The sequence below is a fragment of the Gorilla gorilla genome, chromosome 17 (genome assembly GCF_029281585.2).
Source record: "Gorilla gorilla gorilla isolate KB3781 chromosome 17, NHGRI_mGorGor1-v2.1_pri, whole genome shotgun sequence".
Lineage (NCBI taxonomy): Eukaryota > Metazoa > Chordata > Mammalia > Primates > Hominidae > Gorilla > Gorilla gorilla.
The window spans coordinates 51,345,256-51,407,669 of NC_073241.2; the positions used below are offsets into that span (position 1 = coordinate 51,345,256).

The 62,414-nt window shown below is 43.2% G+C and overlaps 1 non-coding gene across 1 annotated transcript; it reads right to left on the bottom strand.

Annotated features, from left to right (window-relative positions):
• Positions 1-39,141: 39,141 nt before the first annotated feature.
• LOC115931487 (U6atac minor spliceosomal RNA) lies at positions 39,142-39,268 on the bottom strand. The gene has a single exon (XR_004067970.1). It is a non-coding gene; the product is annotated as a U6atac minor spliceosomal RNA (small nuclear RNA).
• Between the last annotated feature and the right edge of the window lie 23,146 nt (positions 39,269-62,414).

A 62,414-nucleotide genomic window follows, 5' to 3' on the forward strand; every position in this document is an offset into this window, starting at 1 on the left:
AGGTTTCAAGGGATGAGGCTTCCTTTTCAATTAGGAGTATGACAGCTTTGATGGGCACGACTCTATACAACCATATTATTATATGTTATATTTTAATATTATTTAAGATATATATTATGCTATATTATATGTCTTATAATATATAAAACATATTATGTTAAATTGTATATTATTATATTATATATGGAAATTTTTTTGTTTGTTTCGTAGTAGAAAAGTAAGTGGCAATAGGAAGACCCATACATATGAATGACTCAGAATTTTGGACAATAATCAAGAAGCATCCCCATGTCTGGTAGACAATGGATAACCAGTTGCCTAGAACAGCTGAGTTGTTCATTTGCTCACCAGCAGTAGCAGGCTGTTCTACCTCGTCCTGGAAATGATTCCAAGGGGAGTCAGCAGCCTTGTGGCCATGGGGACCTCATCACTGTTTGCCTTTTCATTATCAGGTAACATTAAGGCCCCCATTTTACAATTGGTTCTGGTTCTCAGATCTAATAGCTGTGCTTTTTGTGGAAAAAAATTTTTTTTAACATCTTTTTTCGTGGGAGGGGCTGCGAAATGAACTTCCAAAATGGGGATTGTAATACAGAAAGGCCGAGAAGCTTTGCTCTGTGGTTTTGAAGGTAAACCTTTCACTTCTGCCCTTAAGTCTGCTCTTTTTCTTTTCTCTCAGAAGTTCTGCTGCCTGAGAACTACTCAGATGGGTCAATACCCAACACTCGAGCATAAGAGACACAGGTTTGCAAAGAGGATTTTTCATGGTGGTCAAAGGAGAGGAGGCTTGATATTTTCTCTGCTTTATCAACTTGAGCTGTGTCTGGAATGGATGTGAACAGTTTTCTCAGTGGGGTTGGGCTCGGGGAAAACTAACTCTTCCCCATGCTCCGGGCCCAGGAATGCTAGCAGGGAAAGACTAAGGACAACATGGTTCCCATGAAATGAAGCTCAGCTCTAAGCTGGTATTTTACAACTAAAACCTATTTCCATTCTAACTTTGTATCGCTTCTCAAAAGTCCTAAGGGCTGTTGATGCCTCTTTGTGTGTTTGTGCGTTGAAACGTGGATGGGGGGCTAGCTGGTGCTGGGGTGGGGAACAGGAAGCCTCTTTAGGCTGGTCATTCTTGGTTCAGGGGACTTCGTATTAATGAGGTCACCATCACTCTACTTTCTGAGATTCTCATACAGGCTGGAGAAGGCTTCAAGGGATGAGGCTTCCTTTTCAATCAAGAGTATGACAGCTGTGATGGGCATGACTCTATACAAGCTTTCTTTGACACACTTGAGCTTTTGTAATAATCCCTTTAGATCAAACTGACTCTATACAAGCTTTCTTTGACGCACTTGAGCTTTTGTAATAATCCCTTGAGACCAAACCACCAGCAATGTGGTAGACTGACTTATACGCAGGTCGACACCACTGATTTTTATCCTGGACAGCTTATGATGGAATCTTATGTTCCAGAATTAAAACTTAAAAATGAAAGTTCATCACATTCTTCCAACCTACTGAGGAAAACTGGCTTCTTTTCTGGAGTTATTTAAAAATTTTCTTTGATCTTATTTTGTGTCTGGAGATATGAAGTATTGTGTGTGAAATTCAGTTCTTCACCTCTTCGCACCCCCCCACCACCCACAAGACGGAGTCTTGCTCTATCACCCAGGCTGGAGTGCAGTGGCATGATCTTGGCTCACTGCAACCTCCGCCTCCCGGATTCAAGCAATTCTCCTGTCTCAGCCTCCCAACTAGCTGGGATTACAGGCGTGCATCACCATGTCTGGCTAATTTTTGTATTTTTAGTAGAGATGAGGTTTCACCATGTTGGCCAGGCTGGTCTTGAACTCCTGGACTCAAGTGATCCACCCACCTTGGCCTCCCAAAGTGCTGGGATTACAGGCGTGAGCCACCAGACTCGGTCTGAAATTCAGTTCCAATGAAAGATGCTCTCCAGTTAAAAAAGGGGAAGATAATGTTAGAAATCCTCTCACTTGTATAGTTATTTTTGGCGAAGTCCTTTTGAACTTTCTAGCCTTCCAAAAAACCAACACCACAAGAAGAAAACAGCCAGGAACCTCTTGTTTCTTGACATTTAAGCCCGTTGTCTCTTTGGTGGTAATTCGTGTTGAAATTTAATAGTGTGATTTGGACCCCTGGCTTTTCTGTGAGTTTCATGCATACCAGGAATGGGGCTATGGAAACCCATGTGCTGAAACACAATTGTAGACAAGTTGGGTTGGATAAGCTTTGGTGCAGAAAGTCCTGGTTAAAAAAAGCAAACAACAAAAAATCCTAGAGATTTAAATTCTCTTTTTTTCATGGAATGGTGTGGGTGTATGGGTGGGAAAAAGGTATAATAGTGGGGAATGGGTGGGTATCTAATGAGTAAGTTTAATTGGACCTTTGGTAATTTATTAACTTGTTATTGGGTTGAAGTTCTAAGCTGAGATCTAAGAGTCTTCTTCAATCATATGCATGATTTGGGGGCGGGTGAGGTGGGAGCTCCATTAGTCATCCGATTCAGTTATCAAGAAAGCTCAGAATTGGGCAGGGAACAGCATGGGGCTCTGTATGTAAGTGTCTTCTGCTATCTGTCCGCCTGACATTTGGACTTTCTATTGTTCTCCTTGTGAGATTACACCTTCTCGCCCACCCCAGATCACTTTTAAGTTTCTCTGTTCTCAAATTCCTCTGGAAATGAGGTTCCCGGAGGGACAGGCAGGCAGCTACGATGTCTGGATAGCTTGCCTCCACGTTCTCCACACCAGAAGGTGGTGGAGATAAGAGCAGTGGCCACCCACCCAGCCCTGCCTTGTGGAGCCGGCCAGACTTTGTTGGCTGAGGGGACAGCTGGCCGGTGTCTGAAAAGAACAATAAGGAAGAGGTAGATCAATCGGGTCGTGCAAGCTCTGACCTGCAGAACTCTTTACCGATTGCTCAATTCTTCCCTTTCTTCCACTCCAAGGGACAAAAAGTTTAGGCTTTTCCTCACAATATTCCCCTCCAGTGGGTCTCTACCCCCAGGTCCCCTTTATACAGCTGTGGAGTCTCCATGAAGACCCAGAGAGATGTTCCCTCCGGTTTCCAAGTTTATGACTTTTCTAGGGACTGCCTCTCTTGTAGGGACTGCCTCCCTTGTTGACAAGTCTAATACCCATGCTGGGTGGAGGCGAGGGGCAAAGATAACAGGGCCAGAGAGAATCCCCCAGAGCCCTTGGAAACAGCAGCTCGCAGCTCAGTGAAGGAGGGAGTTGTTAGCAAAAGCAAGGCCTTGTGAAGGCTCTGGGGGTAGTTGCCAGATGAAAGGTGCAACGTTCAAAAGGGATTTCATCCTTAAGCAAAAAGCATTTAGCAGCCGTCTGACTGATCATTTGGAGGAGGGGGAGATATTATGCCAATTAAGTCAAGACAATAGCATCTTGTTCCCCTTGCAGTGAGCCCTGATAAAATTGCCTGTCCAGGGGAAGGAAAGTATTTCATTATTTCACCTTTGAAAAAGGATAATCCTTTCTGTATTTCCTCTCTGGGGAGAGCGTCCTTTGTTCTTTTGCCTCTGACCCATAGCTACTTCTCACATTCAGTTTTGGGGGAAAGAACTTGGAATTTTTTTCAAGTGCGTGATTAAATGACTGAGCTATTAGACAAGGGAGGACCAATCTCAGGGATTCTGTAATTAATAAAACCAGGAGTGATACCATGGGGACCTCACAGGATCCTCATTCCAGGCTGGGGTTGTGAATACACTGGAAGTTCCCTCCTGTCCCTGAGGGATTCCTGGGTGGTCCCCTCAGCAGTGACTTTTTTTTTTTTTTTTGTTTGAGACAGAACCTTGTTCTCTCACCCAGGCTGGAGTGCAATGGCACAATCCTGGCTCACTGCAACTTCTGCCCCCACCCCAGGTTCAAGCGATTCTCCTGCCTCAGCCTCCCAGTTAGGTGGGATTACAAGTGTGCACCACCACCACGCCCGGCTTATTTTTGTGTTTTTAGTAAAGATGGGGTTTCACCATGTTGGCCAGGCTGGTCTCGAACTCCTGACCTCAGGTGATCTGCCTGCCTCAGCCTCCCAAAGTGCTGGAATTACAGGTGTGAAACACTGCGCCTGGCCTCAGCACTGACTCTTGCTCAGCATTGACTCATGGGCAGATGTGAAACTCTGGAGAAGACCTTTTAGATTCAGAAGGCCACCAGCTACCACTCCAATGCTCTTACTGCAGGATAGAAAGTAGTCAGGGAAGTCATTGCTTTCCAGAATCACTAAACTTGGAAACTGGGAAGGATCTCAAAGCTCATCAAGCCCAGTGTCTCCGTTTTACAGCTGAGGAAGCTGAGGCTGGAGCCGCCTGAGTGACTTTCCCAAGGTGGAACCACGAATCAGCTGAATGAGTCTAATACGCCCCGCAGCACACCAGGGTACATTCCCCATATGTGGCAGGCTCCACTGGCCAGGCACAGTGGCTCACGCCTGTAATCCCAATACTTTGGGAGGCTGAGGTGGGAAGATCTCTTGAGCCCAGGAGTTTGATACCCACTTGGACAACATAGTGAGACCCCTTCTCAGAAGAAACAAAAGTGTTATAGGGCCCAGGAATGTTAGAAAACAAAAGGGAAAGAGGCCGGGCGCAATGGCTCATGCCTGTAATCCCAGCACTTTGGGAGGCCAAGGTGGGTGGGTCGCTTGAGATCAGGAGTTCGAGACCAGCTGGGCAACATGGTGAAACCCTGTCTCTACTAAAAATCCTAAAATTAGCTGGGTGTGGTGGTGCATGCCTGTAATCCCAGCTACTTGGGAGGCTGAGGCAGGAGAATTGCTTGAACCTGGGAGGTGGAGGTTGCAGTGAGCAAAGATTGTGCCACTGCACTCCAGCCTGGGTGACAGAGAGAGATTCTGTCTCAAAAAAGTAAATCAATAAAAGGGAGAGTTAGAAACCCTGCCTCACATAGTTCCTCAAGTCATTGTGTTCTCAGCCTGGTCAGGAAGTACCAAGCATCCTTTTACCAGTCTTCAAAGTTGTTTTAATCATGAAACATCTTTCACTGAGGAATGAAAGCCTTTCTTGTACTAGTGAAGAATGCTATTTTACTATCCTCCTCCTCTGGGGTGATCTTTTCTTTCAGGTAAAATTCAAGGACCTCACCTTTTCTTAGAAGGGTCAATGATGAAGAGTGTCTTTTCCCAACTTTGGTTATCACCTTGCTATGGTCTCACTTCCGAAGGAGTGGTAGAATCAGGCTTCAGGATTCTCTGCTGGCCACCGGTTCTCCTCTCATCATTCTGGGCACTGGGGGGCAGGTGACCCAAAAGGAAAAATGGAAGCTGGTTCTCATCACACTGTAGAGGGAAAATTTTCTGGGAACAGACTGGGTGTATTTTGCCTACTATTGATATTTTAATGGGAGCAACAGCTTTCCTGAGGACCTGACCATAGGCATCAGTGTCAACTAACACTGTGGTGTGAGTGTCCAGAAAGGTTAGTTTTTGTTTGTTTGTTTGTTTTGAGATGGAGTCTCACTCTGTTGCCCAGGCTGGAGTACAGTGGTGCAATCGTAGCTCACTGTAGCTTTGAACTCCCGGACTCGAGTGATCCTCCCACCTCAACTTCCCAAGTAGCTGGGACTACAGGCATGTGCCACCATACTCGGCTAATTTTTGTATTTTTTGCAGAGACAAGGTCACTCAACATAGCCCAGGCTGGTCTCAAGCTCCTGGGCTCAAGTGATCCTCCTACTTCAGACTCCTAAAGTGCTAGAACTATAGATGTGAGTCACCGTGCCCAGCCAAGGTTGATTTTTGAATATGCAATTGATTGGGAGGCTTAATAATACTAGTGAGGGTGCAGTGTGTGCATGTGTGTGTGTGTGTGTGTGTGTGTGTGTGTTTAGTGCAGAGTAGGGAGGAGGATACTGGCCTGGCCCTCGACTAAATCTTTTGGGCAGGACATTTATTGGAAATGTTATGGAATGCGTGTGGAGCTTATAGAATTACCTGTCCAATAGCGGAAGTTCTTTGAGCTGGCAAGCCTCAGAAATCAAGTCCCTAGGGCTGCCCCACTCAGCCCTCAGTACTTTAGTCACAGCATGCTTGCTGCCCACGATTTGGAGAATATTTTGAGCCCTCCTAGAGTATTGATCTACTTCTCATGATTCTGTCTGGCAGTGCACACTTATGCATTTCCTTGTCCCGGGGTCCTTCTCCTCTGTTTCTGAAATGAAAGGGGGACAGGGCTTGTTAGGCCATGAAGACTTCCCCATCTTTTATTCTTTACAGTTCTCTCTCATCCAAAAATGATAAAATATCAGAGATCCAAATTTTACTTTTATTTGGAGTTAAAATAATTTTGATACTTTTGATATTAAGAGGATAGTAAAGAATAAAAGATGGAGAAGGCTTCTTCCTCCAAATTCCCAGATCCCCTTTTACCTCAGAAGCAGAGCAGAGGGACCCCAAGACAGGGAAATGGGTGAGTACACACTGGCACTGCCAGGCAGAATCACAGAGCTGGAGGGAACGCGTGCGTGACTGTCCATTCATCATCCTAGCCTTGACCTCTTCATTCCTCAGACTTCTCCAGAAAGGAAAACAGCAGTGGTGGGAAGGGCTGAGGGGAGGTCAGGGGGCAGTTACGGAAGGGGTGATGAGGGCTATTTCTTGGACAGTCCTAGCACAGGCAGTGGCAAGAGCACCAAATCGCTCTGAAGTATGGATTGAGCTGTTACCATTCATTAGAGGCCTGTGTGAGGATCCAAATAGCCTAACTGGAGTTGACTGACTCTCCTGACAGATATAACCACTCCAATTTTCTTTCTTTTCATTCTTTCTTGAGAGTCGGGGTCTCATTCTGTCACCCAGGCTAGAATGCAGTGGTGTGATCATAGCTCACTGCAGCCTCAAATTCCTGGGCTCAAGCAATCCTCCCACCTCAGCCTCCTGAGTAGCTGGGACTACAGGCACATGCCACCATGCTTGGCTAATTTATTTTGTTTTATTTTTTACAGAGATGAGAATCTGTCTATGTTGCCCAGGCTGGTCTCCAACTCCTGACTTCAAGCAATCCTCCTGCCTCAGCCTCCCAAAGTGCTGGGATTACAGGCATGAGCCACAGTGCCCAGCCCCACTCCCATTTTCTGAATCTTTCAGAATTTCAGATTGCCTTAAACTGCCCAAAAAAGCTGCTGTAAAACCTCGACATATCACTGCTGCGCAAAACCACCCAAATCATCTTCAGCCTCTGCCGTCTGGCATGTGACTGGCCTGCATTTCAGGAGATGAAAGATCAGACCTTTGTTATTTGTTAAAGCACTCAGCAACCCAGAACTAAACATGCACGCCGATGTTGATTTGAGAACTAAAGGATATCTTTCAAGTCCAATAAATGTGATAAAAATAAACAACATCCTTTCATAAATTTCATGGAGCATGGCTCTGTGTTTATCTTGTGTCATGTACTTGAGATTACCCCATTGGGGGAAGAAAACACTTGATGAATGCAGGGAGTCTATTTTGTAATCTGCAGTAGTTGGAAAATATTTTCCTACTTCCTACCATGCCCTTTTTTGGCTTCTCTAAGGAAGTTATTAATGGTGCACTTTACAGTATTAGAATGCAGCAGCTTCTAATGAGAAATCCAAAAGATTCCTAGGTTGCAGCCACCCTCCTATGTGGTAGCTGCTTATAAAAGGATTCCATGTTCTTTTTTCTTCTACCCAGTGGCTGAAGAGTTTTACTTGGGGTATTACGACATCTGAGAATAACAACAACAGTAGTAATAACAAAAACAATAATACTAATAATACTAACCAATGCGTCTAACACATATCGAAGTGCTAGACAAAGCACTTTTTAAAACTTTATTTTTTTAAGACAGAGTCTCACTGTGGAGTGCAGTGGCATCATCTCGGCTCACTGCAACCTCTGCCTCCTGGATTCAAGCAATTCTCCTGCCTCAGCCTCCTGAGTAGCTGGTATTACAGGCGTGTGCCACCACGCCTGGCTAATTTTTGCATTTTTAGTAGAGATGGGGTTTCACCATGTTGGCCAGGCTGGTCTCAAACTCCTGGCCTCAAGTGATCCGCCTGCCTCGGCCTCTCAAAGGGCTGGGGTTACAGGCATGAGCCACTGCGCCTGGCCTTTATAAACTTATTTAGCCACACAATATTATGAGGTAGGAACTGTTGTCATTCTCATTTTATTCATCAGAACCTGAGACTCTGAGGTTGTGTCTTGTTACAGGTCATACAGCTGATAAACAGTGGAAGATGGGATTTAAGCAGTTCTTACTCCCTTGATTGAATGAATACATCAGTTGTGACTCAGTTTTGAAGCACATCCATCTTATTCATTCATCTGTTGAGCTTGAATATAAAATGTAATAGAGCATCTACTGGAATTGGGTATTGTTCCAAGCACTGGAGATGCTGGGACAAAGCAGACAAAACCCCTGCCCTGGTGGAGCTTACAGTCTAGTGAGGTCTAGTGTGATGAAATCTAAACTCAACAAAACAAAGATCAACTAAATAGCAACTGAATGGTGGAGATGATATGGCGAAAAATAAAGAAATGAACATAGAGGATATGAGAGCAGGGGCTGCAATTTTAAATATGGCAGTCTGAGGAGGCTTCATTAAGAAGGTGAGATTCCAAGAAAGAGCTGAAGGAGGTGAGGGAGTGAGCCATATGGCTACCTGGGGGCAGAACCATCCAGGGCAGATAGAACATGCAAAGGCCCTGGGGTAGGGCTATGCTTGGCATGTTGGAGGAACCATGAGGAGACCAGTGTGGCTGCAGAAGGACGGAGCAAGGAGGAGCACAACAGATGAGGGGAGAGAGGCTGGAGGGTACAGAGCCTTTTCTTGCAGGCCTTGTAGAGGCTGCACCTTTTCTCAGGATGGGGTCGGGGGATTGGAGGGTTTTGAGCAGAGAAGTGACAAGATCTGACCTAAGTTTTATTTATTTATTTATTCATTTATTTATTTTTCTGAGATGGAGTTTCACTCTTGTTGCTCAGGCTGGAGTGCAATGGCACGATCTCTGCTCACTGCAACCTCCACCTCCTGGGTTCAAGCCATTCTCCTGCCTCAGCCTCCCTAGTAACTGGGATTACAGGCGTGCACCACCATGCCTGGCTAATTTTTGTATTTTTACTAGAGACGGGGTTTTGCCATGTTGTCCAGGTTGGTCTCGAACTCCTGACCTCAGGTGATCCTCCTTGGCCTCCCAAAGTGCTGGGATTACAGGCGTGAGCCACCGTGCCCGGCCTAACCCAAGTTTTAAAAGGATCACTCTGGCTGCTGTGTGAAGATGGACACCAGAGGGACAGAGTAGAAGCCAGGAGCCCAGTTAGGAGACTTGCAGAAAACCAGGTAGGAGCTAGTGGTGGCTTTGACCAGATCAGGAACGCTGCAAGGGGTGAGGAGTAGTTGGGTTCAGAAAATAAATAGAAGCAAACTCGAATTTGCTGATGGATTTGTGAGGTGTGAGATAGAGAGAGGTGTTACGATGTCTCTGAGGTTTTCGTTTTAGGTGAATCCAGGACAGGGGTTATGAGGAATGACTTAAAATCAAACTAGGAATGTATTTTACTGAGGAAAAGATCATAGAGGCTTGAGAAGGGAAAAGTGGAGAGAGAGCACCCACACTTCTATTTCTAATCAGTCTGAAAAATGAGGTTTTAGGAAATTCTCAACACAATGAAAAGATAAATGTTTGAGGTGATGGATATACCAGTTGCCTTAATATGTTCATTATGCATTGTATGCAGCTATCAAAATATCACATGTGCCCCCCATGTGCTTTTTTTTTTTTTTTTTTTTTTTTTGAGACAGAGCCCAGAGCCTCACTCTTTTGCCAGGCTGGCGTGCAGTGGTGTCATCACAGCTCACTGCAGCCTTGACTTCCCAGACTCAGGTGATCCTCCCACCTCAGCCTCCCAAGTAGCTGGGACCACAACAAATGTGTGCCACTACACTCAGCTAATTTTTTGTAGAGAGGGAGTTTCACCATGTTACCCAGGATGGTCTCAAACTCCTGGGTTCAAGTAGTTGGCCCGCCTTGGCCTCCCAAAGTGCTGGGATTACAGGAGTGAACCACTGTGCCCAGCCAGTACAATTCTTATATGTCAATTTTTAAAAAAAGAAATGAAAATTGAGGCTTCCATGAGCAACTTTTAACTTTTACCCATGCAGTCAGCTCCCTGACAAGCAGGAGCTCCTGAAGGGGCATGTCCAACAGTGTACATGGTGGATGCAAAGGAACAAAAGTTTATCCTGCGTGGTAGAACATTCTACAAAAATAAGGTATTTTTCTAGTCTGTTTTCTTCTGGAGAAAATCTTTTCTAACCTAGCCTGAGGGAAGAACATTTGTCATAAACCATCATTTTGCAGGAACCTACAATTGTGACTGAATGGGGACAGGCCAGTTAGTGGATTATGGAGGTGAATATTCCAAGGGTGAGGGTGGATCCTGAGATATGCAAAGTCTGGCTTCTAATGCAGATATGCTTATCAGACCGGAATCCTGCAGGTTCCGAGAGGAAGTAGAAATAAGGGATAAGGAAGAGTTAGTGGTCTCTGAACGGGGACAGGAGGTGGGGGGGTATTGTTGTCTACTCTGGGAGGCCTAATCTAAGGGCCACTGATGACACTACAGATGAAGACTGCAAAAAACCAAGGCCTGGGGTGAGGGAGGGAGGGCCAGCATCCCCATGGACCAAGGTCATTTGGGGATTAGAAAATGAAATCATTATAGGATTTCCAGGAAATGCTCTTCTTCTGTCCACACTCCCACCCTCACCTACCAAGGTGCGCTAGACTGTCATACTGCTATTAAAATAAATTAACCTCTTTGAAGGTATTGGAAGAATTCATTCCTTGACACTTTGTTGGGATAATCGCAAAACTCCTCCGGGGTTTGGAAATCTCTGGGAAGACCAGTGGTCTTGGGTATAATGATAAAAAGAACATATCTTTACAGAATGCTTGTTCTAGACCAGGCTCCAGGACAGGCAGCAGAATTGCACTTTACAATGTCATCCTCACACAATCTCAGGAGACAAGTACTATTATTATCCATATTTTGCAAATAAAGAAATAGAGAACCAGGCACAGTGGCATGCCCCTGTAGTCCCAGCTACTTGGGAGGCTGAAGTGGGAGGATCGATTAAGCCCAGAAGTTTGAGGCTGCAGTCAGCTATGATCATGTTACTGCACATCAGCCTGGATGACAGAGTGAGACTCTATCTCTAAAACAAACAAACAAATAAATAAATATGTACATAAAATAGTTTTCTTAAAAAAGAAGAAGACAACTTGAAGAAACAGGTAATTTGCCCAATCTCACCGAGCCAGTGACGGGCAGATCTGAGTGCCTGACCTCCATGCAGTTGACTCTATAACCTGTCCTCTCAGCCAGTGTGGAGTCCAGGCAGGGGACACATAAAAGAGGGACCAAAGGGCTTTTTGGGAAGGAAGCATTTCTTTGTCCTACATTCTCAGAATTGAGCCACAAAAGGCTGGCAGCCAGTTAATGTTGATTTCAAATTAAGGAGTCATTCATTTTCTCAACCTCTCACTTACAAAGAAACACCTACATTCTTCCTTCTTGAAGTTATTTGATTTTCACATTATACTTTAAGGGATATCCTCTATTTACCCAATGCTTTCCTGTTCAGTCTTTTCAGACTACGAATCTTGTATATTTTATATACACAAAGGTGACTTTTCCTTCCTTTAATGACCAATGCTTATCAGCTCAAGCAACTGATACTGAGCTCATAAATATGTCACTCTGAGTTCAGTCCCAGCCCTTCTCCTTTTTAAGAGGAATTTTTGCATGGCAATTTTTCTCCCCCACTCTTTTCCTAACCCTGTGCAGATTGCACTTGTGCCCCAGAAACACCCTTGGGCTATGTTTTGGTTTTTACTCCCCCTTGGCAAATATAAATAAGTGACAGACTGGTGCTTACACACCAAAATCATTTCAGCAGAAGCCTGTAGACAATATAAAACCAGGCCCGTGGAGCCAGCGCCTTCCGATTCCAATTAAATATTTCCTGTAAGTCAGTGCCAATTGTGCATCTTGTAAGAACATTTGAAAGCAGAAGTTTGAACTCACAGGGACCCCGTTGCCTTAAAAACCTGTTTCCTGTTTGACAAGACTTTACTAGTAGGAGCTAAGAAGCATATTCAGCAACTAAAGTCATTGTTAGTGGCTCAGATGTGCAAAGGTGGTGGTTTCCTTTCTTGAGTGCCCATCATTACAGCCTCTTTCAGTTGCAGATTTCTCTCTTCCAGATAGTCTCTCTGAACATTAGAACTCTTTTGCTAAGGGCCCTAATGACATTTCCAGGGTTACAGGAAATATTTGCTTATCTCCCTATCAGTAGATCCCCCCCTCCCTGCCACCCCACCCCCGCCGTGCGGTCTTGTGAAGTTGCAAAATCTCTTTGAGACAACCCTTGTAGGTATTATTTCCATCTTGCAGATGAGGAAACTGAGGCTCAGGGTCCACATCTTCTTCAGCTTTGTCTAGAGCACAGTAGATTATTAGGGACCAGGTGTTTAAGGGTCTGCTCTGCCTCTTGTGTCATGACTTTGCACAAGTTACTGAAACGAGTGCTTGTCTCAGTGTTCCGATCCATAAACTGGGGCAAATGTCAGCAGGAAATGGACATCATAGATACGAAATACCCTTAAGTTGGTCATAAGAAGGGCATTATATTGTAATAACATTGGTGCGCCTTGGGGACAGTATGTGAGGTGACTTAAACCAGACACAGAAAGACAAATACTGTATGATCTCACTTGTAGGTAGAATCCAAAAACGTGCAACTCATAGAAGCAGAGTAGAATGGTGGTTGCCATGGGCTGTGGGGATGGAAAAATGGGGAAATGTTGGTCAAAGGGTACAAAGTTTCAGCTAAGCAAGATGAATAAGTAATGGAGATCTAAGATACAATACAGTGACTATAGGTAGAAGACCGGATTATATGCCTGAAATTTTCTGAGAGAGTAGTAGATCTTAAATGTTCTCACCACAAAAAATAAAAAGAAAAAGCATGTGAGGTGAAGGATATGTTAGCTTGATTGCGGTGATCATTTCACAATGTGTATGTGTATTGAAACGTCACATTGTACACCTTAAATATACAGTTGTCCCTTGCTTTCTATGGGGGATTTTTTCCAGGACCCTCCAACCCCCACCAAAGATACCAAAATCCACAGATGCTCAAGTCCGTGATATAAAATGGTATAGTCATTGCATATACAATGCACATCCTCCCGTGTACTTTATTTTATTTTATTTATTTATTTTTTTTTTTGAGACTGAGTCTCACTCTGTCACCCAGGCTGGAGTACAATGGCGCGATCTTGGCTCACTGCAACCTCCATCTCCCAGGTTCAAGTGATTCTCCTGCCTCAGTCTCCAGAGTAGCTGGGATTACAGGAGCCTGCCACCAGGCCCAGCTAATTTTTGTATATTTTGGTAGAGATGGAGTTTCACCATGTTGGCCAGGCTGGTCCTCCCGTATACTTTACATCAACTCTAGATTACTTGTAATGCCCAATACAATGTAAGAGCTGTGTAAATAGTAGTTATACTGTATTGTTTAGGAAATCATGACAAGAAAAGCAGTCTGTACGTGTTCAATATAAACATAAATGTTTTTCCAAAAGTTTTTGACCTACGGTTGGTTGAATCTATGGCTGTGGAACCCACGGATACAGAGGGCCTACTATATACAATATTTATTTTTATTATTTAATCTACTCTATACTTCAATGGATGCAAGACTGTATAAATTTTTTTTTTTTTTGAGACAGGGTCTCACTCTGTCACGCAGGCTGGAGTGCAGTGGCGTGATCTTGGTGCACTGCAACCTCCACCTTCCAGGTTCAAATGATCCTTTTACCTCAGCCTCCCAAGTAGCTGGGACTATGGGTGCACTCTACCATGCCCAGCTAATTTTTGTATTTTTTGTAGAGATGGGGTTTCACCATATTGGCTAGGCTGGTCTTGAACTTCTGGGCCCAAGTGATCCACCAGCTTCAGTCTCCCGAAGTGTTGGGATTACAGGTGTGAGCCACTGTGCCCAGCCAATTGTATACAATTTTTTTAAAAAAGTTCTTGAGATAAGGTCTTCTACTGTCACCCAGGCTGGAGTGCAGTGGTGCAATAATAGCTCACTGCAGCCTCAAATTCCTAGGCTCAAGCAATCCTCCCACCTCCACCTCCCAAACAGCTAGGACTACAGGTGCGTGCCACCATGCCTGGCTAATTTTTAATTTTTTTGTAGAGATGGGGTCTTGTTATGTTGCCCAGGTAGGTCTTGAACTCCTGACCTCATGCAATCCTCCCACCTTGGCTTTCCAAAGCACTCAGATTATAGGCGTGAACCACTGCACCTGGTCCTGTATGCAATTTTCATTTGCCAATTACACTTCAATAAGACCAAAAAAAAAAGGCACTATATAATATTATTATAGTTTCATTATCATCATTTAAAAAATAACAGTGGACAACAATCTTAGGACTAAAACTCAAAGTACTCTGTGATCTGGCCCTAGTCTGTCAGGCTTTTTTCCAGCCATGACTCCCTCCTTCCACTCTCCCCTTTCACACACACACACACACACACACTCACACATCTTTGAACCTTCTTCTCTGGATTTTTGTCTACATGATCCCTTCTATCTGGGGCACTCAATTCTCCCTAATTGGTCGTTCTGCTTCCACGTGGCCATTTCAGCTCCCTTGGGGATTAGGCTGGTGCAGTAAAGAGTGTTGGCGTCAAAACCAGAAAGGCCTTCATTCGAAGCCTAGTGTACTATCAGTGTGATTTAGCTAAGTTATCTCACCTCTCTGGGCCTTAGGGTGCTCATCTCTAAAGTAGGTTAACACTCTTTTTTTGAGATGGGGTCCTGCTATGTTGCCCAGGCTGGTCTTGAACTCCTTGGGCTTAAGCAATACTCCTGCCTCAGCCTTCCAAAGTGCTGGGTTACAGGTATCAGCCCCCATGCCCGGCCAACATTCTCTATCTCACCATATTATGAAGACCAAATGAGCTACCCCCGGCCCAGCATGGGTACAGAATAAACCTGCGTTCCTGCTTCCCATTCCCTCAAATAAAATTCATCTTGCGCTCTTTTGCGCCATCAATGTATTTGCTTGTATCTCTACTATAACATCTGCCAAATTCCAGCTTGTCTTGTTGTCCCTTGTATATGTCTCTGCTGCCCGAATGAAGCTGTGAGCTGAGAGCCAGGAAAACACCTGATTTATGTTTGTATCCACCACTGTCATTGCCTCATAGTAAGCCTTCAGTGTTCTGATAGAACTCCAGGAATGTTATCAGCTGGCTCTCCTGGATCTGATTACCTTGTGGGCTGGGCTGGTGTTTAATACTCACTGGCTAATTTGTAGAGCCTTGGAAGCTGAGCCATAGACCGGCTAAGTGAGTCAGCAATGAGCTGCTGTCATTTCAGAAGTCACCCTGTAGCTCTGCCTCCAAACTGCCTTCTCTTACCTTGCCAGCTTTGCCCAAATCTAATGAAGTATACTTTTGCATAACCATGTGAGTATAATTTTATAAAGCAAGATTTAAGCATTCACTTAACAAACATAATATGAATATTGTTGGTATTATGGATACTGATGCTAATGGATAGGTACTACGTTCTAGGCAGTATGCTAGGCCCTTCTGCGTATAATATTAATCTCATGAAAATGCTGACGGGTAGTATTTTTTCCCATTTTACAGAAAAGTGGTGCTTAAACTGTCCTTTCAATATCCAATGCTAGATTCTAGAGGTATCCTTTAGCAAACACCAAGCTCTTGGTTGTTAAGATCACAACGTATTGGCAGGGACAGATGGGCAAACAAATCATTAAATGCATCATGAGACACATATGCTGATTAAAAAGTGGAGTCAAAGAGGGGAGAATAGGCCAGGAGCAGTGGCTTACGCCTGTAATCCTGGCACTTTGGGAGGCCAGGGCAGACGGATCACCTGAGTTCAGGAGTTCGAGACCAGCCTGGCCAACACGGTGAAATCTCCATTAAAAATACAAAAATTAGCCAGGCATAGTGACACATGCCTGTAGTCCCAGCTACTTGGGAGGCTGAGGCACGAAAATCACTTGAATCTGGGAGGTGGAGGTTGCAGTGAGCTGAGATCACGCCACTGCACTCCAGCCTGGGCGACAGAGAGAGATCCTGTCTCAAAAAAAAAAAAAAAAAAAAAAGAGGAGAATAATGAACATGATTAAGCATGATAAATTATTATTAGGAAAAGAGGTATTAATAATATTTGAACAGAATCCTAAGGGATAAGAGGTCAGAGGACAGATAAAGGAGAAGGCAATTCTAGGAATGAGACGATGGTTCTCAAGGTTATGGAGGAAAGAACAGGGCCTGCTTCAGTTGTGGTAGAAAGAGGAGTCAAAACTTAGGCTGGGGCAGGACCATGTGCTATGCCAAAAAGCGTGGCCTTTTTCTGTGGGCAATGGGGAGCCATTGAGAGTTCTACACAGGGAAATTACTCTGGACAATGAAGATGCCCTGAGCCTGTTAGTTATAAAGCTATTTCAACATTAAGAGTTACTCTAATAAAAATATGAATGGATTATCATCAACATCTCAGGACATTAACAAAATTAAGCTTCTATTTCAATGCTTATTTTCTTCTTTGGATAAAGTTAGGAGGAAACATGCTGTGTATCCAAATACTTCCTTTCCGGGGCAAAGGATTTCAGAGAAAGTTCACTGTGTGGAATGTTTTGACCCATAGTATGGTAATAGTTAATCTTTTGAATGACTGTTTCTTTCTTTTTTAAAATTTTTAAACTCTTTAAAAAATTTTTTGGATTTTTTTAGAGACAGGGTCTTGCTGTGTTCTCCAGGCTGGAGTACAGTGGCATGATCACAGCTCACTGCAGCCTCCATCTCCCAGGCTTAAACGATTTTGCCTTAGCCTCCTGAATAGCTGAGACTACAGGCATGCACCACCACCACACCTGGCTAATTTTTTTGTAGGGGGTGGGGAGGTCTCACTATATCACCCAGGCTGGTCTCGAACTCTTGAGCTGAAGTGATCTTCCTACCTTGGCCTCCCAAAATGCTGGGATTACAGGTGTGAGCCACCATGCCCAGCCTATATATTTTTAAAATGGGAGCAGGGAGGAGTATGTAGGGTGCTGGGGAAAGATAATCCAGAAACTTTAATTGAGCCCATTTCCAAAGATTTTCCTTGTGCTGGCTGGCCTAACTCCTACCCAAGCAAAGTCCTGGGCTGCAGAAGACCCTGGTGTCCATGGCTCCAGCACCTTTCTTTGAGGCCATGTGGAGAGAAAGCTGGGGGGTAGGGGGTTCCTGCCTCTACCATTCCCCTGTGGCTGTCTCACATGATGAACCCTGCGCAAGTGTCCTTGAACAGCTTTTCTTTTAAAACAAACATCTAATTCCCTGGAAATGTCCTTAATAAAGTGAGCTCACCAACAGATGGTGCTGCTGGGACTGACCCTCACACAAACATCCTCCTTGCCACCTGGAAGGCCTGGCTCCTCCCGATGTTCCCTGCCAGGCATAGAACATGCCTTCAGTTTTTAAGCTATGGAGTTCCTGCCCATCTGTGTCTTCTTGCGGCAGGCCTAGGAGGGAAGTCACCATCTGTAGGGTATTAGGGCAGGAGCTCCCTGGGAAGGGGAATTTTCCAGAGTCACATTGGCAGGCTTGCTCCTCCTCGTGGCCCCCTTCAAGCCCCAGTTTCCCCATGTGTGGCCTGAACAAAGCTTCAAAAAGTTCTAGAGGTTTCTTCTGAGGATACCAGACATTGGCTCTGGGTCTGTGGAGCTTCCAGAATCTTGGGGTTCTGCCCCTTGGCTTGGTGTCAAGAACTCGCCTATCTTATGGGTAAGTGGGATCTGATGCAGGCCTGATGTCTCTACATGCTGAGGGTGAGGAAGGACTTTTTTTTTTTTTTTTTGAGACGGACTCTCACTCTGTCGCCCAGGCTGGAGTGCAGTGGTGCAATCTTGGCCCACTGCAACCTCTGCCTCTTGGGTTCAAGCTATTTTCCTGGCTCAGCCTCTCCAGTGCTGGGATTACAGGCACGCGCCACCACATCCGGCTAATTTTTGTATTTTTAGTAGAGACAGGATTTTACCGTTTGGCTAGGCTGGTCTTGAACTCCTGTGAACTCGAGTGATCTGCTCGCCTCAGGGTCCCAAAGTGCTGGGATTAGCCCTGCCATGAGGAAGGCCTTTGAGGCGACTGACCACTGTGCTGGACATTGCCCCAGGGCACGTGGTCCCACCCTGGGGAGATGGGAGTAGGGCTCACTTGGAGGCGGTAAGGAGCAGTCCTGCTGCTGGCCTGCTCCTTCACATGTCTGCCTGTCTTTGGAGGCATCTCACTTCCTCCTGAAACGGAAAGAATGAAAGCTCCCCAGGGGCTGAGGCAAGAGCACCTCTGGCTTCAGCCAGATACTTCATCTTCCTCAATTCACTTTGCCTTTTGTCAGCCACCATTACAATCAGGAATTACCTATAGAGAGGAAGGAAGAGGAAAGGTGCAAGTGTGCCATCACCTTAGGCTCTAGCTGCTGAAGTAAGAGCAGAGATGGGTCGTAGAAGCCTGGGTCCGGTTCCACACTTTGGATGGAAGGAGCTGGAGTGGGTGAGAGAAGGGTGTCAGCGTCCACAGGCAGAGTGGGAATCCTGACTTTTCTACTAACGAGCCCTGCAGCCTTGGTAAGTTCCTTGAGCTCTCTGAGCCTCAGTTTCCTTATCTGTACAGTGAGAATGACAGCATTTTCCTCACTGATGTGTAGTAAAGATTAAAGGCAATGGTGGGTGGATCATTTGAGGTCAGGAGTTCGAGACCAACCTGGCCAATGTGGCAATACCCCATTTCTACTAAAAATACAAAAATTAGCCGGGCACGATGTTGCATGCCTGTAATCCCAACTACTCGGGAGGCTGAGGCACGGAAATTGCTTGAGCCTGGGAGGCGGAGGTTGCAGTGAGCCGAGATCGCCCCACTGCACTCCAGCCTGGCAACAGAGTGAGACTCCATCTCAAAAATAAATAAATAAATAAACAAACAAAATAAAGGCAAAGGTGGGTGTAAAGCCTCTGGTATATTCCTTCTGTCTCTGGTCCTGGCTCCAGGAAAACCTGGCTCAAAGTCAGCCAGAGCCTCTGAGGGTGTGGCTCACGTGGGGGTGGGGGGCGGGGAGAGTTCCAAACTCCTCTGGTCTGCCCCAGAGCATGACAAGGCAGAAAGGACTTCCAGGTCACCTAGTAAACCTCCTGCATTCTGTAAACTGCCCAAGTAACTTGCAAAGGAGAGGTCACAATCCTATTAGAAGGAGGTACCAAAGAGGCAGTTAGCAGCGGAGTGGACTGAACAAGCCCCGCGGTGAGAGAGCCATCTGTGTGATAATGAGGTTCTTGCTGAGGCCCAGACGGAGCATTCCCACCTCGCTGCAGGCCCTGAGTTCCCTCCACAGGGGAAATGGAGACTGTTTGCCGTGCCCTCCCGGATTAACAATTCAGAAGAATTACTCTCACCCCCATCAGATCTTTCCCATTCCTCAGGGTCCTCTTCATCAGTGGCAGTGCCTTCTTTTGGCGGGTGTATCTTAAGCTTTTAAAGATCTAAAAGGCTTTTAAGCAAACAAGTATATCTAAATGACAGATGTGAATGTGTGTGTAAATTCGAGACAAAATTTTTTTGAGATGTGGTCTTCCTATGTTGCCCAGGATGGCCTCAAATTTCTAGGCTAAAGTGATCCTCCCACCCCAGCCTCTCAAGTAGCTGGGGCTATAGGCATACACCTGGCTTCAAATCTTTCTTAGCTAGAAAAATTGAGTGCAATTGACAGGATAAGAAAAAGACTCACTATTGCATTAGATAATTCACCTTATTTCTTAGAAACCCTAGTCGCTCAAGAGCAAAGCCTCAGTGATTGCTTGTGTAATCTTGATTTTTAATAAAAAGGCATTCAAATTATAAGCCAATGATCTATAAATGTGTTTTTTATTAAAAAACAAAAACATCATCGCAATGCTCTGATGATATATAAACATCTTATGTGGAAACTGACTTGAACACATTCAAAATATGCCACAAGAAGGTTGTGAAAATAAGATGGGAAACCAGAGGCGCAAAATGAAAATGTTTTTGCCCAGGCAATTTAGATCTGGGGGATATATATAAACAGATTCTTCCCCACACAGCGACCATCCTTATCCACAGAGGAGGGTACAGCCAAATGTTCAAACCCAGAAGAGTTAATAACTCCTCTATAGGACCCTATGTGATCTTGCTGTTCGTCTTGTCCTGAACATGCAGATTCTGTACCCAAGGAGAGAAGCATAATAATGACATATTATTATTGTCAATAATAATATGACATGATACATATATATACATATATATATATATATATATATATATATATACAGGTATATATACATGTGACAGAGCAAGACTGTCTCAAAAAAAAAGTAAACTAAAGAAAGAAGAAACTTTTATTTCTTAAGCACTTATTATTAGCACTTACTAGTTGTCAAGCACTTTAAATGATCTTATTTAAGCCTCGTAACAGTCCTGAAATGTGGGCTTTCTCACTTCCATTTTATTTATTTAATTTATTTTTTGAGACGGAGTTTCACTCTTGTTGCCCAGGCTGGAGTGCAGTGGTGTGATCTTGGCTCACTGCCACCTTCACCTCCTGGGTTCAAGCGATTCTCCTGCGTCAGCCTCCTGAGTAGCCGGGATTACAGCCGCTCGCCACCACCTTTGGCTAATTTTTGTATTTTTAGTAGAGACGGGGTTTCGCCATGTTGACCCGGGTGGTCTTGAACTCCTGACTTAAGGTGATCTGCCTGCCTTGGCCTCCTAAAGTGCTGGGATTACAGGCATGAGCCACTGTGCCTGGCCTCATCTCCATTTTACACATGTAAAATGTCCAGTCCAGGACTCACAGGGCTTAAGTAATTTGCATGAAGATGGTGAACTATAGAGCAGGATTTGAATACGGGCCTGCCCGGCTCTGAGGTCTGTGATCCATCATATCACCCTGCTGACAAGGCAGAAGCTGACAAAAGCGTCAGCATTTTGTGGGGTGAACCTGGGGACACAGGCATTTTTCCTACCCTCAATGTCCTCAGATGGGGTTGAATTGAATACGTCTCAAATTGTTTTCAAGGCATAAAACTATTGCCTATGTAGGTCCTCAGTAAATGTTGAGTGAATCACATTGTATATATCCAAAACTCTATCACCAGCGTTAGGTGAGATGGGCAAGGCCCAGGAGGCAGGGAAAGGTCCATTCATGTGGATCTTAGCCATAAAAGTACTTGTCAGTTTTAACATATATTTGGTTGTTTTAAAAACACATTTTTACATAAGTAGAGCTTTGGCATATTTTTCTATAAACAAATATGGCTGCCTCCTTTGTTATACATTTTTTTTTTTTTTTGGATACAGAGTCTTGCTCTGTTGCCCAGGCTGGAGTGCAGTGGCGCGATCTCGGCTCACCACAACCTCCGCATCCCAGGTTCAAGTGATTCTCCTGCCACAGCCTCCTGCGTAGCTGGGATTACAGGCGCGTGCCACCATGCCAGGCTGATTTTTGTATATTCAGTAGAGACAGGGTTTCACTATGTTGGCCAGGCTGGTCTCAAACTCCTGAACTCATTATCTGCCTGCCTCGGCCACCCAAAGTGTTGGGATTACAGGTGTGAGCCGCCGCGCCCAGCCTGTTATACTTTTAAATACATGTCTGGGGTTAACATTATGCATCAGACTAACTTCTCTTCAGGTGTATATCTTCAGCAGTTTCTATTTCCACCAAGGATTAAAAGGTTTCTAGGCTCGTGTTGACCTGATCTTTAGTATTGTATATGTGTACACCTGCTTTATAAATAAGTGGGGAATTTCCCCATCTGTCTGAGATCCACGACTGTTGTGCTGGAGGCATTTTCTTCACTCTGCTATGGCTTACTGTGTATGAACTGCTGCCACGCTTATGTTATCTAGAGTTATCTGGAACATTTGGGCCTCCTTGATTTAGGTGAGTGAATGAAACAACAAACAACAACAACAAAAAACTATGAGTATAGCTAAACAATAAAAAGATAGTGGGTGAGATAGCTGAGCCCAGTAGTGAAGAGACCGGATTCCTGCAGTGTTTCCTGCCTGTCATGAACACCCTGGAGGTGGCCCTGCGCCAGGGTGACCTGCCTCACCCCTGGGTCATCCGTCCAGGGCGCTCTGGGCATGCAGCCTGAGGCTGGGGAAGCTGCTTCCAGCAGAGAAGCGCTGAGAGGGCACGTGGCTTTTTGGGACGTGGTGGCTCAATCTCTCTGCAGGGTTAAGTAGTACCTGGTTTCCCTGGGGTCTACAGAAGATCGCAATAATTATCCGGACTTTTGTCATTAAGCTTAGGAGGAAAAAATACACCAAAAAAGGAGAATGAAATCCTGAGCTTTCTTTGCCTGGTGGGTCATGTGAAACCCCACCCAGGAAGTAACCTAGAAAGGGAAAAGTCTGTAGCTCCAAATGATGGGTTCTCTGTGAAAGACCTACAACCTGTACACACGGTGTCATCCCATAATAATCAGCCCCAGTCAAGGGGGTCAGGGATGGGAGGCAAATGCCCTTCTCTTCTTCAAACCTCCCTGGTGTGGTGGTGTTTTTCTGAGACATCTTTCCTCGTATGGCCAGCGTCCACTTTCAACACATTCAAGGGAAGGGGGGAGGTGGGTGCTCAGTACCCCACTGGGACAGCTGCCTCTTCATCACACTGGCCCTAAGGTTGGGAGTGAGTTTCCAGATAGTAGCTATTTGAATAAATCAAGGCATATGGACCGCTTTAGTGCTTTTTCATCAAGTATCTATAAAAGCCTTATTAATAGGATGATTCCTATTTGGTAGGTATAGATCAGTGGTTCTCAACTCTGCCTGTTAGAACCCTCTGGAAAGCTCAAAATCTCAGGGATTTTACCATTCCGTTGATGAACTGGAAACGGAAAAAGATGATTCTGACAGACTATTTCTTTCTGACGCCAAACTCCAGGGCCTCTCTTTCCTTTCATTAATTTTATTGGAGTTTACCCAAATAAAAAACATATCTTATCCACCTCCCTTATCTGCAAGCTGCCCAGCAAGGAAGGTGAAGGTGTTTGGAAGCAGAACTCAGCATCCTGCATACCTGGTGACACATAAACCAATGAGAGGAAGATGTTCTGACAAACCAGGAACAGCACTGGGGATTCTTCCTGCAGGGCCTGTGGTGCCAGTATTTCCCTCCTTTCTTTTTTCTTTCTTTCTTTCCTTCCTTCCTTCCGTCCTTCCTTCCTTCTTCTTTCCTTCCTTCCCTCTTTCTCTCTCTGTCTTTCTTGCTTTCTTTCCTTCTTTCTTTTTCTTTCTCTCTCTCTCTTTTTTTTTTCTTTGAGACAGGTTCTTGCTTTGTCACCCAGGCTGGAGTGCAGTGGCACAATCATGGCTCACTGCAGCCTTGAACTCCTGGGCTCAAGCAATCCACCTACCTTGGCCTCCCAAATAGCTGGGACTACAGGCACACACCACCATGCCCAGCTGATTTTTTAATTTTTTTGTAGGGACAGAGTCTCACCATGTTTCCTGGGCTGATCTCGAACCCTCAAGCGATCCTCCCACCTCGGCCTCTCAAAGTGCTGGGATTGCAGGCATGAGCCACCATTCCAGGCCAACACTTAGGTCTTGAGAGAATGAGAAGCTCAAGCAATTACTTTTTTATTGTTGATACTACAGGTTGTTTGTTTTACAGTTGGTCTGTAAAAGAAGACAAGGGAATTTAAACTCTTACACTTCTAGTTTTCTGAACAGCCTAATTAGAGTGGCATTTTCGCTGCGTGGGAAGGCATAGTCCAGAGATAATATATGGGGAACGCTCTTTCTGATGTCCTTGGGATTCCTGTGTTGTGTGGGTTCTTTTTTTTTTTTCACTCCAAAATATATCTATTGTCATCCCTCTAAGTAACTGTAGTTTGATAGATGTTTTGGTGGTAATGTGATAAAGTAAAACCTTAGAGACAAAATTTAGCATAATTGCTGCCAGCATTCATGTGTACAACATTTAGGAAAATCTTAATTTAAGTCACAAAGAGAGTTTTATACCCTGTCCTCTAGGGCTGGCTGAGCCGATTATTGGCAAGGTTTGATCTCTAACCATTTACAGAGATATTATAAAAAGAAAAGAAAAAAACAAGCAAAACAAACAAAGATAAAACAACAAACTTCAGAGTGGACTTTAGAAGGAATATAGAAGGGTTGCAGGCACTATAATCTACAGTCATGTGACTTTCCAGCTTCCAAAGTCTGTCCTTTGGTAGGAAGGAAGGGTTTGGTCAGGCGGAGGGAGAAGAGAGGAAGGGAGGGGGGAGCTGCTCCTGGTTCTGGGAACAGGAGAGGCGAGCCTGGCCAGCACCTCCTAGGCTGCGATGGGGGAGTGAAGACGAGACCCGGGTGCAGGCACAGGTGTTTGTTTTCTTGAAACCCCTGTACAGCACTCCTAAGTAGAGGATTCACCCTGTTAACTGTGTGAGGCAGGATCAGAAGTTTTGCTAGGAGATGTGAGAGACAATGGCCCTTTCCTGCGGGCCGGGTAATCTGGACCTTTCTCAAACATTTTCCAAGTTCAAAAATGAATACTTTCCCCAGCTACTCAGGAGGCTGAGATGCGAAGAGTGCTCAAACCCAGGAGTTTAAGGCTGCAGTGAGCTGTGAATACACCACTGCATTCCAGCCTGGGCGACAAAGCAAGACTCTGTTTCTAAAAAAAAAAAAAAAAATAGGGAGAGAATATTTTCAAAGGTACATTAACACATTTGGGGGACAAAATTGAACTTTACTCTTTTAAACATGGTAACTTTGAGAAATGTATTACTGTGATCATAGATGCAGAGGAAAGGTGGCCTTAAGAATCTTCATGAATCATTCAAAGTTATCTCTTGCTCTCTGCTTTACACTGGAAACTCTGTAGATTTAGATGGCAAGAAATATTAAGTAAGGAAATCCATGAGCCTCTTCAAGTGTTTAAGGTGGAGAATAGAACACAACAGAATTACTACATTTCTTAGCTGTAGGCAGCACAGTTTGCAAAACTCCACTAGGTCATACTGTCATATTAAAAAAAAAAAGAGATTTTCCAGGTCAAGGATACATTCTTAGAGCTATGAAGCAATCTAGGGAAATCATTGTGTCCCCACAAAACAACTCCATTCCAAAGAAGAAGTAAAAATACCCATTGGGAATGGCACAGGAAGGAAGCTGTGCCTTGGGTCCAAGCACAAACGGACAAGATGAGCATGATTGGAAATCACTGCTAAGGGAAGAGGGTGGCACACCACACATCCAGAGAGTTTCCATTTCCATTAGTTTTCTCCTCAATAATCGGACTTTCTTTTTTCTTTTTTTTTTTTTTGAGACAGAGTCTCGTTCTGTTGCCCAGAGCTGGAATGCAGTGGTGTGATCTTGGCTCACTGCAACCTCCGCCTCCCGGGTTCAAGCGATTCTCCTGCCTCAGCCTCCTAAGTAGCTGGGATTATAGATGCACGCCACCATGCCCAGCTAATTTTTGTATTTTTAGTAGAGACGGGCTTTCACCATGTTGGTCAGGCTGGTCTCGAACTCCTGACCTCATGATCCGTCCACCTTGGCCTCCCAAAGTGCTGGAATTACAGGCATAAGCCACTGCGCCTGGCCAATAATCAGACTTTCTAATGCATTTCAGGAAAGAAAAGTGAAAGTAGATGTTGCAACTAAATTCTTTTTTGTTTGTTTTTAAAAAAAAATTTTAATTTTTTCCTACATGATGAGATATCAAGCAACTAAATTATTTTCTTCTTGTTATTATTATTTTGAGATGGAGTCTTGCTGTGTTGCCCAGGCTGGAGTGCAGTGGCATGATCTTGGCTCACTGCAACCTCTGCTTCCCTGGTTCAAGCGATTCTCCTACCTCAGCCTCTCGAGTAGCTGGGACTACAGGCACCTGCCACCAAGCCTGGCTAATTTTTATATTTTTAGTAGAGAGGGTTTTCACTATGTTGGCCGGGCTGATCTCGAACTCCTGACCTTAAGTGATCCACCTGCCGCGGCCTCCCAAAGTGCTGAGATTACAGGTGTGAACCACTGTGCCTGGCCAATTAAATTATTTTAAACTCACAGTTCCATGCTCCAACTGAGAGCTCTAATAGTGAAGATGACAAATGGGTTGATCCTGTGTTCTGACACAGGAGGGCTCTTACCCACTGGCTTGTCCTGAAGCTGCCACTCACTTTAGTTCCTTCTAGTCCCAAGAAGGACACAGTAACTTCCAGGCTTCCTGAAGCACCTCACCATTGCGTCACATGAGTGATGCCAACATGGGCCTCTTTTTTAGGGAAAATGGAGGAAGTTGGGAGCACCACAATCCCCCTAGACAGACGCCATCTTCTTTCCTTCAAGCTTCTCTCTTCCAGTTTATAGTAGTATCTCCGGAGCACTTTCTAGTGAAATTTTAGGGATGCTATCTTAATTTATGTTTTCTAATAATGAGTATAGAAACTCTTTCATTTCAAATGATAAAATCAAATCTGATTCCTGGATTTTTTCCTTCTAACTTATCATCATCACTAATATATAAGGGTTTAATCATTGATCTAATATACTTACTTTAATAGTAATTTTATTATTTTATAGTGAGAAATTAAAATTTAGGAAAATATGGCTGGGCATGGTGGCTCATGCCTGTAATCCTAGCACTTTGGAAGGCCAAGGCAGCCTGATCATCTGAGGTCAGGAGTTTGAGACCAGCCTGGCCAACATGGTGAAATCCCATCTCTACTGAAAACACAAAAAATTAGCCGTGTGTGGTGGTGCACGCCTGTAATCCTAGCTACTCGGGAGGCTGAGGCAGGAGAATCACTTGAACCCAGGAGGCAGAGGTTGCAGTGAGCCAAGATTGTGCCATTGCACTGCAGCCTGGACTACGGAGCAAGACTCCGTCTCAAAACAAACAAACAAACAGACCGAAATTTAGGAAAACATTAACAAGTAAAAATAAGAGGAAATGCCACAAATATTTCCACTAATCAAAACGTCAATGAGCACTGTGATGTGTGCCTATAGTCCCAGCTACCCAGGAGGCTGAGGTGGGAGCATTGCTCCAGTCTAGGAGTCTCAGGCCAGCCTGGGCAACATAGTGTGACCGACCCCCATCTCTAAAAAATAAAAATAAATAAATGAAATTTTAAAAAAATTTTAAAAATGATATTTTGAGGTTCTTTATGCTGTCTTTATTCCACATAATGATTATCAAAACCCAATATAGATGTAATATGGAGAATGAAAAGGTAAGACACATACATTCTTTTTTAAAACTGATACATAATAATTGTACATATTTATGGGGTACACGTGTTATTTTGATACATGAATACAATGAGTAGTGATCAAATTCGGGCAATTAGGATATCCATCACCTCAAACATTTATCATTATTTTTATATTGAGAACATTTCAAATCTTTGAAATATTTTCTTTTCTTTCTGTGATGGAGTCTCGATCTGTCGCCCAGGCTGGAGTGCAGTGGTGTGCTCTCAGCTCACTATAACCTCCCCATCCCGGGTTCAAGGGATCAAGGGATGCTCCAGCCTCACCCTCCAGAGCAGCCGGGATTACAGGCGCGCGCCACCACGCCTGGCTAATTTTTGTATTTTTAGTAGAGACGAGCTTTCACCATGCTGGGGCCAGGCTGGTCTTGAATTCCTGACCTCAGGTGATCCGCCCGCCTCAGCCTCCCAAACAGCTGGGATTACAGGCATGAGCCACCACACCTGGCCTCAAATCTTCTCTTCTAGCTGTTTTGAAATATATAATAAATTACTATTAACATAATCACCTTACTGTGCTATCCAACACTAGAACTTATTCCTTCTGTCTAACTGTATGTTTGTACCCATTAACCAATCTGTCTTCATCCGTGTTCCTCACCCTTTCCAGCCTCTGGTATCTCTCACTCTGCTTTCTACCTCCATGAGATTAACTTCTTTAGCTCCCACATATGAGTGAGAACATGTAATATCTGCCTTTCTATACCTGGCTTATTTTACTTAACATAATGATCTTCAGTTCCATCCATGTTGCTGCAAATGACAGGATTTTATTATTTTTTATGACTGAATAGTTTTCCATTGTGTATATATATCACGTTTTCTTTATCCATTCATCTGTTGGTGATTAGAATGATTCCATATCTTGGCTATTGTGAATAGTGCTGTAATAAATATGAGGGTGCAGGTATCCCTTTGACATACAGATTTCCTTTCCTTCGGATAAATACCTAGTAGTGAATTACTGAATCATATGGTATTTGGTATTCTAATTTTAGTTTTTTGAGAAACCTCCATACTGTTTCCCATAAAGGCTGTACTAATTTACATTCCCACCAACAGTGTATGAGTTCCCTTTTCTCTACATCCTCGCCAGCATTTATTTGTCTTTTTGATAATAGCCATTCTAACTGGGTTGAGATGAAAATCTGTGGTTTTGATTTGCATTTCTCTGATGATTAATGATGCTGAATATTTTTTCACATATCTGTTTGTATGTCTTTTCTTGAGAAATATCTATTCAGATCTTTGTCCACCTTTTAATGGGATTTTTTTGTTTGTTTCTGGTTTGTTTTTTTTTTTTGCTGTTGAGTTGTTTGAATTCCTTGTATATTTTGGGTATTAGTCCCTTGTCATATGAATAGTTTGCAAATATTTTCTCCCATATGACAGGTTGTCTCTTTGCTCTGTTGTTTCTTTTACTGTGCAGAAGCTTTTTAGTTTGATATAGTCGTATTTGTCTATTTTTGTTTCTGTTGCCTGTGCTGTTGAAGTCTTAGCCATAAAATCTTTGCCTAGACCAATGTCTTGAAGCATTTTCCCTGTGTTTTCTTCTAATAGCTTTACGGTTTTGGGTCTTACATTTAAGCTTTAATCTATTTAAAGTTGATGTTTGTATATGATGAAAGACAGGTGGATCTAGTTTTATTTTTCTGCATATGAATATCCAGTTTTCTCAGCACCGTTTATTGAAGAAGATATTCATTTTCCAATATATGTTCTTGGTGCCTTTGTTGAAAATCAGTTGGCTATAAGTACATTAACTTATTTCTGGGCTCTCTACCTGTTTCATTGGTCTATATGTCTGTCTTTAATACCGGTGCCACACTGTTTTGATTACTATAGCTCTGTAGTGTATTTTGAAGTCAGATAGTGTGATGCCTCCAGCTTTCTTCTTTTTTTTTTTTAAATTGTTTGAGACAGGGTCTCTCTTTGTCATGCAGGTTGGAGTGTAGGGTGCGATCATGGCTCACTGCAAACTCCACCTCCCAGGTTCAAGCGATTCTCCTGCCTCAGCCTCCAGAGTAGCTGAGATTACAGGTGTGCACCACCACACCTGGCTAATTTTTTGTATTTTTAGTAGAGATGGGGTTTCACCATGTTGTCCAGGCGGGTCTCAAACTCCTGGGCTCAAGCAATCCTCCCACCTCAGCCTCCCAATGTGCTGGGATTACAGGCATGAGCCACCATGCCCGCTTTATTATTTTGCTTTGTGTTGTTTTGGCTATTTGGGTCTTTTGTGGTTCCATGTGAATTTTAAGACGTTTTTCTATTTCTGTGAAGAATGTCATGGTATTTTGATAGAGATTGCATTGTATCTCTCTAGATTGCTTTGGGTATAAGGTCCTTTTAGAAATATTAATTTTTCTGACCTATGAACATGAGATGTCTTTCCAGTGGTTTGTGTCCTTTTCAATTTCTTTCATCAGTGTTTTGCAGTTTTTGTTGTAGAGATTTTTTGCCTTCTTGGTTAAATTTATTCCTAGCTATTTAGTTTTATTTTTGTAGCTATTGTAAATAGGATTGCTTTCTTGATTTCTTTTTCAGCTAGTTTATTGTTGCCATATAGAAATGCTACTACTTTTTGTCTGTTGACTTCATATCCTGCAACTTTACTGAATTCGTTTACGAGTTCTAAGAGTTGTTTGATAGAGTCTAGGTTTTTCTATATATAAGATCATGTAATCTGCAAAGAGTGACAATTTGACTTACTTCTTTTCTAATTTGGATGCTTTTTATTTCTTTATCTTGTCTGATTGCTTTGTTTAAGACTTTCAGTACTATTTTGAACAAGAATAGTGAAAGTGAGAGAACACTTATTCTAGTTTATGGAATGAAGCATTGACTGATTCTAGAATCACAAGTAAGACAACTGAGATATTTAAACTAAATTTGTTGTAATTTTGTTTCTTGATACTTCTTAGTAAATTTCGAGTATATAATACACTATTATTAACCATAGTCACATTGCTGTACATTAGATCCCCTGAACTTACTCTTCCTGCATAACTGAAATTTCGTACTGCTTGAAGCAACACTGTCCCATTTCACCCTCTCCCCAGCACATGGCAACCACCATTCTACTGTCTGTTTTTGAGTTTGACTAATTTAATTTCCATTTATAAGTAAAATCATGCACTATTTGTATTTCTGCAGCTCGCTTATTTCACTTAGCATAATGTCGTCCACGTTCATCTCTATTGTCACAAATGGCAAGATTTCCATTTTTTGGCCAGGGATGGTGGTTCATGTCTGTAATCCCGGCACTTTGGGAAGCTGAGGTAGAAGGATTGCGTGAGGCCAGGAGTTCGAGACAACCCTAGCCAACATAGTGAGACCCGTTTCTATAAAAAATAAAAATAAAAGAATTTTAAAAAAAGAAAAAAAGAGATTTTCTTCTCTTTTTTTTCAGGCTAAATAATATTCCATCAGGTAAACATGCCATATTTTCTTTCTTTGTTTTTTTAAGAGATGGGATCTCACTATGTTGCCCAGGCTGGACTTGAACTTCTAGGCTTGAGCCATCCTCCTGTCTTAGTCTCCCAAGTAGCTGGGATTACAGGCATGCACCACCATGCCCTGGATAATTTCCATATTTTCTTTATCTGTTCATCTGTTGATGGATATTTAGGTTGTTTCCATATCTTTTTTTTTTTTAATTTGTGGGGTTTTTTTGAGACGGGGTCTCAGGCTGGAGTGCAGTGGTGTAATCATAGCTCACGGTGGCCTTGACTTCCCAGGCTCAAGCAGTCCATCCACCTCAGCCTCCTGAGCAGTTGGGACTACAGGCATGTGCCACTATACCTGGCTGATTTTTATTTTTATTTTTTTAGAGACAGGCTCTCACCATCTTGCCCAAGCTGTTCTCGAACTTCTGTCTAGGCCTTCCAAAGTGTTGGGATCACAGGCATGAGACATTCTGTCTGGCCTGTTTCCATATCTTGGCTATTGTCAGTCATGCTGTAATAAACATGGGGAAAAATGTGAAAGTGGTCATCCTTTCCTTGTTCCAGTTCTTAGAGGAAAGGTGTTCGACTTTTCCCCATTCAAGACACAGATAATCTTGGGAAAAGATATTTATAAAAAAAGTATCATACAAATGACATGCATTCAGAATATTAAAAAGCTCCTACAAATTAAAAAAAAAAAGACAAATTAACAGAAAAATATGCAAAAGGAGCCATGGGTAGTGGTGTATCCTACAGTTCCAATTACTTTGGAGACTAAGGTGGGAGGATGGCTTGAGCCCAGGAGTTCAAGTTCAGCCTTGGTAACTTAGGGAGACCCCATTTCTTAAAAAATATTTTTTGAAAGATTAACAAATAAAGAGAAAAACGTATAAAAGACATGAATGGGCACATCACTCAAAAGATATTCAAATTCTGGGCGCAGTGGCTCACGCCTATAATCCCAGCACTTTGGGAGGCCAAGGGGGAGTGGATTACTTGAGGTCAGGAGTTTGAGACCAGCCTGGCCTACATGGTGAAACACTGTCTCTACAAAGATACAAAAATTAGCCGGGCATGGTGGTGCATGTCTGTAATCCCAGCTGCTTGGGAGGCTGAGGCGGGAGAATCACTTGAGCCTGGAAGGTGGAGTTTGCAGTGAGCTGAGATCATGCCACTGCACTCCAGCCTGGGTGACAGAGTGAGACTCCAACTCAAAAAAAAAAAAAAAAATCTATCTATCTATCTATCTATCTATCTATCTATCTATCTATCTATCTATCTATACACACATACACACACACAAATGGCCAATAAACACATGAAAGTTTTCAACTTCATTAATCATAAGGAAAATGAAAATTAAAACCACAGCAGCAGCCTGGCATGGTGGCTCACGCCTGTAATCCCAGCACTTTGGGAGGCCGAGGCAGGCGGATGACTTGAGGTCAGGAGTTCAAGACCAGCCTTGTCAACATGGAGAAACCCTGTCTCTACCAAAAATTTAAAAAATTAGCCAGGTGTGGTGACACACACCTGTAATCCCAGCTACTCGGGAGGGTGAGGCAGGAGAATCGCTTGAACCCAGGAGGGGGAGGTTGCAGTGAGCCAAGATCTTGCCACTGCACTCCAGCCTGGGCGACAGAGTGAGACTCTGTCTAAAAACAAAAAACAAAAAACAAAACAACAACAACAAAACACCACAATAGCATACCTAACAAGACTCCTACCAGAATGACAAAAATTACAGTGACTGACAACACCAAGTGTTGGTGAAGATGTGGAGCAACTGGGACTCTCATATACATCTCATGAAAGTGTAAATTGGCACAGCTCCTCAGAAAACTTTGAGTCAGGATTTAATAAAAATGAACACATGCACACCTTACATTCAACAATTCCTCTCCTAGGCATATACCCAACAGAAGTGTGTAAATCTGTGTAAGAAAAGACACATAGAAAAATGTTCATTAAAGCACCTTTTTGTAATAGCCAAAACCTAGAAACAATAAAATGTTCATCAGCAGGCTGGACATGGTGGCTCATGCCTGTAGTCCTAGCACTTTGGGAGGCCAAGGCAGGTAAATTGTCTGAGCTCAGGAGTTTGAGACCAGCCAGGGGAACATGGTGAAACCCCGTCTCTACTAAAAATACAAAAAATTAGCCGGGCATGGTGGCATGCACCTGTAATCCCAGCTAATCTGGAGGCTGAGACAGGAGAATTGCTTGAGCCTGGGAAGCAGAGGTTGCGGTGAGCTGAGATTGCACCATTGCACTCCAGCCTGGGTGACACAGCAAGATTCCGTCTCAAAAAAAAAAAAAAAAAATGTTCAACAGAACATATAAATATGCTATATTTATACAATGAATACTACACAGCAAGAAGAAGGAACTACTGTTGAATACAGCAATGTACATGAATCTCACAAATATTACATTAAGCGAAAGATAACACACACAAAGAGGTACATAGTGCATGGTTCCATTTATATGCTTCAAAATTAGGCAAAACTTACGGCGATGACAGTTAGGATAATGGTTACTTTTTGTAGGTAGTGATGGAAAGGGGAAAGGGGACGACTTAAGGGGAATTTAGGGTGTTGACAGTTGTTTGATTTCCTTTTTGGGTAGTGCATACATGCCTGTGTTCACCTATTGAGCAATAAACCCGTGACTTAATACTGTGTGTAAAAATGTCAAGAAAAGTCTACTCTAAAAAAATGTCATTTAACAGAGAAGATACAGTTTTCATGATGCTTGTGAGGAGCTTAAATTTTTTTCGTAAAATGAGTGGGGAAAAAGCAACATTTCTAAATCGCCAATTCTTTTATATGTGACTTTAAGTGTGAAACAAAATTAAAATTAAATATTATAAGTAAAAATATATAGTTACAAACATTTTACAAATATTGCATCACCTTTTATTTAACATAAAAAATATTTTACATTACTAAAAATCATTATAAATACAATTTCTGATGTGTAATGTAGATTCAAGATTTGTAAACCCTCTCCTACTGCAAGACTGAGTTATTTTAAATTTAGGGATATTATCTAAAATGCTGCAATGAATATCTTGGTGCATTTTTTTTTATAGTTCAAATTATTTCCAGATGTGGAATTACTGGGTTAAAGAGTATAGAGGTTTTTAACTCTTTATATATATTATCAAATTGCTCTCCTAAGGGGCTGCTCTGATATATGCATCTACCAGTAATGTATGATTGTGCTTACTTCCTAAAATTTCAGTTTTGTCTGTTTCTTTGATAATTTGTAAAAAATGTGAGATTAACACTTCAAAAATACTGCATGTGCTGAAAATATCTTGTTTGCATTTGTCTGCACAGTGGATTTATAAGCCATATAAGAATGTTTATTACCTAAATAATGTTGACCAACTTTAAAAATGCCTCTGTTAAGCCAGTGGTGGCATGCACTAGTACCAGCTGCTCAGGAGGCTGAGGCAGGTGGATTGATTATGCCCAGGAGTTCAAGTCCAGTCTGGGCAACATAGTGAGACTGTCTTTAAGTTAAAAAAAAAAAAAAGTCTATGTTGGCCAGGTATTTGAAGAGTCATTTCAAACCTTCTTGTTTCCAGTTGTATCTTAGAAATAAAAATTATTTGTAAATATTTCAGTATGCATCCTAAAAGATAAGAACTTTTTTAAAAAACAAACTGTGGGCTGGGCACGGTGGCTCACACCTGTAATCCCAGCACTTTGGGAGGCCGAGGTGGGTGGATCACAAGGTCAGGAGATCGAGACCATCGTGGCTAACACGGGGAAACCCTGTCTCTACTAAAAATACAAAAAAACTAGCCGAGCGTGGTGGTGGGCACCTGTAGTCCCAGCTACTCAGGAGGCTGAGGCAGGAGAATGGTGTGAACCCGGGAGGTGGAGCTTTCAGTGAGCCAAGATCACACCACTGCACTCCAGCCTGGGCGACAGAGTGAGACTCTGTCTCAAAAAAAAAAGAAAAAAAAAACCCTCTGATTACACCTAAAAAGATATATTTGATTTCATTAAATACCCAGTCAGCAATCACCTTTTCCCAGTTTTCTTATAAATGTGCGGGGCTTTTTTCCTTTTTTTTTAAATTTAGATTTAATATGTCTAGATTTATTGTTGTGAATGATGCTGAAGAAAGTGGTTGTTAGCCCTGTAGAGTCCGTAGAGTCTGATATCTGATGTACATGTTCACCTATGAACTGTTTTTCTTGTAAGTTGACAGGTCTTTAGGCTTGATAAAATTCAGATTTTATAAAAATCAAGATCTCTTATATACACATATACTTCCCTCAGGAGGTGTATAATGTCTAGATGTCTGTGTTTTTAAGTTTGTAGCCATTGAGGGTCATTGCCTAGATAACGAATTCATTAGGGCTTGCAAAATGGTGATGAATTTTATCACTTCTTCCTTTGTGAGCTGGAATACCTCAATTAAGAAAATCTTCTTCCTCAACTCTGCAATTGCCCTGAGATCTTGTTTATATAGCAAGGGCAGATTAAATGCTTTCTCTACCAGTTTTCAAAATAATGGTTCCTTTGTATTTCCACAGGTGAACTAGTTGTATTTGGTTTTGAGTATCATTATGATTTAAAAGACTTAAACATATTTGATGTGCTTCAATCCAATGTAGTTATTATCCCTTTTAATGTGGAAATGGGCACTTTTTTTTTTTGAGACAGATTCTTACTCTGTCACCCAGGCTGGAGTGCAGTGGCATCATCACAGCTCACTGCCACCTCTGCCTCCAGAGTTCAAATGATTCTCCTGCCTCAGCCTCCCGAGTAGCTGGGTCTACAGGTGCCTGCCACTAAACTCGGCTAACTTTTTGTATTTTAGTAGAGATGGGGTTTCACCGTATTGCCCAGGGTGGTCTCGAACTACGGAGCTCAAGCAATCCGAGTGCTCAAGCAATCCACCTGTGTCGGCCTCCCAAAGTGTTAGGATTAAAGGCGGGAGCCACCGTGCTCCACAAAATGGATATGTTGTTGACAAGTAGGGACTTATTTAAATTGGCTATGTCCTTTTGAGATGAATGCAATTTTTTTTTTTTTTTTTTTGAGACGGAGTTTCGCTCTTGTTGCCCAGGCTGGAGTGCAATGGCGCGATCTCAGCTCATCACCGCAACCTCTGCCTCCCGGGTTGAAGTGATTCTCCCGCCTCAGCCTCCCAAGTAGCCGGGATTACAGGTGCATGCCACCACACCCGGCTAATTTTTTGTATTTTTAGTAGAGATAGGATTTTGCCATGTTGGCCAGGCTGGTCTGGAACTCCTGGCCTCAAGCGACCTGCCTGCCTCAGCCTCCTAAAGTGCTGAGATTACAGGTGTGAGCCACAGCACCCAGCCCATTTACTTTAGAATTAATATAAATAAATTGAAAGAAATTATTTGGGTAAGCAAGAGTGAGAGAAAAAGTCCTGGTTTGGTGGCTCATGCCTGTAATCCCAGCACTTTGGGAAGCCAAGGTGGGTTGATCACTTGTGATCAGGAGTTGGAGACCAGCCTCGTCAACATGGCAAAACCTCATCTCTACAAAAAATTAAAAAAAAAAAAAATTAGCCCTGCATGGTGGCATGCATCTGTAGTCCCAGCTACACCAGGGAATTGCTTGAGCCTGGAAGGCAGAGGTTGCAGTGAGCTGAGATTGCACCACTATACTCCGGCCTGGAGACAGAGTGAGACCCCATCACAAAAAAAAAAAAAAAAAAGAAAAAAGAAAAAGAAAACTAAGAGAAACAAACGCCAACATTCCCAGAACCAAACCACACAAAATCCCTGTTAACCGGTCACATGTCTATCTGAATGACTTGCTGTGCACATATAAATGTAAATGTAGGTTTTAGATTAATATAACCTGTGGCTTATATAATAATGTCTGTATACATATTTCAAGATCTACACAATTGTTTTTAGTTTTTAAAATATTTGCATATTAATTACTGATTTTTAATCCTCCAGATGACTAGCACAACATATAACACAAGTATAGCTAAGGCCATTTGCTAAATTGGGGGCTAAGAAATAGGACAATAAATTTAACTGTGATTTAGTTGATGTCATAGAGCAAATGTTAGAGCTGAGAAGGAAACCTTGAGTTATCTTTTTTTTTTTTTTCTTGAGACAGGGTCTCAATCTGTGGAGTGCAGTGGTACAATCACGGCTCACTGCAACCTCTGCCTTCTAGGCTCAAGCAATCCTCTGGAGTAGCTGGGACTACAGACGCATGGCACCATGTTGAGCTATTTTTTTTTATTTTTATTTTTCATAGAGGCCAAGTTTTACCATGTTGCCCAGGCTGGTCTTGAACTCCTGGGCTCAAGCAATCTGCCTGCCTCAGCCTCCCAAAGTGCTGGGATTATAGGCATGAGCCACCTTGCCTGGCCATCTTTTATTTATTTATTTTTCCCTGCCCTATCTTATGGTGCTGAACTTTGAGTTATTTTGTTCTCAAACCCATTGTTGACCCCTCCCAGCCATTCTTAATGCCCAGAGCTTTGGGGGCAAACATGCTGGGATTACCTGTAGCCCCTTTATTGGCAGCATTGTATGGTCCTGGAGGTTTGGGGGGCAGCATCACTGGCCTAACCTGTTTAGGATTGTGTTAACGCTGAAGAAAAGGAATAATATGTGTGGGCCTCTTCAAGAGAATAGAAACCTCACCGTTTTCAGGAGGTTAAATTTTGCCCACTTTTCAACATATTTTGAGCTTAAAATACTCATCCATTTCAAATTAAATTGCCTAAGAAAAGAAGTTGAGCATAATGTATAAAGGGCACAGTTTTTGGAGACAGAGGCGTAACTTTGAATTCTGGTTCTACCAGTCTTGGCGTCTCTGTGTCTCAGTTTTGTTATGTGTAGAATGGAGATATCACTGCTCAGGAACGATCAATATTAGGATTCCATGAGGAAATTTAGATAGCACTAACCGCATATAGCACTCAACAAATATCTAATGCTATTATTAACATTAGTGCTTAGCAGGATGTCAGGCTATTGGAACCCAGTAGCTGATAGCTAATCGTTTTATTAAGTAAAAATTCTCAAGGTAAGTGTTAAGATTCCCCGAGGGTTCCTCTGTGGCTGCTGACATTGACAAAAGAGAGATGACAATTTAGGGGAGAGAGGTCTTGACTTACTCGGATTAGTAGGCATAGCCTGGTGGCAGAAGAGTCTCAACCTGAGAAAATAAGGCTTAGAGACCTACAGAGACCCACTTATGGAACCAGATGCCTTGCTGTGGTATCACCAGTGGCCACTTCCAAGGGGCAGGATTTGCACACCTGCTAGCTGTGTATTGAGGAATTGAGTGGGAAGAGTTCTAGATCTCAGATTTTTGCTCTCCAACATACTAATTCAAGGCTTCCTTGGGCAGATGTGCTGGCAGGCATGTGTGCAGAGAGCAGACCCAAGGCTCAGGAGCAACCCCTTTCCTCCTCCCAGAAGCTGAGATATTGTATTCCAGTAATCCTGCCCTACCCCTTCCAATGCACACTCACATGCAGACAGAACCCCTTTCCATGGGGCTTTCCAGTAGGACTGCTGCCCTGGGGGAAGGACTGAGCTCATCAGATTGAACATCCTAAGTGCTGTGACACAGAACTCTAGGGACCTCCTTTCAATTCATCTTCCTTCGTCACTTTTTTCCCCTTCCTTCCTCCCTCCCTCCCTCTTCCCTTCCCTTCCCTTGCCTCCCCTTCCCCTTCCCCTTTCCCTTCCCTTTCTTTCTCTTTCTTTCTCTCTCTCTTTTTCTTCCTTTCTTCCTTCCTTTCTCCCCTTCCCTTCCTTTCTCCTTTCTTTGTCTTTCTTTCTTTCTTTCTTTCTTTCTTTCTTTCTTTCTTTCTTTCTTTCTTTCTCTTTCTTTCTTTCTTTTTTTCTTTTCTTTCCCTCCCTTCCTTCCTTCCTTCCTTCCTTCCTTCCTTCCTTCCTTCCTTCCTTCCTTCCTTCCTTCCTTTCTTTTCTTTCTCCTGAGACAGGGTCTCCCTCTGTTGCCCAGACTGATGTGAACTCCTGGCTTCAAGTGATGCTCCCACCTTGGCCTCTCAAAGTGCTGGAGTTACAGATGTGAGCCACCATGCTCAGCCTCTCATCTTTTTTCTATGTCTTTTTTCTTTTTAAAAAACAAACAAACAAACAAACAAACAAAAAAAGAGAGAGAAATGGGTTCTTAGCATGTTGGCCAGGTTGGCCTTGCACTCCTGGCCTCAAGCAATCCTCCCACCTTGGTCTCCCAAAGTGCTAGGATTACAGGCATAAGCCACCACATCCAGCTTAAAAATGATGCTTTAGGTGCCACAAAATAGGTGGAAATGTCTTAACTGCATGTTAGTTGTCAGGCCTGAGGGCCTCTTCCATCCTTGTCAAGGGGAGTACTAACCAGTCTCTCCTTTCATACAACACTCACCTTTGAAAAATTCCAAGCCTACATAAAAGTTGAGAGAATAGCACCCTGGACACCATGATATCCTTCATCTAAAACTCACCAGTTCTTTCAACTGACATTTAAGCACCCACTACATGCTACGTGCTGTGATAGCCTTTGGGTGCACAAAAGGAAGTGAGTCTTGGTTCCTGAGCACAGACTTGCTCAGGCTTATCAGAAAAAGGAGACCATAAAACAAAAAACTATCGTATGGCCTGGTAATATTTTGTTACTGCAGGCATAAAGAACTGTAGGAATAAATGGAGAGGAGTCACTTTCTGATTGGACATTAGAGAATGTCTCTAGTGATGGTAGTATTCCAGAGAGGCAGACTGTGGGCTCAGGAACAGCGTGGGTGAAGGCATAGGGATTTGGCAAGCCCTGATAGATTTGGAAAATGGCAGCTCAGTTCAGAAAGTTCTAGCTCTGGTCACAGGAGGCCTCAGGGACATGGGGTTCAGTAGGAGCATCATGGCTATGAATAGGGACAGTAGGTTCACAATGCTGGCTCTAGGCGACAGTGAAGCTGACCACTCTAAAAGCTTAGGCCAAAAATCTTTTCCTATGCTTCTTCAGGAAAGAAAAATAAAATGTTTGCCAGGTCTGGTGGCTGTTGGGATCTTGCTTGAAGAGTAAGGGCTGTTGAATTATGTAAGGTGACTCAGGGGTCTTGGGGTCACTCAGCATGGACATGTCAGGTGTGGTACCTGGAATGCACATGTTGGCCTTATTGAGATCTTGGGGCCTCTGTCTTTTAGCAATAACTTGCTTCCCACTTCCTGGAATCCATGAGAAGCGGGCCTTGCATATAATCACCCTGAATTGTTACAACTCAGGTTTTTGTTTTTTTTTTTTGACAGAGTCTTGCTGTGTTGCCCAGGCTGGAGTGCAGTGGCACGATCTTGGCTCACTACAACCTCTGCCTCCCGGGTTCAAGGGATTCTCCTGCCTCAGCCTCCCAAGCAGCTGGGATTACAGGCAACTGCCACCACGCCTGGCTAATTTTTGTATTTTTAGTAGATACAGGGGCTTCACCATATTGGCCAGGCTGGTCTCGAATTCCTGGCCTCAAGGCAGATTCCTGCCTTGGCCTCCCAAAGTGCTGAGATTATAGGCGTGAGCCATTGAGCCTGGCCAACAGCTCCATTTTGAGTGAAAGGGAATTAACCCTCTTTACTTATTTGAAAAGAAGCAAGGATGACATTTGAAATGTAAGGAAGACCTTGGCTGGGTGTGGTGACTCACACCTGTAATTCCAGAACTTTGGGAGGCCGAGGGGAGGGGATCACCTGAGATCAGGAGTTCAAGACCAGCCTGGCCAACATGGTGAAACTCCATCTCTACTAAAAATACAAAAATTAGCCAGGCATCATGGTGGGCAACTGTAATCCTAGCTACTCGGGAGTCTGAGGCAGGAGAATTACTTGAACACAGGAAGTGGAGGTGGCAGTGAGCCGAGATCACACCATTGCACTCCAGCCTGGGTGATAGAGCGAGACTCCATCTCAAAAAAAAAAAAAAAAAAAAAAAAGAAAAAAAGTAAGGAAGACCTATGAAAATATGCAGAACTCATTTGCCTTCCAAGGAGAGCAGCATCTCTCAGTTTTTCCAAATGGCTCTTCTGAAGAGATTGATGGTACAGGGTGGCCTTGGCCGTAACTTCTCATTGCTGAGGTGTTCTCATACTGTGGTCAAGAAGGCTAAGCTGTCCCATGCATAACAATATTTGCTTTAACTTTTTCATTTAACCCTTAAGAAAACAACTCATAAGAACTGAAAGCTGTGACCTCTATGACCTCTCCTCAGATATCTAAATTTTATCATCTTACTGTAGAAAGAGCTGGTTTAGCTGGCTTAATTTGTGTAAATAGACTATTGCCTTTTCCTTGGAGTTCTTCAGATAAGATACTGTGATGGTCTCACTTCAGAAGGGGCTGTGGCAGAGAGGGCAGAGATTGCTGGCAGAACCCCCACTCTTTTTGCTTCTGAGGTTATAAAGAAATTCACCTACACTGGGTGAACTGTGAGATAGGATCCTTTTTCCCACATCTGACATGTGGGCCTGTAAACCAAACTTGGGGTCCCACTTTGGCCCTCAGGCTGCATCGGTGTCTTGCTGGGCACAGCAGTGGTTTCAGCGGTCAGATGGCATGCTCCATGCCCACAGGGAAGGGCATTAGAGTGCTCTCTTAGCATTAGAATGCTTTCTGAGAGCACAAAGTTTCTCATGAAGTTTCTCTCTCATTCCCTGTGGTTTCAGGGCAGCAGAGTGAAATAGGAAGAGATGGAGGCTTTACCTCCTTAAAGACATGTTAACTTTTATTCCTGACTGTGGCACTGCAGTACCTTGAGAAAATTGAAGTTGCCCTTTATGTAAAAAATAAGGGAAAAAACCCAAATGTGCTTATGATTTTTTGTCTACTTCCATGTCTAATGGTATATTCAGATGGCAATGGATGATTGCAAGCAGATTTTGGACCAAAGAATTAAATTATTGACATTTTTGGCTGGGCGCAGTGGCTCATGCCTGTAAACCCAGTACTTGGGGAGACGGAGAGGGGTGGATCACTTGAGGCCAGGGGTTCAAGACCAGCCTGGCCAACATGGTGAAATCCGGTATCTACTAAAAATACAAAACAGCCGGGCGTGGAGGTACAAGCCTGTAATCCCAGCTACTTGGGAGGTTGAGACAGGACAGTCACTTGAACCCAGAAGGCATAGATTGCAGTGAGCCGAGGTCTCACCAGTGTACTTCAGCCTGGGAGACAGAGCGAAACTCTGTCTCAAGAATACAAAACAAAACAAAACAAAACAAAACCAAAAACCAACCAACCAACCAAACAAACAACAATTTAAATAGAATTAAATTATTGACATTTTTGAAGGTCTGTTCTGTGTGACATAGAAACATTTAAATATGAATGTTGGTGGGGTGGTGGCTCACACCTATAATCCCAGCACTTTGGGAGGCTGTGGTGGGCAGATCACTTGAGATCAGGAGTTCAAGACCAGCCTGGTCAACATGGCGAAACCCTGTCTCTACTAAAAATACAAAAATTAGCCGGGTGTGGTGGTGCATGCCTGTAGTCTCAGCTACTTGGGAGGCTGAGGCAGGAGAATCACTTGAACCCAGGAGGCAGAGGTTGCAGTGAGCCAAGATCACGCCACTGCACTCCACCCTGGGCGTCAGAGGGAGCCTCCATCTCAAAGGAAACAAACAAACAAAAAGATGAATGTTATCTTTCTCCAAACAACTTAAAATCTTAAACACGAGGCACACAAGAGTTAGCAATGACTTAGTTGACGCTGAAGGTCAGAGGAAAGTCACAAGAGTGACAGCAGGAGCAGCCTGAGAAGGCTTCATGGATCAGAGGCAATGAATTAGCAGGCTTTACATTTGTGAAATGATATAATACATAAAATGTGTAAAAAGGAGTCTGGAATATCATACCAACGTGTTCAGTTCTGGGGAAGAGATTGGGATTGGGTGTGGGGGATACTGAAAAAAGCAGTTGACTTTGATTATAGTCATGCATTACTTACATAATCAGTGGCGTGCTGGTAAATTTTTTTTCTTTTTTTGAGGCAGGGTCTTTCTCTGTTACCTAGCCTGGAGTGCAGTGGCGTGATCATCTATCACTATAGCCTTGACCTCCCAGGCCCAAGTGATCCTCCTAACCTCAGCCTCCGGAATAGCTGGGGCCATAGGTGTGCACCACTATGCCAAGCTGATTAAAAAAAAATTTTTTTTTTGTCAAGATGGGGTCTCACTATGTTGCCTAGGCTGGTCTCCAACTCTTGGCCTCAAGTTATCCTCCTAACTTGGCCTCCCAAGTTCTGGGATTATTGGCATGAGGCACTGTGTCCAACTAAGTGCTAGTAAATTTTTCAGAAAAGCGCTCTTTTCCCATGGTCCCCAAAGTCCCTATTGTAGTGTTTGTCAATTTCCATCATGTAAATTGTAGATACTTCTTCTGTGGCTGATTTTAAGCAACAATATAAGGTCAAGTAGCTCAAAAATTTTTGAAAATTTAACAGTTTGAGCACTTAACATGTACCGGACTCCAAGTCAAGTGCTAGGGGAAGATTGGAAAAATATTATGGGCCAGGCATGGTGGCTCATGCCTGTAATCCCAGCACTTTGGGAGGCTGAGGCCGGTGGATCACTTGAGGTCAGGAGCTCGAGAGCAGCCTGGCCAACATGGTGAAACCCCATCTCTACTAAAAATACAAAAATTATCCAGGCATGGTGGCAGGCATTGTAATCCCAGCTACTTGGGAGGCCGAGGCAGGAGAATCGCTTGAACCCATGAGGCAGGGGTTGCAGTGAGCCAAGATCATGCCACTGCACTCCAGCCTAGGCGACAAGAGCGAAATTCCATCTCAAAAAAAAAAAAAAAACAAAAGATTATGATGTAGTCCTTGTCTACCTGGCAGCAGAAATACAGTAGGTGAGCTAAAAGAGGAACTAGAGGAAGGAGAATTAACTTCGGCAGGGTATGGGTAAAGGGGAGAATCAGAGGAGTTCTCTGAAAGAATGAATCCTCTAATAGAGGATTGGGAAAGGCCCCAGGTGCAGAAGTGTATAAGACGCTTGGGAATTTCAGGTTGCTCTTTGCACAAGAGTATTGGCACAAAATGGACAATAAGGCCAGAAAAGAGGGTTGGGACCATACGATCAAAAGTGTTGCATTTTGCTGTGCAGTAATGAGAGCTACTTACACTATTTATTTATTTATTTATTTTTGAGACAGAGTCTTGCTCTGTCACCTAGGCTGGAGTGCAGTGGCATGATCTCAGCTCACTGCAACCTCCGCCTCCCTGGCTCAAGTGATTCTCCTGCCTCAGCCTCCCAAGTAGCTGGGACTGCAGATGCTGCGTGCCACCATGCCTGGCTAATTTTTGTATTTTTAGTAGAGACGGGGTTTCACTATGTTGGCCAGGCTGGTTTTGAACTCTTGACCTCAGGTGATCCACCTGCCTCAGCCTCCCAAAGTGCTGGGATTATAGGAGTGAGCCATGGCACCCAGCCAGCTACTTACAGTTTTTGAGAAGCATCAGGCAATAACTCTCCTGGCACTATGGAGACTAAGCTGAGACAGACCTGTACAAGAGGTCATCTTAATGTTTCCAGCAGAACATAATAAGAGCTTCAATGAAGGCAATGCAGCAGAGATAGAGATGGGATGGATTCAAGAAACGTTTGGGTAGGAAGAATTGATCGAACAATGGATTGACCGAGATGAGTGTTCAGAAGGATGGTTTGCTTGAAGATAATACCTAGGACTTTGAAAAATGTTCACCCTTCCTTCTGTGGGGATGAATGGCTTCATCAGAAAAGAAAGGAGGCATTTCTAAGAGTTTATGAAGTTTAGGACTTGGGAGCCCAGTTGGTTATTTTCTTTGCATCTCACTACCGACGTTTGTAAGTCTGAAAGAGGGAAGGTCTGAGACGTGACTGGCAGGCCATCAAGATGTTTTGTTACTGAATTTGGATTTATGGATCCTGATTCTGAGTAGTTATGCTATTAAAATGATGGCCTTTTGGTTTGGGATGGAGAGCATCTCACAAAATTGGGAAATAATGATTAACCCAGCAGTTTAGTGTATAAATACTAATTTCTACATGGAGCTTGAAAAGAGTAACAGAAAGGGAGGAAAATGGCAGGTAAACCTGTGATCCTAGCCACTCTGAAGAGTAATAGGCACAATGCAGAATGGAGAATAGGGAAGCGGGAGGAGCCTAGTGATTCACATGAGAAAACAGCTGGAAGGAGGCCAGAAACAATAGTGAGGTTTTAGACGTCTATATACAAACACACTGGGCATACGTAACAAACAGGGCAAACTGGGGATTATAACATCAGGCAGTAAAACATGATCTCATTGAAACCTTATAGGATAGGACCTGAGCCTGACATTCAGTTATGAAATCACATTTACATCCTATTTAAAAGAAGCATAGCCATGAGGTGGGGAAGGAGATTGGTGTGTGTTGTAGAGAAACTAAGTGGAAGCCCATTGAAGAGCATAAAGACGAATATTTAAAAGGAGATTTAATGTTAGAGCATTAATGACTGGGCACAGTGGCTCACGCCTGTAATCCCAGCACTTTGGGAGGCCAAGGCAGGTGGATTGTTTGAATCCAGGAGTTTGAGACGAGACTGGGCAACATGGCAAAACTGTCTGTACAAAAAAATTACAAACATTAGCCTGGTGTGGTGGCACGTGCCTGTAGTCTCAGCTACTCGGGAGGCTGAGGTGGGAGGATCACTTGAGTCTGGGGAGGTCAAGGCTGCAGTGAACTGTGATTGTGCCACTGCACACTAGTCTGGCAATAGAGCAAGACTCTGTCTCAAATGAAATAAAATAAAGCAATTACTACATACCGTTTGACCAGAGAAAAAACAGGGAAAATATTAAATATAAAATTTGTATAAGACATTCAAAGAAAATCCCTTGAAAAACTTTAATGAGAAATACGAGTGATTTCATAAATTTTTATATCAATTTTTATACTTGAAATGGCCATGTATACTTCTTGACAAAGACTTTTACAAAATGATCTCTTGAAATTCTCAATAGTCATCATTGATAAAAAATGGCCGGGTACAGAGGCTTACGCCTGTAATTCTAGCACTTTGGGAGGTTGAGGCAGGTGGATCACCTGAACTCTGGAGTTTGAGACCAGCCTGGGCAACATGGCAAAACGCTGTCTCTACTAAAAATACAAAAAAATTAGCCAGGCGTGGTGGCACTCCTCTGTAGTCCCAGCTACTCAGGAGTCTGAGGCAGGAGAATCACTTGAACCCAGCTTGAACCCGGGAGGTGGAGATTGCAGTGAGCAGAGATCATGCCACTGCACTCCAGCCTGGGTGACAAACTGAGACTCTGTCTCAAAAAAAAAAAAAAAAAGTAAAATGTTTTTATAACTATTAAAAATGTGAAACAATTGAAATATAGGGAATCTAAGAATACTTCCTTTTTTCACTGACAAATGTAATGTCAAAATTCATGTGATAAGGCCAATAGATTCTTTATTTTTTTTTAGACGCATTCTTTCTCTGTTGCCCAGGCTGGAGTACAGTGGCACAGTCTCGGCTCACTGCAACCTCCACCTCCCAGGTTTAAGCGATTCTTCTGCCTTAGCCTCCCGAGTAACTGGGATTATAGGCGCCTGCCACCATGCCTGGCTAATTTTTGTATATTTAGTAAAGATGGGATTTTACCATGTTGGCCAAGCTGGTCTCAAACTCCTGACCTCTAGTGATCTGCCTGCCTCTGCCTCCCGAAGTGCTGGGATTACAGGCGTAGGACACTACGCTTGCCCCCCCCTTTTTTTTTAAATTTGTATAAGTTTATGGGGTACAAGTGCAATTTTGTGATATGCTTACACTTCAGAGAGCTCAGGTCAGAGCTTTTAGGGTATCCAACACCCAAACAACATACATAGTATCCATTAAGTAATTTTCTCATCATCCACCCCGTTTCCCATCCTCTCACCCTTCTACTTCTCCATTGTGGATCATTCCACTCTCTTCCTCCTGGGGTACACAATTTTTAGTTCCCACTTATGAGTGAGAACATGTGATATTTGTCTTTCTGGGTCTGACTGGTTTCACTTAAGATAATGACCTGCAGTTCCATCCATGTTGCTGCAAAATACATGATTTCATTCTTTTTTATGGCTGAATAGTATTCTATTGTGTACATATACCATGTTTTCTTTATCTCTGTTGATGGACACTTAGGTTGATTCCATATCTTTGCCATTGTGAATAGTGCTGCTATAAGCATACGAGTGCATGTAACAAACAGATTCCTTATGATGGACAGACATACTCGTGTCTTGCCTGTGGGCACAACCCTCCAGCCAGATTAATAACCACCTGTAGCCAAGGATCATGAGGCTGTTCAAAGGACTCTGATAAAAATTCAACAGTAGGAGCATCTAGGAAGTGTCAGGCCAGAGGCACCTTGATGCCCTTGGGTGGTCTATCTCTCTCTCTCTTTTTTTTTTTTTGAGATGAAGTTTCGCTGTTGTTGCCCAGGCTGGAGTGCAGTGGTGCAATCTCGGCTCACGGCAACCTCTGTCTCCCGGGTTCAAGTGATTCTCCTGTCTCAGCCTCCCGAGTAGCTGGGATTACAGGCATGCACCACCACGCCTGGCTAATTTCGTATTTTTAGTAGAGACGGGGTTTCTCCATGTTGGTCAGGCTGGTCTCAAACTCCTGACCTTAGGTGATCCACCTGCCTTGGCCTCCCAAAGTGCTGAGATTATAGGCATGAGTCACTGAGCCCAGCTGGGTGGTCTATCTCTCTTGGAGCAAAGCTCCATCAGTACCTGGGGATAGGAATGGAACTGTGTCCCCATCCCAGCCAAATTCATACGTTGAAGTCCTAACTCCCAGTACCTCAGAATGTGACCTTATTTGGAAATAAGGTCTTTGTAAATATATTCAAGTCAAGATGAGGAATACTGGGCTAGGGGGGTCCTAATCCAATGATGAGCGTCCTTATTAAACGAGGGAAATTGGACAGAGATACACACATAGAGGAGAAACAATGTGAAGAGACAGAGGGAGAAGATGAACATTCATAAGGCAAGGAGAGAGGCCTGGAACAGATGGTCCGTTCACAGCCCTCAGAAGGAACAAGCCCTGTTGATACTATGAACGTGGACTTCCAGCCTCCAGAACAGTGAGACAATACATTAGTGTTATTAAGCCTCTCCATCTGTGGTCTTTGTTACAGCGGCCCGGGCAAACTGTTTACAAGGGGAATAGGATTCAGCGCCTGAGAAGAGGAGGAGTACTGGCAAGGCCCAGGCAGGATGTTAGAGTAGCAGCCACGCAGGGGAGTGAAACTGCACCCCAGGGGAGGAAGAAAAATGAAAAAGAGGCACCTAGACAATGCCTGGTAGGCTTTGGGCTAACTCAGTGATATTAAAGCTACACAGCTCAGGGGCTTCCTCAGGACTAGTCTCCCATCAAGTTAGGGCAGCAAGAACCTAGGAAGGTTGGCTGCCCCCGTGGAAAGGGGCCCCGTGGGTGGGTGAGGGTGGTGTATGTGGAAGTCCCCAGATACCCATGGTGGAGGGGGTGGAGGTAAGAGGTAGTTATATGGAATAAGGTCGAAAATTTTGGCTCAAAATTGGGAAGACTTTTATTTTTCTTTATGAAAACACTTGAAATTTAAAATGTCATAGGAAATTCGGAAAATAGAAATAGAAAAAGAAAAAAACTCCTACAATCTCACCACCTTAACCAAATTCATCATGTATTTCCTTTGTCTTTCTTCATGTGCGTATATTTTAAATAGTTGGATTTAGAAAGTGTACCCATGCTTTGTTTTTGTTTTTGTTTTAGAGATGGAGTCTCACTCTGTTGCCCAGGCTATAGTGCAGTGGCGCAATCTCGGCTCACTGCAACCTCTGCCTCCTGGGTTCAAGCAATTCTCCTGCCTCAGCCTCCCAAGTAGCTGGGATTACATGTGCTCCCACCCCTAGCTAGTTTTTTGTATTTTTGTTACCAGACTGGTCACAAACCCCTGAGCTCAGCCAATCTGCCCACCTTGGCCTCCCAAAGTGCTAGGATTACAGGCGTGAGCCACCAAGCCCTGCCAGAAAGTGTACATATACCTTGTATCCTGATTTTTAAATAAATGAAATTATAGTAAAAACATTTTCCCATTTTGCTACACGATGTCTCATAAGTAGAAACTTTAATCGTTGTATAGGTCTATGGAATGGGTGAACCCTAAAGAATTATTACTCTATGGTTGGATGGTAAGGTTGTGGCTGGCTTCTTTCTTCTCAGTATTCTCTTTAAGGTTTCTTCCAGTACTGAGATTTTGTGTTTGGCAAAGAGAAATGCAAGCCACTTCTCAAATTATCTTCTCTAATTCTTTTTAAGGGGGATCTTGCGAGATGCTCTGATGTATGTTACATTTAGTCAGATTTCTGTTGTTTCCTCTGAGTATCACTTTCACAAAAACAATTTTAAGAAATTTCTGTATCGTTGCCTATCCTGCATGGTTTTTGTTCGAGTATGCAGAAAAAATACGAAATCTGTACGAAGAATACAGGTACAATCTTCACTCAGATTCCCCCAAAGTGAATATTTTGCCTTACCATATTACAATTATCAAAATCAGGAAATTAAGTTTAAAACATACTCTTATCAAATCTACAGACCTGATTCAAATTTCAGCAACTGTCCCACTGTGTCCTTTTTCTGGCCCAGAATCCAACCGGAGACCCCAGGTTGCATTAGCTGTCATGTCTCCTCGGTCTCCTTTAATCTGGAACAGTCCCTCAATCTTTCCTTGTCTTTTCAAAGCCTTGATGCTTTTGAAAGGCACTAGTCCATTATTTATAGAATGGCCTGCGTTTTGGATTGTCTCATATTTCCTCATGGAATTTTCATGCCACTGCAGCAGCGTTGGGTTCTTCTCAGAACGTCTCAGGAGGCATGTGATATAGGTCTGTCCCATGACAAGCAACGTTAACTTTAATCGCCTGGTTAAGTGGGTATCTGTCAGATTTCTCCACTGTAAACTTAGGATTGTTTCCTCAGTAAGTATTCTAGGGACCTGCTTTGTGACTATGTAAAAATCTTGTTTCTCATCATAATGTGACTGCCTGGCTTTCATTGATGAGTCATCTCCGAACCAATTGTTACTGTGGTGTTTTCCAGATGGTAGTTTTCTAGTTTCATTATTCTATGTTTATTAGTAGTAATGTAACTTGACAAGCTTTATCCTTAATCTAAATAGGCCTAAATGTTCCTTTAGTTAAAGCAAAATAAAAGAATAGTAATCTATCACTTATTCTGTGCTGTTCCTGTTATGAAAACACAGAGAAACCACAAAAGGTGAGCTGCCTGGCACACGCACCAAGATGAAGGACATCTTCATGTATCTGCATTAATGCGTGAATTTCTGTCTTCCTCAGCTAGGTATAGACAATTCTGCCAAGGAATCAGTTCTACAGATGAGAAAAATGAAAACCTGAGATATAGATACACTGTCTCAGATAGATAGGGGCACAGCTAGAACTAGTTTCCAGTGCCCAGAGATTTTTAGTTCTTATCTAGGACCTCTCTCAAAATTATATTACTTCTATTATACAGATAACACGATACATCTTCAAGAAAAGACATTTGCTTTTAAGACAATTATCATTTTTAATTTTTATTTTTAGAGATAGGGTCTTGCTCTGTTGCTCAGGCTGGGGTATAGCGGTGCAATTGTAGCTCACTGTAACCTTGAACTCCTGGGCTCAAGTGATCCTTCTGCCTCAGCCTCCCCAGTAGCTGGGACAATAGGCATGAGCCACCATGCTTGGCTACTTGCTTGCTCTTTCTTTTTGTTTTTTATTTCAGTTTTTCCCCTTCATTTGACACCTTTGGTATATTTGCTCTTAAATAAAATCATTATCAATAAGATTACCATTCTTAGGCTGGGCGCGGTGGCTCACGCCTGTAATCCCAACACTTTGGGAGGTCCAGGTGGGTGGATCACCTGAGGTTGGGAGTTCGAAACCAGCCTGTCCAACATGGAGAAACCCCGTCTCTACTAAAAATACAAAATTAGCCAGGTGTGGTGGCACATGCCTGTAATTCCAGCTACTCAGGAAGGCTGAGGCAGGAGAATTGCTAGAGCCTGGGAGGCGGAGGTTGCAGTGAGCTGAGATTGCGCCATTGCACTCCAGCCTGGGCAACAAGAGTAAAACGCTGTCTCAAGAAAAAAGATTACCATTCTTTTGGCTAATTATTATGTACATTTTCAGCCATTATAATCCAATCTACTATTTGCAAACAACAATAATAGTTATTTACATAGAAGCTTCTTACAGACATAAATTACAAAAATTATCTTTACCTCAAGCTGAATTCTTAACAACTTTAAATTCTGAACACAGAATCTTCCATTTATCCAGAATAGTGACGAGGTTCTGGTTAATTAGCATTCCCATATACAGCAGGATCTCCACTCTTCAAAGAATACAAACACAAAACTGGAGGAAAGTATTTACCTTAGAATTGGACAATGTCTCACATCAGTGTGAACAGCAACTCTCATAGCATAGTCCCATTTAAAAATGTCGATCAGCTGTTTTTTTCTAAATTCATCTTTTACATTATCTTGTTTTCTTGTCATTTATCTTTTTGTATTTTTTAAAGTGGCATGTAGGAGAAAAAGTTTTTAGATTATTTGGACATTCTGGTGATTGATATCTTGCATTTTTAAAGTTATTAATACATTTGTTTTCAGGCTAGCTTCTTTGCCTTAGGATTCCAGCCTAAGGAGGACTGCAAACATTCACCTTAGATACACCATCAAGACTCATTTTGAATTCTGAGTGCGTCAGTGAACCCTTCTTGTTTGTTGTTTTGTTTTATATTTTATTTTATTTTTTGAGACAGAGTCTTGCTCTGTTGCTCAGGCTGGAGTGCAGTGACGCAATCTCGGCTCATTGCAACCTCCACCTCCCGGCTTCAAGCAATTCTTGTGCCTCAGCCTCCCAAGTAGCTGGGACCACAGGCACGCACCACCACACCTGGCTAATTTTTGTATTTTTAGTAGAGACGGGGTTTTGCCAGGTTGGCCAGGCTCATCTCAAACCAGGTGATCCACCTCAAGTGATCCACCCACCTTGGCCTCCCAAAGTGCTGGGATTACAGGAGTGAACCACCACACCCAGCCTGCTTTGTTTTATTTTTAAGTCATTTGTGTTTCCAGTGTTTGTCTCTGTGCCTGGCACAAAGTAGGCACTGGATAAATATTTGCTGACTGACCTGCTGACCCACTAACAGCCAGACTGACTTCACACCCAGGGCGAGGACCCAGCTTGGGCCTTCCTGAATTCCTGCAATTTTTTTTTATTTCAAATAACAATACATGCTCATTAAAGAAACTTGTAAAATAGAGAAAGTCATATATACAAAAAAGAGAAAACAAAGCTCTCCATTATCTTACTGGCCATAGAGATGATTATGCCAGAAAGATGAGCATTTTCTCATTCATTAAACATTCTTCAAAGACATGTTTTTAATGGCAATAGGATGACCCGTTGTGTGGGTGTGCCGTAATTAACCATTCTTATGTTGTGGAACATCTACATTCTGTACGAGTTGTCACCCCTGGAAATAATGTTGTAACGTTACGCAATAAACTCTCTACTATAGCTGATTATCAAGTTACTTTACAAAAAGATTATATCCATTTAAGCCCACTTGCTAGTGCCCATATATTTGAAACACTGACAGTTTCAAATGGTCAGCATTTAACTTCTTGGGAAACTGAAGGGTTAGAAACAGCCCCTTCCATTTAAACAGCTTCCAGCATGTTCCAGCTTACAGTGAACATTTGTTTTCCTCCAGTCTCAATCCCTGTGAAGGGTCAAGTCAATCATAGGTGAGTACTTATTTGGAAAACATGCCTTGAAAGCTCAATTTAAATAGCAGAGAGCATTAGCCAGAAAGCACTGGTCCTTTTTGAAAAAGCTTGTGAGAGAGAGGCAAGAAGCATTAGGCCATGCCAAAGTAGAAGTTCGTGGTCCCAAGAATCAATACCTGAAATTGAGCTATTAATAACACAACATGGTTAATATCATTATGCTGATTATTGTCACTTTATTCTTAACTCCAAATTTAAAATGATTTTTTCTTCACAAAAGATAAAATCGGCTGGGCGCGGTGGCTTACGTCTGTAATCCCAGCACTTTGGGAGGCCGAGACAGGTGGATCACCTGAGGTCAGGAGTTCGAGACCAGCTTGGCTAACATGATGAAACCCCATCTGTACTAAAAATACAAAAATTAGCTGGGCATGGTGGCGTGCACCTGTAATCCTAGCTACTCAGGAGTCTGAGGCAGGAAAATCGCTTGAACTCAGGAGGCAGAGGTTGCAGTGAGCCAAGATTGTGCCATTGTGCCATTGCACTCCAGCCTGAGCAATGAGAGATAAACTCTGTCTCAAATAAATAAATAAATAAATAAATAAATAAATAAATAAATAAATGGACGGGAGCAGTGGCTTACACCTGGAATCCTAGCACTTTGAGAGGCTCTAGGCAGGAGGATCACTTGCATCCAGGGGTTCAAAACCAGCCTGGGCAACATGGCGAAACCCTATCTCTACAAAAAACACAAAAATGAGCTGGGCATGAGAGTGCACGCCCGATAGTCCCAGCTACTCAGGAGGCTGAAGTTGGAGGACTGCTTGAGCCCACGAGGTCGAGGCGGCAATGAGCTGAGATTGTGCCACTGCACTCAGCCTGGGTGACAGAGCAAGACCCTGTTTCAAACAAAAACAAAATATAAAATCATGTTAGTTAAAAGGAGCAAATATTTGGGAGAGAAATCCATTTAAAAAAATCACTTTAAAAAAGGTAACATTCATTTCTACTCTGAGGAATGTATTTGTTTCATTCTGAAACAAAAACTGAATTTTCAACAATAATATTCAGTAAAAGCCAAAGCTTTCAAAAATTATTTGCCATTCTTATAAAGAATATTCTATTCTGACAGCTGTCTTTTTCTGCTGTGTATTTTACCTCAGCTACTGGTATTTCATTCACCGCAGAGACTGGTAGACCAGATGTTAGAATGGAAAGTTCACTTAGGGCCTACCACAGGCACTGAGTTTCACTTCAGCCCCTCGATACAGCACATACACATCCCTTCAGTTAGTCAGCATTTAAAATGACTGTAAACCATTACAAACACTAAAATAGTATTATTATCGCAAGAGAATAGCTCAACTGTTTTAAATTTAACCCTTAACAAGAGAATTTATTTCCAGGCTTTCAGTCAAGTAAAGGCTGTTCTACGTGGAACCCTGTGGAAACTTCTAGAGATAGAGTCCTAGGCTCTGAGCCAGTCACTCAGTGGGAAACCACCATTTTAGAAATTCGGATTTTAGGAGCACAGCGTGAGTGAGACTGAACGCACTCTATGTAGGACAATTGTGCTGAAAAGGCCAAGTAATTAACCCTTTATTTTACTTTCATGTTGTTATTGATTGTCATGCATCCAATTCCAGCTTATTTTCTAATCACAATCCTATTTATTCCCTTCTATAGTTTCATGGCTCCTAAATGAACACTGTGACCATCATAAGCTAAAAAGAGAAGGATATTCTGTAGACAGTTGGGGACACTTCCTTTTTTTTTTTTTTTTTTTGAGACGGAGTCTTGCTGTGTTGCCCAGGCTGGAGTGCAGTGGCATGATGATCTCGGCATGTGTTGCCCAGGCTGGAGTGCAGTGGCATGATCAAGTGATTCTCCTGCCTCAGCCTCCCAAGTAGCTGGGATTATAGGCATGCGCCACCATGCCTGGCTAATTTTGTATTTTTAGTAGGGACGGGGTTTCTCCATGTTGGTCAGGCTGGTTTTGAATGCCCAACCTCAGGTGATCCACCCACCTCGACCTCCCAAAGTACTGGGATTACAGGCATGAATCACCACACCTGGCCATAATGAGTTATATTTCTAGGGCTGCTATATTTCTCTTTGGCAAGGAATTAGAGTTGAGAGGAAGACAGAAGACACATAGACGCTTGTAAATTATGAATAAAATTGTATGTTTCTATTGATATTTTTCTTTCTAGTGGTGGTGGCAGATCCTAAAGTTTTAAACTGGAGTGAAAGTCTACATAGCTGGGATTTGAGACAGAGGGTGGGTGTCTGTGATCTGGGGCTTCTAGAGGGTGAGGGTAGAGTGTACTCTAGGGTAGGGTGAACAGAAGTAGAATCCTTCCATTTTCTTCTCTGCTCCCCGCACTCATGTGCCTGCCCGGGATAATCTAGCTTCCTCAGATCTGCCACCCAATACCTCCCCGTAGTGGTTGGGGATGGGGACTATGGGGAGAGACAGGTTAGTGGACATGGTGAGTTATCTATCCATTCTCCCCTTCACCCATCTCAACGAACTCACATTTTTACTTTAGTTTACATCGTCACCCATGTACTTGGGGAAGAGAAGATCTCAACCTTATACTTGGTTGGCTAAACCAATCAGCTCATTCCGTTTACCACTGAAGGCCATTGTTCAGGAGTGGGCATGTGACTTACAGGGTCCAGTCAAGGTGTATCTCAAGACTCCTGCTTGGGATCCTGTGACAGTCCTCCCTTCATCTGCCTGCCAGGATGTGCAGGAACCATCGTGTTCCTTTTGCCACCAGAGAAAACCAACTTAAAGATGAAGTCCAAAGAATGAGAGAGGCACATGGAAGGGAGTGGCAGAGAAATGTGGCAGGAGGTCCTGGTTAAGGTGACTCTAAAGCCAATTCTGCTCTGAACTTCCAGTTACATGAACACATAAATGTCCTTATTGTTAACCCAGTTAGAGAAGATATTCTGTTTCTTGGAACCAAAAACATTCTAGCCTTTTACTGAGGGTTGGAGGTGCCTCCATACACCCATCTCTGGGGGCCATGTTTTCCCTCTGACATGATGTTATGAATGGTAGTGAATTGCTCATATGCACCTAGAATGTAGATTAAATGTATACCCTTGCAGTTAACAATAGTAGAAAACAATGCAGTTCAAGTATACAACATTGTACCATGAGGAGGAGAAGGGCAGTATTTGAGGCTCTAACCATCATTTATCCCTGCCTTCCTGCCTTCCTGCCTTCCCTCCCTTCTCTCCCTCCCTCCCTCTCCCTCCTTTCTCCCTCCCTCCTTCTCTCCCTCTTTCTCTCCTTCCTTCCTTCCTTCCCTCCTTCCTTCATTCCTCCCTCCCTCCCTTCTCTTTCTCTCTTTTTTTTCTTTTCTCTCTTTCTTTTTTCTTTCAGACAGGGTCTCCCTGTGTCTCCCAGGCTGAAATACAGTGGCACAATCACAGCTCACTTCAGTCTCAACCTCCCAAGCTCAAGCCATCCTCCTGCCTCGGCCTCCTGAGTAGCTGGGGACCACAGGTGCACACCGTGCACACCACCATGCCTGACTGATTTTTGTATTTTTTGTAGAGATGGGTTTTTGCCATGTTGCCCAGGCTGGTATCATATTATTTCTATGGAGAAATCTGTTACAAGTTCCATATAAGCAACTTACAAATGAAATTGTCAGGGCTCTGTGGGTCTCAGGTTTCCTGTGAGGGTGTCATATTAGATGAAGTTGAAGGTATCTTCCAAGTTTAACATTCTATGAATCTTTGTTGCCAGTTCATTTGAAGTCAGTTAAATGGAATTTCTGAAATAGGGCAGCATTCTTGAATAACATGGCACTTGAAGATTGTTCACTCTCTGTTCAGCAAGCTGTATCTTGTTTGTTTTCACAGCAGTTGAGGATTTACCACCATTATTTTAACTATTTTTGAAATTCTAGCACTCACATCTTGCCACTAAATATTTATAAACAAAATACCCTATTTGTTGCAGCAAACTTATTATTTTGATTTGTGAGTTTTTATGGAAACCTGAGAGATCCGAACAGGCTCACATTTCTAAGCAAAAGCAAATAGTAATTTCCTCCTTCTCCATCCATGTGTTAGACAAAGTAGGGACTTTTTCTAAGAGTAGAGACATTGGCCATCTTGAGGTAATTTCAACACAAAAATGCAGTGGTTCATAATACTTTGGTTCAATATTTAAGTTATAGATTGAAAAATAAGTGGTCTAGGAAGCACAGAGAGTGCCTTGAAATAAAAAGATCCGTGTCTGTAGTCATAATTAGGTAAAACCTACTTTACCTGTAGGTGTGGTTAGTGATTGTCTACCTGGCAGGAATTAAATGTTTCTAAGAGACTCCTCTAAAACCTCTCTCCCATTAGACCACACCAAGAAGTCTGAAATTCTACCAATCACTCTTTTAAGAAACTGTGCTACACAGAGTGTCCACTGGAAAAAAAAAAAAAGGTTTTAACCCATTACCTCCCAGTGGCACGCTAGCTGAGACCAGCCTGATGGCCACCTGTTTGGAGGTGAGTGCTGAGACAGAGAGGAAGGAAGGACTGAATCTGGGGTACCCTACTGAAAGTCCCTATTGGGTACACAGCTCTGGGTATGCGAGCAGGGGCCCAAAGACCATCTGGCCCATTTCATGGCTTTTTCTCAGGCGTTCCTCTATATCTCGATTCAAAAGAAGTCAACGGATCTCATTTTCCTTGAGTCTCTGAGGGTTCAGATTGGAAGAGATCTTCCTTCTACATCATTCCCATTCTCTGTTCTCTTGCTTCTCAGTGTATGGTCACCCACCAATAAGTCTCACTGGGCCCCCTCTGCTGTGGCCTGGCAGTTGTTCTTTGGCAAAAGAACAGCTGTTTGGATGCTGCTTCTCTCCTCAGAATGACTGCCTTAGGATTATATCCAGGAATAATGCCTCTTCAGTGGGCCCCTGATTTGGTGCATGGCGGGGGAGGAAGTGAGAGACAATTCCTTTATTTCCTCCTCATTTCCAGCCCACAGTCCTTGTGTCTGTGTTAGAGATGAAGCAAATAAATCTGGGCACAGTGGCTCATGCCTGTACTCCCAGCACTTTGGGAGGCCAAGGCAAGCGGATCACATAAGATAAAGAGTTCAAGACCAGCCTGGCCAACATGGCGAAACCCCATCTCTACTAAAAATACAAAAAATTAGCCAGGCATGGTGGTGTGCACCTGTAATCACAGCTACTCAGTAGGCTGAGGCATGAGAATTGCTTGAACCCAGGAGGCAGAGGTTGCAGTAAGCCAAGAACGCGCTACTGCACTCCAGCCTGGGTGACAGAGCGAGACTCCGTCTTAAAAAAAAGGTGGGGAGAGAGATATGAAGCAAATAAGAGAAAGGATGATACTGATGTTTGCTCTTCGTGTTGTGGAACAGAAGGACAGGGGACCTGATGTGAGTCTCTGCTGAGTCTCTGCTATGGATCTATTTGGGGTGCATCCATTAGGTAGAATATCTGATGGTGACAAATTTTTAAAAAGGATTCTGTAGGGCAGCAACCTCACCTACCTTCTCTTTCTTTCTTTCTTTTTTTTTTTTTTTTAATAGAGAGGGGGTTTCATCATGTTGCCCAGGCTAGTCTCAAACTCCTGGATTCAAGCAATCTTCCCCCCTCAGCCTCCCAAAGTGTTGAGATTACAGGCATGAGCCACTACACCGGACCCAGTATTCTTGTAAAATTACTGCCTTATGTCTTACGTGAAGTGTGCTTAAACTTAGTTTGCTTGGCAGTCTTGTCCTTGTTTCCCTGTACTGGTGGCTTCCAGGAAGGGAGAAGCACTGGTAAGGACGATGACTGATTTTCTTCAAGTAGGTTACCCATTCTAGTTCTCACACTATGCATTGCCCCGGCCCCCTAGTCCATGCTGAACAAAGCAGTGGAAAATGTAAGTGACAGTATTCCTTTTATTATTTTTTATTTTTTGAGACAGATTCTCACTCTGTCGCCAGGCTGGAGTACCGTGTCATGATCTTGGCTCACTGCAACCTCCGCCTCCCAGGTTCAAGTGATTCTCCTGCCTCAGCCTCCTGAGGAGCTGGGACTACAGGCATGTGCCACTATGCCCTGCTAATTTTTTTTTTTTTTGTATTTTAGTAGAGACAGGGTTTCACCATGTTAGCCAGGATGGTCTCGATCTCCTGACCTTGTGATCCGCCCGCCTTGGCCTCCCAAAGTGCTGGGATTACAGGCATAAGCCACCGTGCCTGGCCAAGTGATGGTATTCTTAAGTTGAGATCAACAAAAAGGAAAACCTTGACATTTTATTTGAATGAGCCCTTCACAGTGACCCTTATTTCCTGTGTACTCTTTTCTCTCTTTTTTTGGTGTGACTTTATCTTTTTGTTTGTTTGTTTTTGTTTTGGCATGTGCCAGTCATCATTCTGTTTCTTTATATTATACCTAATGGCAAAAGGAAGTTGCTCACTCTCAAGACTGAAATCTGTTCCTTAATATTAGAATGATGAAAACAAAAGAGGAGAATGAGTTGGGTCCTGAAAATGGAAGGTATGCCTATGTTTTACATTCAGGGTGCTGAAGACCTTGTTGGTGTTTAATAAATTCATGGTGATTTGTACTATTAGCCATTAATTCTTTAATTATTATTATTATTATCATTATATTTTTTTTGAGACTGAGTCTCACTGTGTTGCCAGGCTGGAGTGCATGCAGTGCAGTGGCACCATCTCAGCTCACTGCAACTTCCACCTCCCGGGTTCAGATCATTCTCCTGCCCAGTCTCCCAAGTAGCTGGGACTACAGGCACATGACAGCATGCCCAGCTAATTTTTTTTTTTTTTTTGTATTTTAGTAGAGATAGGGTTTCACCATGTTGCCCAGGCTGGTCTCCAACTCCTGAGCTCAGGCAATCAACCTGCCTTGGCCTCCCAAAGTGCTAGGATTACAGGTGTGAGACACTGTGCCAGGCCTATTATTATTATTATTATTTTGAGATGGAGTCTCACTCTGTTACCCACACTGGAGTGCAGTGGTGCAATCTCAGCTCACTGCAACCTCTGCCTCCCAGGTTCAAACAATTCTGCCTCAGCCTCCCAAGTAGCTGGGATAACAGGCGCACACCACCATGCCTGGCTAATTTTTGTATTTTTAGTAGAGATGGGATTTCACCATCTTATCCAGGCTGGTCTTGAACTCCTGACCTCAAGTGATCCATTCACCTCAGCTTCCCACTATTTTTATTTTTCTGAGGCAGGATCTCACTTTGCTGCCCAGGCTGGAGTGCAGTGGTACAATCATGACACACTGCAGCCTTGACCTCCAAGACTTAAGCATCCTCCCACCTCAGCCTCCTGAGGAGCTGAGATCACAGGCATGCGCCACCACACTTGGCTTTTTTTTTTTTTTTTTGTGGAGATGAAGTCTCCCTATGTTGCTGAGGCTGGTCTCAAACTCTTGCCTCAGCAGTTGTTTTAAGAGGCTTAATAAGTTATTGGCCAATTCAGAATTCTAAACACAACCAATATAATATTCATAAGTGGCTGAATTCAGAGAAAAAATGTGGAGTATATTTTGACTTTGGAGGTCTAGAATTGGAGTTGAAGTTGAAGGAGTGGAATGTTGTGAAATATAAAGTTTATAAAAATTCAAAGTCTGAGAAGAAAAGGAACAATGCCCAATGCAATAATACCCTTACAATAATAGCCCCTTTAAGAACCAATTGTACAATGCCTGGGATTAGAAAATTTCCACAGGCTACAGTAAGGATTTGTTTATATTTGGATAATTGAATCAGAAAATGACTTAAGATATCATTTGATCATCAACTCTACTCAATATGGAATCCTCCCAAAAACTGATGTTCAAACTTTCTGACATAGAATTCTATTTAGGAGGATGTGAGAGAAAAAAAAGTTGAAATGTAAAAAGCCATCTAAAGAGATCATTGTCTTTAGTGTGGAATGGTATGCTATGGATAATGCTGGAATGTATGCTTTGGGCTTGGAGAATTATCTAAAACCTTGAGCAACAACTTGTTCAACCAGCATTTACTGATTTCTGTGTGCTGGACACTGCGTCGAGGGGAATAAAAAGATGAACGAGACGTAATCGGCCCTCCTTAGATCTCACAGACTCAGGGAGCAAATGGCGCAGCAATGATGAGTGGAATGTCTGAGTCTTACCCCAACTGTATGACTGGTTTTCAGCACTTGGCTAGTTCCCCGCTTCTGTTCCCTCACCCATAAAGTGAAGAGATAGAATAATGAAGAGATGGGCCTCTTGGGCTGGTCAGGCGGTCACGTGGGCTGGGGAACTGGAGTGACCAGCTCTGTGGTTAAGCCTCTGAACTCTTCAGGTCTCACTTTCTTCATTTCACCCTCAGATAGTAACTGTGCCCACCTTGCAGTGCTGTTATGGGAATTACATTGAGACAATCCACATGGAGAGCTTGGCTCACAGAAAGCACTGGGGAGGTGTTAGCTGCTATTAGTACTGTTCCTAGGTATGCAGAGGAACATTTCCATATTTGAAATTATTGGCACATTTGTCATTGTGTAGAAAGCACATTGGAAGGCAGATAAAATGTTTCACTTTTATGTTTTATTATTATTTTTAAGATAGAGTCTCTTCTGTCACCCAGGATGGAGTGCAGTGGTGCGATCTCAGCTCTGCAACCTCTGCCTCCCAGGTTCAAGTGATTCTTCTGCCTCAGCCTCCCAAGTATCTGGGATTACAGGCGCCTGTCACCAGGCCCTGCTAATTTTTGTATTTTTAGCAGGGATGGGGTTTCACCATGTTGGCCAGGCTGGTCTCGAACTCCTGACCTCAAGTGATCCATCTGCCTCAGCCTCCCAAAGTGCTGGAATTACAGGCATGACCACTACACCCGGCCTGTTTTCACTTTTAAATCAGAAGGTTTGACATCATGGAATCACTGTCTAATGCTGATCCCACATTTTGGTTATCATAGATTATTATTATTGTTACTATTATTGAGACGAAGTCTCCCTCTGTCGCCCAGGCTGGAGTGCAGTGGCGCAATCTTGGCTCACTGTAACCTCTGCCTCCTGGGTTCAAGCGATTCTTCTGCCTCAGCCTCCTGAGTAGCTGGGACTACAGGCGTGTGCCACCACGCCCAGCTAATTTTAGCATTTTTAGTAGAGACGAGGTTTCACCATATTGGCCAGGCTGGTCTCGAACTCCTGACCTCGTGATCTGCCCACCTCGCCCTCCTGAAGTGCTGGGATTATAGGCATGAGCCACCATGCCCAGTCTATCATAGATTATTTAAAAAGGGCAGAGAGACTAAATAGATGTGATCCTCATTATTGGCAGATTTGATATTTGCAAATTTGCATACTCAATAATGTTTATTGGTAATCCCTAAATCAATACTCACGGTGCTTTCCTGGTCATTCTCAGATATGTACAGAGCAGTAAAAAATCTGAGTTGTTCAACATGCTTGTTCCCAGCTGAGGTTGAACAGGACTACGTTCTGCCTTGTTTCAGCGCTCATACTGTAAACAAGTGTCCTTTCAAAGTCTCTGTAGTGCCACGTTTTTCACATTTTTGTGCCTTTTGTTGGTGATTTTGCCGTTTGAAATGGCCTCTGAGCATAGTATGAAAGTGCTGTCTAGTGTTCCTAAGTGCAAGAAAGCTATAATGTGCCTTACCCAGAAAATATATGTGTTAGAGAAGCTTCATTCAGGCATGAGTTACGGTGCTATTGGCTGT